Raw genomic sequence first — 62,113 nt, 5'->3', positions numbered from 1 at the left:
TCTGCTTGCATTCCATAAAGAAATGCTTGCTATTTCAAGTGATAATTTACGTCTAAAACAGGCCGTCAACCTTGTTGCGAAGCTGGAAATTATGTCCATCATTCAGTTAACGTGGGTTAACATTTGCAGATTCCATCCAAGTCACTTATTAACGGACATTGTAAAATGTTAAGAAAATACAGACGTTGTTATTTACACATTGACAAAACACTAAGCAGGACACAAAGGACAGAGTTAGACTAAGAAGCCAAGTTGTAATTTTCACAAATTGTAAAATTTGATCAGCTCATTGCTTCCTGCTTCATCTGGTTTAACAAACTTTGTCTCACCATCATTCAGGATGAAAGCGTGCAATTTGAGGGAGTCTCACCTCCGACAGAACTTTTTAAGGCGCTTTAACAGAGAAACAAACACATCTTAATGCACTTTGAGTTGGCAAACTGCTAATTATAGTTATTGTTCTCATTCTAACTGATTTACTTTATTTTCACAGAAATACGCACATTTACTCAAACAATATATTCTCTCCAGTATACAGAATTTAAATAATTTAAATTTACTCACACAAAGAATACTCTGAAAGAGCGATGCTAATATAACACTATTATTGTATCATTTTAGTTCACTGGTGTAAATTACAAGATATCGAACTTTTCGTTTTAAGTTTTTTAATGAGTTCGCGACGGTCAATTTTAGTGGAGTCACCAGCTTGGTGGAGTGAGACAGGAAGCTGATTTTTCCTTTAGTCCACTGCCCTTTAATTTGACGAACTGACCCTTTTGGATAATGCAGGTCAGTGTTTGCGTTATTAAATGTCAATGCACTGGGATTGAGTGCCTTCTGTTTCAGAAGCCATGTGACTGGGGGAGGTTAGAGTTCAGGAGAATTGGAGATGAGATATCAGTGTGCAAGCGGTTTGTGCTAAAAACATATTATTGACACTGGCCTGACTTTTTTTAGTAACTCTGGTTTCTAATGACTGCTGTCCACATTGTTATTTGGATTTATGCATTACAATAGTTGCCACTCACTGCTGTGTAGCTAATATGGCGAAATGTGCCTTAGGTGGGATCTCTTGGGCTAAAAAGCCACCCGACACCATCTCAAAGAGCTGAGGAGTTGATAGCATTCAGACAGTGCAGAAAGAGGCTGTTTGGCCTATCGAGTCCGCACGGAGCACAATCCCACCCAGGTCCTATTCCCATAACCCCACAAATTTACTCTGCTAATCCCCTGACACTTGGGTCAATCTAGCATAGCCAATCAACCTAACCTGCACAACTTTGGACTGTAGGAGGAAATGGAACACCTGGAGGAAACCCACACAGACACAGGGGGAATGTGCAAACTCCAGACAGACAGTGACCCGAGACCAGAATTGAACCTGGGCCCCTGGTGCTTTGCGGCAGCAGTGCTAACCATTGTGCCACCATGCTGCCCTGTTCTCCCTATTGTCCTTGGGCAATATTTACCCAGCATCACCACAACACATTACTTATTGCTCTTTGTGGAGTCTTATTTAATGTAATTTGATTGCCAAATTTCCTACATTACAACAGTAATCCAGCTTCTAAGGTATTTCATTGCCTATAAAGCGCTTTGGGATGTCCTGAGATGGAGCAAGGTGCTATATTAATATGAAATTAATGATTAAACCTGACAAAACTGTTCAGGCCCCTGGTTGCTTAAATGAAAATGATTCCAACTCTTTCCAGTTTCTTAAAGCTGATGCGTGTTTTTTGCACTTTCACCTATCCAAGGAATACTGGTAATATCTACCGCCTCAAATAAGGAGAATGGTTAAGGAATACTACCCAAATCAGGTAGCCAGTTCTAGAGCACAGTATGAGGATGGTTGGTGGCAAATGTATGCATTGTGGAGCTTAAACAACCAACTTTGTCTTTCTGATACTGGGGATTTTTGGTATATTTATATGAACCTTTTACACCTTCTGGATGCAGCTCTACGTCTGTTTAATTATTAACAATGGCGAGGAAGAAAACATCTTCTGTCATCTCCTGCTTTTTGACTTCGATCCATTTAAAGCAGGTTTTTAATTTGGATCGCTTGCTTAATAATATCTAAAACTGGCTGTGAGGTAAGCAGTAAGTTACACTTACTGTCTACAACATAAATTAGATTACTGATTAAAAAATACATCTGATTTAATTTGTCACAATTAAGGAGATGCTTGTTATAATGAAGACTGATTCACGGGAAACTGCTTAAAACAATGATTGCTTGTTGTACACGTCCATAAGCAACAAACTAAATAATCAGCACGTGTTTTTTTTTACAGAGGGTTTGACATCATTCTGAAACCAAAACAATAAAAACACTGTCCTTGTCTGGAGTGACCACACTTCAGCTGACTGTATCTGGCATTGATGGGCGAGGGAGGAGGGGTGCGAGAAACAGACTCGTTTGGGAGATTTATTGCCCGTTAAAACTCGAGTTCTCGTCCTCTCTGAAGGATGTTCCTCGTGGCCCAAGGAATTGACTGAAATCCCTCCAAGCTCCAGATGGCGAGTTGCGTGGAGAAGCGGTCAGATTCCTGCTGCTTCCGTTTCATTGTGACCCAGATTGAAAAGTGGCTCCAGTCCAGTCTCTTTGCCCCTGGATAGGGAAAGTGAGAGACTGGCACCTCCTGCTGTCTATGCAAGGGCGCGATGGGGATTGGAGCTGGGCTATCTGTGATGGTTTGCTTTGCATCAATGTCAGAGTTTAATTTCAGCTCCTTTCCATCAGATATGTTGATTGGTTTGCATCCAAAATTTACCAAGTGTAGTCGGGGTATCTCACACAGCTGGCCTAGCCCAGGTTACTTTAAAAAGGTAAAGACTAATCTTGTTTATGAGTTAGTTGAGCTCTAGGTTTCAGTTTGACATTCCCGTGGTGGTCTCAGATGCACTAAGTATTCAACTCTTCAAAATCAGAAAGCTGCTTCATTTGCTCCACTTGCATCGAATGCCTTCTCACGAGCTTCTTTTTGGCTTTCATGTCATTTCGCTTTGGTGAAGATGGTGCCATGGGAACCATAGATTTCAGACACATGGTCAGAGGAGATGAAGGTTTGCTGTTGCACCCTATGTCAGGGATGGGTGGATTGGGATTGACATTCAATGGGGGGAGATGTCCTGGCCTCGTGTGGGAGATGTGATCTAGCAGGAGTGTCCCGGAACCTCTCCTTTCCAGTAAACCAGGGGGTCTGCGTCGTACAGAACTGGGGGATGTGCTGGAGATGCTGTCCAGTGACTCCCGGGAGCTGGTTAATAGTGTCAGCGGAGACGTGTTGTGTTTCTTTCTTTCGAAAGTGATTTTTCCAGAATCGAATGGATTGGAGATTGAGTCCGAGTACAGCTGGGAGTCGGAATCGTAGTGGTCGTTGCCTAATCTTCTGCGATGGACAGTGTCTCGCAAGCTCACCGGGCCCGTGGAAGCGAAGCTGCTAACAGTATCTTGCTCAGAAGGCAAGGTGCTTCTCCGAGCTAAAGGTTGATGCTGAGTTTGGCTTTTCTCATAAGATTGCTTTCGGGAGACCGGTGCAGATGTGGAGGGAGTTCGAGAAGTTGAATCACCCACAAATGGGAAGGTAGATGGATCTTTGCTTTCAACACTGTTTGTTCTGGACAAGTTGGTGCGTTTGGGCAGGGCTAACCCATTGATCCCCTGGATCACCTCGTCATCTGGGCTAAGTCTTTTGCACTCTTCCTGATAGGCTGAAGCAGCTAAGACGGACGGTGCAATCAAACCCCAAGGCTCTGATTGGAGTCGCTTCAGTTGGGGTAAACGGGTCCCAATTCTTTTAGGATTGACTTTTCTGGTTGGAGAGCCAGGGTCATTGTGGGTTTTGCCAGTGTAGTTTCCAGTCTGGTGTGACATGATTTGGAAATTAAAGGATTTTTCATTTTCCTCTTCATCTGTGGGAGATGGAGACAGAGATGTCTTAAGTTCAATATCAGATGGGGACATACAGATAGAAGGAGTGTGTCTTTCCTCCAGTTCTGGTGAAGGTGGCACATTTAGATACTGTTTTGTTGTCTTTGTACCAGAAGGAGATTTATCAGTTGTTATTATTATCACCTCCTTCCCTTTGGCTTTGCAGGCATTTAGTAGACTTTTTAGGACCTCTTTGTCATCTGTGTTGATGGCATAAACCAAGGCAGAAGCACCGGAATGATCCTCCAAGCTCGGATCTGCTCCATTGGTGAGTAACAGGGACACAGCTTCCTCTCCAGCTCGTTCAATGCAGGCGTGCATTAACGCTGTTTTGCCAGACTTGTCTTGAATGTTCGGGTCTGCCTGATTTTCCAGCAGGTACTTGACCATCTTGGCTTTGCTCACACTCTGTTGGTCGACGTGCCTGGTCATACACGCCACCATGAGGGGGGTCTCTCCTCTTTCATTGCTTTCATTTATGTACGCTCCACCCTCCAACAAAAGTCTTGTTAATCTCAACCTTCCCAACCAAACTGCCTTTAGTAGAGAATTCCCATCAGTCCGTAGTTCAATAGCATCATCCATAATGACTGTGTTATTCTGGCCCCTTTAGAAGCGGGACAGACTTGAGAATCTGGATTGAATAGTAAAAGCAAAAATCAATTGTATTTTCTACAGCTAAATATTAATTTCCTCAGTACACAAAAGCCGTATCACTTTGTCTGCTTAGAGTTACAAATTGTACAGTCCATAATCCTGTCAGGGTACAGCTTTATTGCTGCTTTTACGTTTGGTGCAGGATTGATGGAGTGCTGCACTGTTGATGGTGCCATGTTTAGGATGTGGGGTCAAACCGCATCTGCTCCTCCCAAGTGGATATAAATGATCCCATGACACTACTTCAAAGGTGAATTCCCCTCAGTGTTCTGGGCCCAATATTTATCCCTCTGCCAGCATCCCTAAAAAGCAGATTATCTGGTCATTATCACATTGTTTTTTTATGGGAGCTTGCTGTGCCCAAATTAGCTAACTCATTTCCTCTTTTACACCTGTGATTCTACATCAGGACAAAAGTACTTCATTGGCTGTAAAGTTATTTGCAATGGCCTGAAGTTGTGGAAGGTGCTTTATAAAGGCACTTCCTCTCTATCTTTTTAATGACCACTGAACATAATCTTGTTATAAAAGAATCTTTAGGGGTGAGTGACCATAATATGCTAGAATTTCACATGATATTTGAAAGTTCAATCTGAAACCAAGTTGTTGAATTTGAACAAAGGAAATAAAATAATATGAGGGGGAATTAGCTGAGGTGAATTGGGAAAATACATTGGCAATGGACAGTCCTGAAAAAATTATTGCATTTTATAGCAATTGTATGAACATATGAATTTGGAGCAGGAGAAGGCCGTTCGGCCCTTTGAGCCTGCTCCACCATTCAATATGATCATGGCTATTCTGATTGTAACCTGAACTCCACATTCCTGCTTAACGCCTGATAACTCCCTCCGCTTGTTCACTGAGAATCTATCTAGCACTGCCTTAAAAATATTCAAAGACTTTTAGGAAAGAGAGTTTCAGAGACTCACGACCTTCTGAGAGAAGACATTTCTCCTCAACCCTGTCTTAAATGGGTGAGCATTTAAACAGTGACCCCTGTTTCTAACTTCTTTGGCAAAAGGAAATATCCTCTCCATATCCACAGCAGAGTGAAGGAAGTGTGTGATGGACATGAGCAGAGATCTCGGAGGGTTGTAGGGGCTTAGTGCAAGATGGTGTGGGTGCGTATCTGTGCGTGCGTGCGTGTGTAGGGGAAGGGGGCTGGGACCACAGAGAGATTTGAACAGAAATAATTTTATAATGGAGGAATAGCCAGACTGGCCTTCAGTGTATGAAGGATGGATGGATGGAGTTAGGATACAGGCCGTGGAGTTTTGGATGAGCTTGAGTGTATTAGTGGAATACTGCAGTGTGTACAACTAGTCTGAAATCAGTGCTTCCAGTATAAACCTGGAGTAATTTCAGGATCTTAAAGGTTTCAATCAAATCACCTCTTATTCTTACAAACTCTAGTTTATACAAACGTAACTTCTCCAATCTTGCCTTACAGGACAATCCACCATTCCTGGTATTAGTCCATTAGACATTCCCGGAGTTGTTTCTAATACACTTAGATCTTTCCTTAAATAAGGAGACTAATACTGTAAATGATACTCCAGATGTGGTTCCACCAATTCCCTGTATAACTGAAGCATAATTTCCCTACTTTTGTAATCAATTCTCCTCACAATAAACAATAACATTCTATTAGCTTTCCTAATTACTTGCTGTACTTGTATACCAGCCTTTCGTGAATCATGCAGTAGGACACCCAGATCCCTCTGTATCTCAGAGCTCTGCAATCTTTTACCATTTAGATGATAATCTTTTCTTTTATTCTTCCTACCAAAATGGATAATTTCACATTTGCCCACATTATATTCCATTTGTCATATTTTTGCCCACTCACTTAACCAACCTATGTCCCTTTTTAGACTCCTTGTGCCCTCTTTATAATTTACTTTCCTACCTATATTTTTGTTGCCAAAGAATTTACCAACTATATCTTCATCCAAATAATTAATATAAATTGTAAAAGGTTGAGATCCCAGCACTGAAAGCACTTGTCACATCTGCCAATCAAAAAAGACCCATTTATACCTACTCTGTTTCCTCCCCCCCACCACACACACAAACACACACACTGTCAGTATTGACAATTGATGAAATCTTTCACTGATGTCCAGATATGGAGCATTTTGTGGTTAAGTTCAGCATGAGGTTTAGCTGGCATTCTGGTAACAATAACTACAACTTGCATCTTCAAGATTGAAAATGATCCAATGCATTTCAGAGAGGTGTAATCAGACAATAAAAGTGACACCAAGTCAAAAAATGAGATGGTGGGGCTTGGCCAAAAGACAGTGTTTTCAGGCTGGACTTAAAGAGAACGCAACAGAGAAGTTCATGAGGGGAGTTCCTGGGAGTGGACTCAAAGATGGTTAAAGGCACAGCTGCCTGTGATGAAATGAAGGAAATGGGTGATGGACAAGAGCAGAGATCTTGGAGGCTTGTAGGTGCAAGTGTGGGATGGTGTGGGGGGTGCTGGGGCCATGGAGGGATTTGAAGGAGGCGATGGCCTAATGGTATTTTTGCTAGACTGTTAATCCAGAAACTCAGTTAATGTTCTGGGGACCCGGGTTCGAATCCCATGAATCCCAGGTGGTGGAATTTGAAGTCAGTAAAAAAATCTGAAATTAAGAATCTACTGATGACCGTTGTTGATTGTTGGAAAAACCTGTCTGGTTCACTAATGTCCTTTAGGGAAGGAAATCTGCTGTCCTTACTTGGTCTGGCCTACATGTGATTCCAGAGCCACAACAAATGTGGATGACTCTCAACTGCCCTTGGGCAACTAGGAATGGACAATAAATGCTGGCCAGTCAGCGAGGCCTGTGTCCTACAAATTAACTAAAAAAAAACTTGGAGAAATAATTTTACAATGGAGGCGTAGCCAGGCTGGTGTCCAGTGTATGAAGGATGGATAGATGGAGATTTGGAAGGTCTTGGGTATATTAGGGGAATGTTACAGTGTATACCAACCAGTTGGAATCAGTGTTTCCAGTATGACTGTGGAGAAATTTCCATGTTTAAGGATTTATTCTAAACACAATTCCAAAATGAAATAATTGAGCACTAATTATTGGTCTCACTCTGGTAGGCAACGGGAAACATAATGAGGGATGCTGTTATCATTGGTTAACTTGTCCAATTGTACAGAGACCCCAACAAGGTAAGTATTGTTCTGAAAGCTGGACTTTCAGAGGCTGTCCAAACCACTATATTATATTTAAAATGATCACCCTTAACTGCAAATCCTTTGGTGACTGGGCTCCACACTCCCAATGTATCCATTTTCCAGCCTAATAACTATCTTAGCTTCATCTCCTTGACTATACGTTTGGTTTTTCTCCTATAGCTTCTCTCCCAGTTAAGTTTTAAGTTTATTTATTAGTATCACAAGTAGGCTTACATTAACACTGCAATGAAGTTACTGTGAAAATTCCTATTGTGTCCCTTTTCATTCTGCCCTTCCTTTTGGGATATTCATAGAGAATGACATGATGAGGCAATTTGGTCCATCATGCCTTTGTTAGCTCTTTGAAAGGGCTATCTTTTTAGTCCTCCCTATGTAATGGCACTGTGAATAATGACCCACTGATGCAGTACAGGAAACAATAGCCTCCTAAAGATGGGATTCAGTGCATTCCTGGGAATACAAGAAATCTTGTAAAAGGAGCAGAATTAAGATACTTAAAAAATTAGCTGAAGTCTCTGCCAACACATATAAACATCGGGTGGTAGGCAAACAATTGCTGGATCTCTCAGCTGCAAAAAAACAGACTGATCCTCTTTCTACAGACTTGGGAAGGTTCTAGTGAAGCAAGTCACAGAGCTGGAATAAATCCAGAGCTTCAGTTCATTCCCCCGCTCTGGAGTAAGGTTGCCGTAAGGTTTCATACACACTAAAGGATGAGTTTTTCATTTATTTGTGGATTTTGTTAATCAGATTTCTTAAGGTGTCTTATTCTGGTTGGAATGAGAACCAGGTTGGTGCTTAAAGAGCTCAGTGACTGAGTGAGGTAACTGTATTGCAAAATAGTTTGGGAGTTTGATTGAACTGTTTCTCTTAGTTGTGATGGCCTCCAATGAAGGAACATAAGATAATAAGGAAGCTCAAAGTTAAGTCATTAGTTACAGAAATTAAAGGGAATGTGTTTGGTAATTGAACTGTATTTCCTAGCCATTCTTGGGCAATGCCATCCAATGAATTCTGTTTTCACAAATCTACAGGAATTGGCAGCTGAATCATCTGGAGAGAGTGAGTCATTGATCTTTGGGCAGTTCAGTATGTATTGGCGATGAAATTCTTGAGCAAATGTGCTTATGCACTTCTGAAGGAAAGCCAAGTGATTGGTCTTTGTTCCTCCTTATTGGTTTACTCTGGCTGGGATAGACAGGAGTGCCTGATCCTGAATCTAGCCTGTACTGTCCCTTAACAAAGTTACAACAAATGCAAAAGCTAGTTTTTTTTTGACTGCCACAGCTGCCATTTATGTCTGTGTCTTTGCTTTTCCCAGGCTTTAGGGTTTTAGCGGGAACCTTTTTGACCCTTTGTTACTTTTGGGGCTGTTATGGCAACGTCAAGAGATTTCAGAGTTTGTTAGGGGCCAAGGTATTTATTGATAAGAGAATCTCAGGGGCAGGAGTTTATGCAGCACGAAGGCCACCCAGAGGCACAGCCCAGTTCTACATATTTACAACATAGTGCCCAAGAGAGGACTCTTTCTCTCTGGTGTGACCACTCTCTCGGTTCCCATTTGTACTTTCTTAAAGAGACAGACACCACATACCCAACAGGAAGTATATTGCTTTCAGTAGCAGTGCTTCTGTCAGCTTAAACCAAATTATATGTCACCCCAACCTGATTATTTTCAGTGTATAATCACACCCATGACACTCCAGTGCAGCACAAAGGGAGTGCTGCACTGTTAGAGATGTTGGTCTAAATTCTCCAGCTGCTTACGCTTCACCACTGCTGCCAGTGAGAATGGAGAATTGGGCACTCAACTAAATTTTGTTTATATTCATTTGTGGGTCAAGAGGTCGCTGACTGGGCCAGCATTGATTGCCCATCCCTAGTCATCCAGGGCAACTGAGAGTCAACCACATTGCTGTGGTTCTGGAGTCACATGTAGGCCAGACCAGGATAGCAGATTTCCTTCCCTAAAGGACTTCAGTGAACCAGATGGGTTTTTCTGACAATCAATTATGGTTTCATGGCCGTCAGCAGATTCTTAATTCCAGACTTTTTTTATTGAATTCAAATTCCACCATCTGCCGTGGCAGGATTCGAACCTGGGTCCCCAGAAATTAGCTGAGTTTCTAGATGACTAGTCTAGCAATAATGCCACTAAGCTATTACATCACCCAAATTTCCATTTACTGCAGCAGGACTGGATAATCTCAGCTGTGGGCGAGGTTAGAGAATTGCGTGAGATGTGAACGCTGTTCACTTGGGTGGATGAGAAAAGTCCAGGTTTGAAGATGAGCAGGACAATTCTCCCTAGTGTCCTAGTCCATATTTATCCCTCAGTTAACATCACAAAAAATTCAGATTATCTGTTCATTATCAAATTTGTGGGAGTTTGCTGTGTGTAAATTGGCTGCTGCATTTCCTACAACAGTGATTACATTCCAGAAATACGTAATTGCGTTTAAAGCACTTGGACCTATCCAGTGGTTATGAAAAGTGCTATATAAATGCAATTCTTTTTTATGTACTCCTAAGTCTTCAAAAAGCCGCAGTCAAAATTCTATGATCTTTTGTGATGAGGGGGTTTACTGTTTTTGAGCAGTAGATGGCACAATTGTATGTGTGACCTAAAAAAAACTCCTCCAAAATCAGGGCTCAGAATAGGTTAGTGATTGTACTTTGACTGTTGGATGCTTCTGAGATTCATTATAATAATGAAGATTTGTCTGACAATATACTTGTGTGAGACATTTTTGCACATCACACATTAAGTAAATATATCTTGAGGTTGTTTGGCAATTAACATGATACTAAATATTTAAAACAAGTCACTGAATTACAACTGCAGCAAATATCAAACTACTTCATGTGGAGATTTATGATTAACAATCAGTTTCGGATTAGAGAGGTTAATTAACACTGTGGGATGTGGATTGAACTGTTATGGAACATATTCCAGTCACTGATTCAGGTCTCTCATTGCATTGATTTTTGAATTCTTGTCCTGATTTATAAATCCCTTACTGGCCGCACTCCCCAGTTCCACTATGACCTGCTCCAGATTGTCCTGGTTACTCTCTCAGTCACTGAGAGATTTCAGTGAACTCAATGTTCCACTCCTTTCATTTTATTCTCAACCTCCCCATGTTGCTACATCTCTTTACTCCAGTGAAAGTGTCCTTAAGATTTACCCCATCGCCCTGCTGCTGCTGGAACCCTATTCTCACCCCTCCCCACTTTGGGACATGTTGCTATATAGAGCAAATTGTTTTTGTAAAAAACACAGATCAAGAACAGATCAAATCCCTCTCTGATATCCATTAATTGACAAACTAAATAATTGGTCGGCCTTACCTACGCATTTTGATTTGAATGGAAGTATTGAACTTATACTAATTAAATAAATATTCACTTTTAATAACAGGGTATTACAATAACCCGAGGAGGGTTAGGGCTGTATTTAATTCTTAGAACAAAAACTGGGATTGTAACGTTTATAACAATGATGAATATTAATTGCATAAATCTACATTGAACTAAAGCACTAATATTATGCAAATTATTCAGATTTACACCATGGAAATGCAAATAGGGAAGAAATGAAAGCGCTGTCTTTTTCCAGTGTGAATATCACTGAGAGGGTAGAGAGTGTGAAAAGGTTTCCGGTCAGTGAACAGACTGGGAATAAGGGAAGAGTTGGAATGGCTTGAGAGAAAAAGAAATAAGAGACAGAGATGAGACAAAGGCAGACAGTAAGATACATAGCGAGACAAATAGAGGCACACAGAAAGACAGACAGGTAGACGGACACATAGTGACAGACAGCAATAGACAATAAATGAGAAAGCACATTGGAATAAACTCGCTGTCCATGGTGCTGATCCGGCAGCCCATTCAATGCTGTCACATTAACCCTATTAACGCTATGCCCTAACTCTTCCCTGAATCGTTAATCCTGTTTTTCTCTCCACAGATGTTGCCCGACTTGCTGAGTATTTCTGTTTTCATTGAGGGTTCCAGCATCCGCAGTATCTTGCTGTGTTTAACATTTCCATCGCTCTCCCTCCCACTCTCTGTACATCTCTTTCACAATCTCGCTCTCACAATCTGGGCACACAGAGGAGACATGTCTCTTTCTCTCATTGTTCCCCCCCAAGCGCTTTCTCCGCACATATTAAACTCTGAAACGTTAGTCCTGCCCCACCCCGACGCCTGAGAATTTTCAGCATTTCCTGTTTTATATTCAACTCTTGTATTTCCAACCTCTCCCTCCGTGTCTCTCCATCTCTCTCTCCCTCTGTTTCTCCCCGTGTGTGCGTGTGTGTGTGTCTCTCTCTCCCTCTCTCCCTCTGTATCTCACCCTCTCTCCCTCTGTGTTTCACCCTCTCTCCCTCTGTGTCTCTCCCTCTGTCTCTCAGTCTCCATCTGTGTCTCTCATCTTTCTCCCTCTGTCTCTCATCTCTTTCTCTCCCTCTGTGTCTGTCTTTCCATTTCTCTCTCTATGCCTCTCCTTTCTCTCCCTCTGTATATCCTCCCCTCCCCCTGTGTTTCTGTCCAAAGGAATCTCTCTATTCACCGCCCTTCGCGTTGCTCAAACTCAGTTTATCATTTGTGAAAACATTTCCCCTCTCTGGTGTACAAAAGCCGGCGATTCTTCTACAACTGATGAACTCAACAGGTAAATGTGGGGTAATCCCTGCAGGAGATTCCGGACATCTGCAGCTCCGAGCTCAGATAGCGGTGTCTGGGGGATGGGGGCTAGTGTTAGAGGAACCAGGAACCACCAGCCTCCACTTGCCGGGGGCTCAGGAAGTGCGGAGACGCGGAGAGCGCTGCTTGGGAACCTTAATGGGGGGAAGAGGGGCTAGAGAAGGATCCGGGTGGGAGGGGGATTCCTGGATCTATTCCCCTGCCAGTTATAGGATCTTCCCACCTGCAGTCCAAAAACAGCTCAAACCCTTTGATTGTGAAGGCATCTAGGCGACCCTGGTGAAATCTCCCACTGCAGGATATAAACAGCACAACAAATTGGGGTTTTCTTTTCACAACATTGGGGTTTTTCAATAAATGTCCGGCACCCCCTAGCCAAATACTGGGCTTGCACACCAGCGAAGATATTTGAAAGAAGTGACAGAAATGTATCCCTCTCGGATTAAAGAAAATAAGAGTTTAAATCAGGCGTGTAGCGAAATGCAGCGATATTCCTGAACTCTGAGATATCCCGGGGGGCGGGTATACAGTCTCAATGCATGTACATAACAACAAGCTATACAGCAATTCATTTTACCAACAGGGGATGCAACATTTCGAGATTGCACGCAGATTTTACATTTTTTAAAAAAACATTTACAATTCATCCTCTCTTTCCATCTTGTAACAAAACTCCCAAAGCTAAAGAAAGAGACATGAAGGAATAAGCAATCTTACCGTTTTGCAATGAGCTGGACCCCTCTGCAGGCTTTGACACATCATTCTGCCTCTTGCAGTGTCTGCAACCAACACAAGTCACTCAACCTCTTTTAAATTTTTGTGATTTTTTTTTAAAAGAATCCCCCAAATAAAGCAAGGAGGAGTCGATTTCTTTCCTAACTGCAGCAGGAACCAGGGAGGAAAGGCTGACAATGTAATGCAGAATTACATTCGCAACTCTAACTGAGACATTATTCTGATAGCAGTGGTGTGGAGTTCAGTGGATGGGGCAGAGAGTGGCAGTGCCTCGCTTGTCTAATCTCCTAGCACTGCCGCACAGGTTGCTCAGTGTTTGGGGCTAAGCTCAAATGGAGAGATCGAGTTTATAAATAACCTCTTTTTTTTCATTTGTTGGAAGAAAGACGATTGCGTGCACGTCTCTAACGTCATCCCCAAAATAACCACGTAACCAGTGTAGAAAGTAACCCCCCCCCGCACCATTTCCTCAACTAACTCCCTAATGTTGAAAACTCTCCTGTTAGAAAGATGGAAACAGCCCTGTTCTGCTTGTGTTTGCAGAGGGAGGGGCTGCTAATAATGATAGCTCAGGGCTTGAGTTAAAAACACCAATGAAACTTTGAAAAATTGGAATGGTCTGGCCGGAACCCACTGATTATTCAGGAGAAATAGTTCTGAAAAGCCTCAGGATACTTTCCATCCCAATTCTCCACGACTTCAGGTAGTTATTGGGTTAGAATATACTGTTTGATTTGAGACATGACCTGTGGTCACTGTGAGAGGCACAGGTGACTTTGGAGCTACAGTTTCCCAAACTGTGCACCCATTTCCTCTGTTCCTGTCCCAATCTATTGTAGACTCATTAACAAAGAGTGGATTGCTGTGATTGGCTAACAGCTCGCTGAATGGAGTTCATTCCCATTGAATGGCAGAATAAACTCGATGGGCCGAATGGCCTACTTCTCCATCTTATGGTCTTAACTCCGTTATCACAGATCTCGTACATTGCAGAAGAGGCCATTCAGCCCATTGAACTTGCACTGACACTGACGGCGTATCTTACCCAGACCCTCTCCCCCATCCAATCTCTGTAACCTCACACATTTCCCATGGTTAATTCATTTGACCATTTAGGGCCACTAAGGGTCATTTTAGCATGGCCGATTCAGCTAACCTGCATATCTTTGAGTAGGATGGGAATAGAAGGATATGGCCTGTGGAAGAGTAGGGGATTTTAGTTCAGATGGGTAGCATGGTCAGTGCAAGCTTGGAGAACCAAAGGGCCTGTTCCTGTGCTGTAATTTTCTTTGCTTTTTGGACTGTGGGAGGAAACCAAAGCACCTGGAGAAAATCCATGCAGATATGGGGAGAATTTACAAACTCCACGTAGACAGTCACCCGAGACAGGAATTGAACCCAGGTCCCCGGTCCTGTGAAGCAGCAGTGCCAACCACTGTGCCACCATGCTGCCCATTATTGTTGTCATGTGACAACCAGGGTGGTAGAAGGTGACCTAGATGGATCTTGAACAGGAATCAGTTGTGGTTCTGTGCGTAACACACTTACCTCTGAATTGCTAGGTATTGAGAGTGAAATCCCAGTCCAGCTATTTGAATAGAAAATTCCGGGTGGAATTCTCTGACCTGGCCACTAGTTAATCAAAATGAGAAGATTTTTCTTTCAGTGCCTTGGCCAACACTCTTGATTTGCTTTTATCAGTCTGATAATTCAATTGTTAGAGTTTCCAATCCACGTTAGAATTTGTCTGCTGCGTGGTGCACACTCTGTCCTGATAAGAACACAAGAAATAGGAGCAGGAGTAGGCCATCTAGCACTTCGAGCCTGCCCCGCCATTCAACAAGATCATGGCTGATCTGAAGTGGATCAGTTCCACTTTCCTGCTTTCTCCCCATAACCCTTAATTCCCTTGACTATCAGAAATCTATCTACCTGTGACTTAAATATATTCAGCGAGGTAGCCTCCACCACTTCAATGGGCACTCTCACGAGACACTCTCCTCTTCATACAGGGAGTTCAGAAACAGGTTGGACAAAGTTCACACAAAAGGACCCCTATAACTATACTGCTGAAGATTTTACTGAGTGAAGCCCAACGGTTTACTAATACAAAGCAGTGTTAAACTTCTAAACAGCAGTCCAACTGTGACCATCGCTCTCATTGGGGAAATGTCTTTCAATGTTGGCTGGAGCTGGAAGGATCTAGATTTTAGGTCTTGTTAGTGATCAAGTTGATTGACCAATTCTCAGCAGTGCTTTGGATTTGTGTTGTTCAGTCACAGAACAACAGTTCAGCTCAGAAATGCACAATATCACCTTTAGACAGAGTATCAGTCTAACGTCGTTTCCAAAAAATAATACCTTCCACATGTTAAATCCTCCTCTAATTGTCTGATCCTCTCCGTTGCACACGTGGATTGTAAAGTCCATTTGTAGCAACTCCAGGTTCATGATCCTTGGGTTGCAAAAGGTGTTTGTGTTAACAATTAATGCCCTTCATGGTTGAACAGCCTGCTAACACCAAAGGCTAGGCTATATGCAAAATGGCCAGGTTGACAGGGTAGAAGCAAAAATCTGCACCTCAGGAGAGAAGAGAAGGAATAAAATTAGAAAACCAAGAACTTCTGGGCCTGAATTGGAGTTAGTTTAAATATTAATTACCTGCAATGAATTCCATACCTGCCTTTGTATCAATTATGTATCATCTAACAATAATATCCTTTATATAATTGCTTATATCAACCACTTAATAAATTTTGGTTATTAAATGGATTTATATTTGTATAATCTTTTTGGACTGTGGATTGAACTTTTTTTTACCCACTCATTGCCAGTTAGTTCCAAAAATAGACCCTTTTAACAACTTATTGCAGTGCTAATCTAAATCTCTCCCTGTGACTCACTGTAAATATAAATATATTTATAGCACTCGTTGAATATGTCTTTGCCATTCAACAGTTTCGGAATAGATGATATATTCAGAAATGGGGACATGTATTGATTTTCTACTTCTGTTGATCCCTTCGTAATTCCTGGAAAAAATTAAATATTGATAATCATTTGCAGAGTTCTCATCCAAATTCAGTGATATATTGACACCGTAAAGAGACTCAGAATCCTGTGGTAACTAATTCACTCCTAACTCCCCAAAGCCTGTCCACCATCTGCAAGGCACAGAGCAGGATTGTGATGGAATACTCTCCACTTGCCCAGATGTGAGTAGCTCCAACAACACTCAAGAAACTCAGCACCATTCAGGACAAAGCAGCCCCACTTGACTGGCACACAATCCAAAAAAGCATCATTTTCTCCACCATCAACGAACAGTGGCAGTCATGTGTACCATCTACAAGATACACTGCAGGAACTCATCAAGGCTCCTTAGGCAGTGCTTAAGGATGGCATGGTGGCACAGTGGTTAGCGCTGCTGCCTCAGAGCACCAGAAACCCATCTTTGATTCCTGGTTTGGGTCACTGTCTGTGTAGAATCTACACATTGTCCCCCTGTCAGTGAGGGTTTCCTTTGGGTGCTCCAGTTTCCTCCCACACTCCAAAAGATGTGCGATTAGGCATATTGGCCATATTAAGTTCTCCCTCAGTGTGCCTGAACAGGTGCCGGAGTGTGGTAACTAGGGGAATTTCACAGTAACTTTGTAAGAACATAAGAACATAAGAAATAGGAGCAGGAGTAGGCCATCTAGCCCTTCGAGCCTGCCCCGCCATTCAATAAGATCATGGCTGATATGAAGTGGATCAGTTCCACTTTCCTGCTTTCTCCCCATAACCCTTAATTCCCTTGTCTATCAGAAACCTATCTACCTGTGACTTAAATATATTCAGTGAGGTAGCCCATTGCAGTGTTAATGTAAGCCTACTTGTGACTAATAAATAAGCTTTAACTTTACTTTTTTCAAACCCATCACCACCATCATCTAGATTGAGGACAAGGGCAGCAGATACTTGGGAACACCACTATCTCCAAATCACTCACCATTCTGACTTGGAAATATATTACCGTTCCTTTGCTGTTGCTGGGTCAAAATCCTGTGTGTCCCTTGCCAACAGCATTATGGGTGTATCTACACCTCAGAGACTGCAGAAATTCAAGAAAGCTGGTCACCATCACCTTCTCAAGGACAATTAGGGATGAGAAATAAATGCTGCCTAGCCAATGACACCCACATCCCTTGAATGGATGTAAAACACAATCTTTTAACAGAAATACCATTAAAAGAAGTTCCTTATAGCTAAACATTATATGAAACTTTAATTATATGGAGAGACTGGAGAAACTGGGTTAGTTTTCTTCAGACCAGAGAAGGTTAAGGGCAGATTTAATAGCGGTGTCCGAATCAAGGAGATCAGTGGGGAAACTGTCTCAAGTGGCTGAAGGGCCAGAGAAAACACTGATTTAAGGTAATTAGTAAAACAGAACAGAGGGAGAGATGAGGAGAGATTTCTCTTAAAGAGCAAACTGTTATGATCTGGAATTTGCTGCTTGAAAGGATGGAAGCAAATTAAATAGTAACTTTCAAAAAGGGAAATTAGACAAATACTTGAATGAGTAAAAGTGGAAGGCTATGGGGAGAGAGCATGGGTGTGGTTTTAATTAGAATAGAATAGACCATAGAATCCCTATAGTGCCATTCGGCCCATCAAGTCTGCACCGACAGCAATCCCACCCAGACTCTATCCCTGTAATCCTACATATTTGCCCTGCTAATCCCTCTAGCCTACGTAGGACAATTTAGCATGGCCAATCAACCTAACCTGCACATCTTTGGACTGTGGGGGGAAACCCATGCAGACACGGGGAGAATGTGCAAACAGTGACCCAAGCCAGGAATCGAGCCCAGGTCCCTGGCATTGTGAGGCAGCAGTACTAACCACTGTGCTGCCATGCCACCCCCGTGGGCAACATTTTTGCAACCTCCTCACACACAGTGCTTCCTGTGTATTGAGGTCGAACATTGTGTTTATTAGAATTCCAAGCTTCAGTTTGAAAGTGTTTAGCTTTTTTGCTCTGAATCTTCTGGGAACTCACAAATGTGTTCCCATAAACATAAGATAGTCACCAATAAATACAATTAGGAATCTAGGAGAAACTTTGTGAGGGACAATCAAATAGAAATATGGATGCGATGAGATGAAGAGAAGGTGGGAGGAGGCATGAGTGGAGCATGGGATAGATGGGTTGAATGGCCAGTTTCTCTGCTGTACATTTCATGTAACCAAATGTCTCAAACTTGCTCCAAAAGCTGTCAGGAAATTGTCCAAAAATCTCCTGCAGCCAAAACTGATATTCCAGAAATTTCCCTGGATGGAAGTAGGAGATCAATTTAATAATTGCCGCGCCAGACAAACAGACCCGTTTGGAAATACCTCGGTGATGTGGGGATCACTGATAAAGCCAGCATTTATTACCCATCCCTAATTGCCCTTGTGAAGGTGGTGGTAAGCCTTGAACCGCTGCAGTCCCTGTGGTGTAGGCACACCCACAGCGATGTTAGAATAGTTCTGGAACACAGTAAAAGTATTTATTTGTTTGGTTCCTTTAAAACAGAGATGAGAAGGAAGTTCTTCAGCCAGAGAGTGGTGAATCTGTGGAACTCTTTGCTGCAGAAGGCTGTGGAGGGCAGGTCATTGAGTGTCTTTAAGACAGGGATAGATAGGTCCTTGATTAATAAGGGGATCATAGGCTATGGGGAAAAGGCGGGGGAATGGGGATGAGGAAAATATCAGCCATGATTGAATGGTGGAGCAGATCCGATGGGCCGAGTGGTCTAATTCTGCTCCTATGTCTTATGGTCTCATCAGAAATGGAGGTCAGACATTTTGTTGGGTGGAATTGCAGGAAGTGCCATGTGCAAAGTCTTTTGTTACAGCATTTACAAAACCTACTTGAGAATAAAGAAAATTAATCCGTGTAATGCCTCGATGACTTGGGGTACATGTGCTGTTGGTGCCTCAGTCACCTCTCAGAATAACCCAACAATAGACACTGGGAAATGCTCACAAACAATGGGAATTGACCTGTTTTGATTTGTTCTGAGGTTTAATGTACTTAACACCTTGACGGCAATATGTTTGGAGGAGTTGTAACATGAGAATTCCTTTACCTCACCCACTAAATTAATAAAGATTTCCCCACACAGGACAAGAAATGGGTATTAGAATAGTTAACATTTCATAGGCTGTGATTTAGAACAAGTGGAATGGAGCAATGCCAGTTAAAGAATTTATTGATTCCTTCATCAATTTTTCAGAAAGCAATTACTAGTCCCTGAAATATTTTAATTGAAGTAGTGTCGCCACACGAGAGACTACTGACTCTGTACAACATGAGAAGACAATATTATTAGTGTACAAAAGCTTAGCCTGTTCAAAGATTACATTGTCCCAATTTTAATGAAGACATTAATTTGTTTTAATTACCAATGCCTTTATTAAAATCGCAGGAGGATAAAATCTTACAAACATGTTTTTCGCCTGAAATTAAATCAGAGGGTGATGGTTACAGACACTTTATGTTTCCCTCAAATTCATCCAAAACTCTGCTGCCCTGTTATCCCCAACTCGCAACAAGTCACTGGGTCTCATCCTTCCGTTCAGATCATTCCCCTCACCCCCTTCTTATTTCCACAACCTCCTCCAGCCCCTACAACCCTCCCTATCTCTGCAACATTCTCCACTCCCTACAGCCCTCCCTATCTCTGTAATTTCCTCCACTCCCTACAATCCTCCCTATTTCTACAACCTCCTCCATTCCCTTTAGCCTTCCCTATTTCTATGTACTCTTCCAGTTCTCCAACCCTCCCTATTTCTATATTCTTCTTAAGCCCCTGCAACCCTCTCTATTTCTTTTATTCATTCGTGGGACATGGATGTTGTAGGATTTATTACTCATCCCTAGTTGCCCTTGGAAGGTAGAATCGTAGAATCCCTACAGTACAGAAGGAGTCCATTCGGCCCATTGAGTCTGTCCCAACCACATCCTACTCAGGCCCTATCCCCGTAACCCCACACATTTACCTTGCTAATCACCCTGACACTAGTGTCAACTTAGCATGGCCAATCAACCTAACATGCGCATTTTTTGGAGGAAACCAGAGAACCCGGAGAAAACCCACACAGACACAAGGAGAAAGCGCAAAATCCATACAAACAGTGACCAAAGGCCGGAATTGAACCTAGATTCCTGGTGCCGTGAGGCAGCAGTGCTAACCACTGTGCCACCATGCTGCCCCAGTTGAGAGTCAACTACATTGCTGTGGCTCTATAGTCACATGTAGGCCAGATCAGGTAAGGATTGCAGATTTCCTTCCCTAAAGGACATTAATGAGCAGATGGGTCCCTATATCTGTATCTTTCTCCAGCCCTACAATCTGCCCAGATGTCTATGTTCCTCTGACCTCTTTGTGTCTCCCTAATCTCTTCTCTCATGAGTGATGACCAGGCCTTCAGCTGCCTAGGCTCTAACGTGTAGAAACCCCTCCATAAATCTCTCATCTCCTTCCACTTCTTAACACATCTCATTGACCAAGCTTTTAGTCACCAGCCCTAATGTCTCTTTCTTGTGGCTAGGTTGACATTTGACTAGATTAAAGTACTCTGGCACAGAGAGGTGGCATTGTCCTGATGGGCCACATGGAACCATTCTGTGCTGGAACCATTCTATGATATCATGAACAATTGTCATATTTGAAATTCCTCTCTCCGTTGCTTTCGAGATTATATTAACCTGTTTATTTTAAATAGGTTAATGACTGCATTAAAATAACTCCAGAAGGAAATTCAAACAGATGTGTTAAGCAATCACTTTCAATAACTAAGTTATTCACACACACACTCACACACAGCGGCACGCACATACGCACAAACATACAAACACACACACACATATAGCCACACAGCAACAATACATACGCACAAACACATACACATGCACAGATACACATATACTCACAAACACACACACACACACACACACACAAAGACACACACTAAGTCACAGACACACATGCAGTTCTGAGATCCACATTATAGGAGGGATGTGATACCACAGGAAAGGAGGCAGAGGAGATTTATCACCACGTTGCCTGCGCTGGAGAGTTCTAGTTATGAGAAGAGATTAGACAGACTAGGGGTGTTTAACTTGGAGCAGAGGAGACTGATGGGGGAGACATGATTGACGTATATAAAATTATGAAGAGTATTGATAGAGAAGACAGGAAGGAACTTTTCCCTTTGGTGAAGGGAATCAGTGACCAGGGGGCAGAGAATTAAGGGAAGAGGCAGTAGGTTTAGAGGAGATGTGAGGAAAAACTTTTTCACCCAGAGGATGGTGGGAGTCTGGAACTCACTGCCTGAAAGATGGTAGAGACAGAGACCCTCATAACATTTCAGAAATACTTAGATGTCCACTTGCAATGCCAAGACATACAAGACTATGGACCAAGTGCAGGAAAATGGGATTTGATCAGCGCAGTCAAGATAGGCTGAAGGGCCTTTTTCAGTACTGTAGACCTCTGTGACTCCATATTGCAGCTTTACAGGGTAGGAGAGAGACCACATTTGGAATACTGCATACAGTTTTGGTCTCCTTATTTGAAAAATGATATAACATGAGAAGCAGTTTAGAGGAGCTTCACTCAACCTACTGCTGGGATGAGGGCTTATCTTATGAAGAAAGGTTCAATAAGTTGGGGTGGTATCCAGTGAAGTTTAGAAAAATGAGAGGTGATTTTACAGAACATTGAAGATCCTGAGGATCTTGATGGTGAAAGCAAGAGGATGCTTCCTCTCCGAAGGAGTCTAGAACGAAGGGCCACAGTTTAAGAATAAGAAGTCTCTGTTTTAAGACAGAGATGAGAAGAAACTTTTTTTCTCTCAGGATTGTTGTTAGAATGAGGAATTCTCTTCCCCAGAGAGCAGTGGAGGCTCATTGAATATTTTCAAGGCAGAGTGAGGCAGAGTTTTAACAGGCAAGGAAATTGAGTGGGAAGACAGGACAGGAGAATGGAGTTCAAACCATAACCAGGTCAGGCTTGGTCTTATTGAATGGCAGGGCAGGCTCAAAGGGCAGAATGACTTAGTCATTAGACTCCTTGGTCCTAAAGGACATTGCTGCAAGACAGGGTCTGCGACAGATGGTGAGGGATCAACAACATGTAAAAAAAACCTACTTGATCTCATCCTCACTAACCTGCCTGCCCACAGATACATCTGTCCATGACAGTATTGGTAGGAGTGACCACCACACTGACCTTGTGGAGACAAAATCTAATCTTCATATTAAGGATACTCTCCAATGTATTGTGTGGTACTATGCTAAATGGGATGAACATTGAACAGAACTAGCAACTCAAAGCTGAGCATCCATGAGGCACTGTGGGCCATCGGCAAGCTGGGGTGTGGCGATTAGGGAATTGTCACAGTAAATTCCCGAATCGCCACACCCCGGCACCTGTTCGGGTACATTGGGGGAGAATTTAGCATGGCCAACACACCCAGCCAGCATGTCTTTCGAACTGTGGGGTGAAATCAGAGCACCCGGAGAAAACCCATGCAGATGTGGGGAGAACATGCAGATTCCACACAGACAGTGGCCCAAACTTGTGACACTAATGAATAAATCCTGGATCCCTTTTTCAAATTGTATCCTTTAATTTATATTTTCCCTCCTTGTTCCTATCAGTGGATGAATCCTTTTTGGAAAAGAGAAGGTGGGGGGGGGATGCTCATGGTATGGAAATTTCCAAAATTTAGAGAGCTGTTGGTTAGAATTGGCTCCTTTGGGAAAAATGGGAAGAAAATTGAAAAATGGCATGATGTTGGGTTTGATGTCCAGTTTTTGAAACTTTGTTACTCTTACATCAAAACTAGATTTAAAGTGGATTTGAGGAAAATCTTTTTCACCCAGTGGGTGATGGGTGTCTGAAACTCGCTGCCTGAAAGGGTGATAGAGGCAGGCACCCTCACAACATTTAAGGAAGTGATGTGGAGATGCCGGCATTGGACTGAGGTAGGCACAGTCAATAGTCTCACAACACCAGGTTAAAGCCCAACAGGTTTATTTGGGAATCACGAGCTTACAGAGCGCTGCGCCTTCATCAGGTGAGCCACTTAACTGATCAAGGAGCAGCGCTCCGAAAACTCGTGATTCCAAACAAACCTGTTAGACTTTAACCTGGTATTGTGAGACTTCTTACTGTAACATTGAAGAAGCATTTACATGAGCACTTGGAATGCCAAGGCATACAAGGCAACAGACCAAGTGCTGGAAAATGGGATTAGAATAGATTGGTTCTTGACGGCCGGTGCAGACATGATGGGCCAAAGGGCCTCCTTCTGTGTTGTAAAACTGTAAGGGGGGGATTTTCCCACTGCGTTCACCCCGAAAATCCTGCTTGAGGTCAGCAGACCTTTCCATGGTCTGCCCCTCGCCTGTTACGATTCCTGTGGCGGCCAGAACAGGAACATTCATCCCATGTCTCTAATGTCATTTAACATACAGCAAATTCCAACTGGATTGTAGAATGGACAAGGATCTCTTGATATTGAGAGTTAACAAACACAGGCTGATTGCAATCTGTTCTCTGATTCACACACTGCAGTGACACGCTTATGCTGCAGTTTATTTTATCCTCACTCCTTGCATGTATTAATTGATATTGAAATGGCCTTTCGCTGTTCACACAATGGCCATTGGGAATCTCAATACCAGTTACAATAATGAAGGAAAATTACAGGCAATGAAATGGGAGATTAGAATTTGGTTCTGATACTGCAGTGCAATCGAGAAAAGGGAAACAGGAATAATGAACAAGAGCTTTGCTCTTCAAGGTGATCAGATTACAGCAGAGTGTGGATCCAGGGCTTGTCATTTTGTCATGATGCTCCTTTGCAACGCTAATTAAGGTGCAACGCAGTTCACCGAGGCAAACAAAATGGTGGCTTTGCATGGATTCGATTGTGATTTTGAGCTCCGCACAGTTCCTCTGGAAGCTCACAGATAATTACAGTGAATGTTAGTCACTAAATACCAGTGACAGAAATAATAGTGAGAAAGACAAGGTATTAAGTGTTTGAATGGTAATGAGTTAGGAAGCAGCAGAGAACAAGCGTTTGAAAGATCGGTGAGGGAAAATGTAGCAGATAACATGTTTAAGCAAATATCAAACTGTTGACTTCTATTATCAATACCCTGTCTTCCAAAAACAAGTCGTGGTTTTATTAAGATCACATTGAGAGAGAAGTTGTGATGGAGAAGATTGTTCCACCAGAATATATAACCTTCGCTTCGCAAGACCTCTGCATTCCTCCTGAACCTGTTCCAGGATTTAATTGTCTCACTGAGTCTTCCTGATGTTTTATCTGACTGCCCTGACCTTCCCCCTGTTGCAAAACAATTTATCACTTAATAGTCACTTTATCCTCCAACTGAAGAAAGAAAGGCAGATTTTATACTGAGCCTTTTATGATTTTGGGATGTCCCAAAGCACTTTACACTTGATGAATATCACTTGTGATGTAGGAAATAATCAGCCAGTTTGTGTACAGACTCCTCACAACCAACACCGAGCAGATCATCTGTGTTTTTCCTCTAACATTCTGATGAAGGGTCTAGGACTCGAAATTTTTACTGTGTTTCTCTCCCAGTAGATGCTGGCAGACCAGTTTCTCTCTGTGCGTATATTGTTAGTGATGTTGTTTCAAGGAGTATATTGGCTGGGATACATGGGAGAGCTCCCCTGCCCTTCCTTGCCACCGAACCTTTCACATTCAGCTGCAGAGAGAGCAGGGGGGATCTTTTTACATCTGTGTGTGCTTCATGAAATGTGTATATGTATGTATATATAAAATGAGGGTAGCATGGTGGCACAGTGCTTAGTACTGCTGCCTCACAGCGCCAGGGACCCGGGTTTGATTCTCGGCTTGGGTCATTGTCTGTGTGAAGTCTGCATGTTCTCCCCATATCCGTGTGGGTTTCCTCCGGATGCTCTGGCTTCCTCCCACAGTCCAAAATGCATGCTGGTTAGGTGCATTGGCCATGCTAAATTCCCCATCTGTGTGCCTGAACAGGCGCCGGAGTGTGGCAAGAAGGGGATTTTCACAGTAGCTTCATTGTGGTGTTAATGTCAGCCTTCTTGTTACTAATGAATAAGCTTTAATTTTATATTTTGTGCGATAATTGCTGAATGCACCAAAATCCCGGCCTAATATGAATATCCATGTTCATCGCTGGATATAGATGTGGGATGTTGTCTATTGGACACTGATCAGTTTTCCTTTGGTGTTGCCCTGATAAAGTGACCTTACTCCAATTTCAGAGGAATCTATCAAGGTAATGACAACAATGTGCTGAATCCTGGTGAGCTTTCGGTTTGGTTTACACTCAGTGGGGATTTCTCTGAGGCTGATTAAACTCTTTTCACCACGGGTCCATACAGGCGATCGATAAAAGACCTGAACTCCATCTGTCTGATCTGGATTCAGCTGCAAGAAAATAGAGTTCTAACTCACTCACCAAGGCATCGGTCATTCCCTTGTCTGATGTGTTTCTGTTTATTTAGTTGCTCGAGTTGCAATGGGGGTGATTCTCCCAGCCTGCTACGCTGCTTGAGCATTGGGGCAGGAATCATTACTGGAGGGCATTTATTGGGCTTCTCGCTGGCTGCTGCGGTTTCCGCGTGTCTCCGGCTCCAGGTTTTTTGGAGTCCCTCCAGAAATCGGCATCGAGCTAATATACACATCTAAATCTAAATTTCAATTTCATTTGCAGCTAGGGTTGGAGGTCTCTGGGCTCACCAGCATCTCCCCCCACCCCCGCAACCAGGAGTGGCTCACTCCAGCAGGGCTTGTAATAGCTCCCCACTAATAGGGAGCTGGCGGCCTGACCCTGCTGGACTGAATGGAGGACATTGAGGCCCCCCCACCCCCCAAGGAGATCAGGGGTAAGGGACAGCACCCCCAGGGCAGTGCCAGCCTGGCACCCTGGCACGGCCCAGGAGACAGTGGCAATGTCCAAGGGGTACCTTGGCACTGCCACTGGGCATTGGTGAATGCCAAGGGAGTGGGATCAAAAAGGGTGGAGCGTATTGGGGAGGACTCTGGGGAGGGCGCGATGGGTGAGGGTGATGGGTCCTGCTGCCACTTGCATCAGGATCAGTGGCAGAGGGATGGATGTGGCTGATCAGGGCTGGCCACCCAGGTGCAAGATGTTGGCCAGGTGGGAGTGGGGCCAAGATTGTTGGGGTGGGGGGAGTGTTGGGGAGATTGGGGCTGATAGGGGGACGAGTGTGGGATGGGGGAGTGGGAGACTTTGGGACTTTCCCAGAGAGGTCTGGGAGGCCAGTGATAGGAGGGACAGGGGTGTTGGAGGGGCAGCAAAGGGAAGGGGAAGGGGAAGTCGTGTCTGACGAATTTATTGGAATTCTATGAGGATGTGTCTAGTGCGGTGGATAGAGGAGAACCGGTGGATGTGGTGTTTCTTGATTTTCAGAAGGCGTTTGATAAGGTGCTGCACAAGATGTTGTTACAAAAGGTTAGGGGGCATGGAGTTGGGGGTAGGGTGTTAGCGTGGATAGGGGATTGGCTGTCAAATAGGAGGCAGAGAGTGGGGGTCAATGGGTGCTATTCGGATTGGCGGTTGGTGACTAGTGGAGTGCCCCAGGAGTCGGTGCTGGGGCCTCAGCTATTTACCATTTATATAGATGATCTGGAGGAGGAAACCGAGTGTAAGGTGTCAAAATTTGCTGATGACACAAAGATTGGTGGAACGGCAAATTGTGCGGAGGGTGTGGAAAGTCTGCAGAGGGATCTAGATAGGCTGGGCGAATGGGCGAGAAACTGGTAAATGGAATTTAATGTTGGCAAGTGTGAGGTTGTCCACTTTGGTAGGAATAATGGTAGGAAGGACTACTACTCACATGGCGAAAAGCTGCAGCATGCTACAGTGCAGAGGGACCTCGGGGTCCTTGTGCATGAGTCGCAAAAACCCAGCCTGCAGGTGCAGCAGGTGGTCAGGAAGGCGAATGGGATGCTGGCCTTCAGAGCGAGGGGGATTGAATATAAAAGTAGGGAGGTCTTGCTGCAGCTGTATAGGGCATTGGTGAGGCCGCAGCTGGAGTACTGTGTGCAGTTTTGGTCACCACACTTGTGCAAGGATATTTTGGCCTTGGAGGGAGTGCAGAGGAGGTTCACTAGGCTGATACTGGAGTTGAGGGGGTTGAGCTATGAGGAGAGGCTGAATAGACTGGGCTTGTACTCGTTAGAGTTTAGAAGGATGAGGGGAGATCTCATTGAGACGTACAAGATGATGAATGGGATGGATAGGATAGAGGTGGAGAGGCTCTTCCCACTCAGAAAGGACAGTAGGACTAGAGGGCACAGCCTCAAGATAAAGGGGGGGGGCAGTTTAGAACAGAGTTGAGGAGGAACTTCTTCACTCAAAGGGTGGTGAATCTCTGGAATTCTCTGCCCGTTGAAGTGGTGGAGGCTGCCTCGCTAAATATTTTTAAGAAGCGGGTTGATGGGTTTTTGATAAGAGAGGGGATTAAGGGTTATGGGGAGAGGGCGGGAAAGTGGAACTGAGCCACGACAGATCAGCCATGATCTTATTGAATGGCGGGGCAGGCTCGAAGGGCCAGATGGCCTACTCCTGCTCCTATTTCTTATGTTCTTATGTTCTTATGTTCTTAATTGCCCCGATATTAATCTCCCCGATATTAATCCCCCCGATATTAATCGCCCCGATATTATTCACTCCGATATTAATCCCCCTGATATTAATCCCCCGATATTAATCCCCCGATATTAATCACCCCGATATTAATCCCCCTGATATTAATCCCCTGATATTAATCCCCCGATATTAATCACCCCGATATTAATCCCCCTGATATTAATCACCCGATATTAATCCCCCCGATATTAATCCTCCCGATATTAATCCCCCCGATATTAATCCTCCCGATATTAATCACCCGATATTAATCCCCCCGATATTAATCCTCCCGATATTAATGACCCCGATATTAATCCCCCTGATATTAATCCCCCCGATATTAATCCTCCCGATATTATTCACCCCGATATTAATCCTCCTGATATTAATCACCCTGATATTAATCCCCCTGATATTAATCCCCCCGATATTAATCCTCCCGATATTAATCACCCGATATTAATCCCCCCGATATTAATCCTCCCGATATTATTCACCCCGATATTAATCCTCCCAATATTATTCACCCTGATATTAATCACCCCGATATTAATCCCCCGATATTAATCCCCCCGATATTAATCCTCCCGATATTATTCACCCTGATATTAATCACCCCGATATTAATCCCCCGAAATTATTCACCCTGATATTAATCCTCCCGATATTAATCCCCCTGATATTAATCACCCCGATATTAATCCCCCCGATATTAATCCTCCCGATATTAATCACCCTGATATTAATCACCCCGATATTAATCGCCCCGATATTAATCGCCCCGATATTAATCCTCCCGATATTAATCCCCCTGATATTAATCCTCCCGATATTAATCACCCCGATATTAACCTCCCCGATATTAATCCTCCCGATATTAATCACCCTGATATTAATCCCCCCGATATTAATCACCCCGATATTAATCTGCCTGATATTAATCCCCCTGATATTAATCCTCCCGATATTAATCCCCCTGATATTAATCACCCCGATATTAATCCCCCTGATATTAACCCCCGATATTAATCACCCGATATTAATCCCCCCGATATTAATCACCCTGATATTAATCACCCCGATATTCATCCCCCTGATATTAATCACCCTGATATTAATCCCCCCGATATTAATCTCCCCGATATTAATCACCCGATATTAATCACCCTGATATTAATCCCCCGATATTAATCCCCCTGATATTAATCACCCCGATATTAATCCCCCCGATATTAATCACCCCGATATTAATCCCCCCGATATTAATCCCCCGATATTAATCCCCCCGATATTAATCACCCCGATATTCATCCCCCTGATATTAATCACCCCGATATTAATCCCCCGATATTAATCACCCCGATATTAATCCCCCGATATTAATCACCCTGATATTAATCACCCCGATATTAATCCCCCGATATTAATCCCCCCGATATTAATCCTCCCGATATTAATCACCCTGATATTAATCCCTCTGATATTAATCCCTCTGATATTAATCCCCCCGATATTAATCACCCTGATATTAATCCCCCTGATATTAATCACCCCGATATTAATCACCCTGATATTAATCCCCCCGATATTAATCCCCCCGATATTAATCACCCCGATATTAATCCCCCCGATATTAATCACCCCGATATTCATCCCACCGATATTAATCGCCCCGATATTAATCGCCCTGATATTAATCCCCCCGATATTAATCACCCCGATATTAATCCCCAGCTGTCAGCAGCCCTGCCTTCAGCTGCCTGAGCCAGAAGCTTTCGAATTCCTTCCCTAAACATTTCCACTCCCTGTCTCCATCTTTCCTCTTTGAATGCATCCCTTCAAGCCAAATTCCACTGTTTGTGTCAAATCTTTTTCTGCTAACACTGCTCTGAGCTGCCTTGGGATGTTTTATTATTACACTGAAGCTGCCACATAAATACCAGTTGTTGTGGTCCTTGGTATATTACCGTATTAGATATACCACCACGTACTGGTCGAGGGTGAGGGTAAGGGTAGAGGCGTCCTCTCATTAGGAATGTTCTTGTTTAATGCTTGGTTGTGTGGGAAGTATTCAATTAACCATGTTACCATGGATATGAAAAATAAAGCATGTTGCGAGAATATGATGATGGACAATCATTAGCAATAACAGGAATCTGTTTCGACCCAGAATCTCCTGTTAGTTCCCTTTAATGAATCACTTGAGAAATTGGAAATGTGGGACAGGCTGTATTTGACTCAATTTGGAGTTGTTCCGATTCTGAACTAAATGATACTGCGATCTCGATGGTTATAGCAGCGTCTATTTCTATTTCTGTAAGTCAGATGCAAGTACAAAGCAGCACTTGTGATTAATTAAGTTGACAGGATCTGGATGTGATTGATGGGAGTGGAATTGGAGCTCTGGTTAAAAAGACCAGCGTGTATTGTGATTATTGCTTTGCATTTATTAGCATATTCAGAAAACGGAAAAATCAGATTTTTCTCACTGTAAAATGCGCAATGCACTGAATCAGTTGAGGTTAGTTCAGCCCAACTAGGTCTGGAGTACGTCCTCGAGTGAGGCCTTAACCTTTGACCAAAGTGTTGAACTCCAATGTTCTTTGTGCTACTCCATTGCACCAGCTGATTACTGAAGTTTGCATGGTTATACTCAAAGGGCAAGCGTTCCAGTGTGCCTGGGTCAACATTCCTCCCTCAGATAACTACAGGGTCACCAAAAACTTGGATGTTTGTGGGATCTGGTTGCACATGGAAAATGTCTGCCACGTTTGTCTTTCTAACAGTAGTTGCTGCACCTCAATGGGAGGGTGTGTTATGGGAATGGAGAAAGGAGGCTTCAGTCGTGGGTTCAGAAGCTCACCTCAAGGTCAAATATGACATCAAGGTTGTGAACAATCTGATTGAGCCTCAGTGCTATAGAGAGGGATGGAATTGGTTGCTAAGGAACAGATTTTGCAGTGGGGACCAATGGCTTTGTTCCTTTATAATGTTTAATTGGAGGAGGTTTCAGCTCATTCAGTTGGAAAAACAAGCTGCCAACTTGGAGGCACTGGAGGCGCAGTGAGGTATTGGGGAGCTGGAGCTGGCCGCCATACATCCACAAACTGATACGTTTTTGGATGACGTCACTTGGGGATTATGTCAATCAAACTTAGGTGAGGAGGGGAAGGGGGCAAATACTTGAAAGATACCAGAGGTAACAGTATGCAATGGGACAAGAGTCAGGTCAGGCAGGTCAATAACTGTAGAAGATGCCATGGTGAGAGGGCCAAAGGCTCAACAGTTAGGATTTTGAAAGTGCAGTTGGAATCATAGAATCATACAGCGCAGAAGAGGCTCTTTGGCCCGCCCAGTCCACACCGACACATTAGAACCACCTGAACTCCCACCTAATCCCATCTGCCAGCACTTGGCCCATAGCCCTGAATGTTATAATGTGCCAAGTGTTCATCCAGATATCTTTTAAACGATGTGAGGCAACCTGCCTTCACCACTCTCCTAGGCAGAGCATTCCAGACCGTCACCAGCCTCTGGGTAAAAATATTTTCCCTCACATCACCCCTAAACCTCGTGCCCCTCGCCTTGAACCTATGTCCCCTTGTGACTGATCCTTCAACTAAGAAGAACGGCTGCTCCTTATCCACACTGTAAAGTCTCTCATAATCTTGTGCACCTCGATCAGGTCGCCCCTCAGTCTTCTCTGCTCCAAGAAAAACAACCCAAGCCTATCCAACCTCTTCATAAGTTAAATGTTCCATCCCAGGCAGCATCCTGATGAATCTCCTCTGCACTCCCTCCAGTGCAATCACATCCTTTCTATAATGCGGTGACCAGAACTGCACACAGTACTTTAGCTGTGGCCTCACCAATGTTTTATATAGCTCCAACATGACTTCCCTGCTTTGGAAATCTGTGCGTCGATCGATAAAGGCAAGTGTCTCATATTCCTTTTTCACCACCCTACTAATATGCCATTTGGCTTTCAGAGATCCGTGGACAAACAGGCCAAATTCCTTTTTTCCACAGAACTTCCTAATGTCCTACCATTCATTGAATATGTTTTTGCCCAATTACTCCTTCCAAAGTGTATTGCCTCACCCTTTCCAGGGTTAAGTTCCATTTATCTGCCCATTTGACCATTCTGTCTCCACCTTGTAGCCCAAGACACTCCGCCTCACTGTTAACCATCCGGCTAACCTTTGTGTCAACCGCTATTGTTAGTGAATTAGAGAATAATCTGTCCAGGTGCGATACAGATGGATGTGGAGCTGAGATTGGGAAGGGGGTATGGGTGGAGAATGATACCAGAGATCGGAGAGGCTTTATTTGTGATTAACACAATGGAACCAGTGAGACCACTTGAGATTTCAAGATCGGAGAGGGTGGGGAGGGGTGGTTAGTGGGTTGAGGTGGTGACATCAGTGAATATGGGTTAGGGAGTTTACATGGACAGAGATGTGAGGGGGAAGTAAGGAAATGGACTTAGAGAAGAGAGAAGATGCCCAGTCAAGTTGGAAATTGAAGTCACTGAGGCAGAGGGATTGCTTGGTGCAGGGGGAGGGGAGACCCTCAATGAGCAAATCACTCTGGTTATTGGGTAGGAGATAGAGAACAAGGATTCTAAATGTTTACTCGGACATACAGGGTATGCATACCCACACAGAAACAACCCCAACCATGCACCCAGATAGATACACACACACACACACACACACACACCCCTCACTGATGCTCCCACACACACACCTCCACATGCACATATTTACGCATAGACATATACACATGCAAACATGTACATACTTACACACACACAGATGCATACATACTTATACATGCACACATAGTCACAAACACTCACGCAGACACATGCATAGTTACACATTCATACACACACATACATTCTCACACATACATACTCCCACACACATACTCACATGCACACACTTACACTCACACACACATGTTCACACACATGCTCAGACCTGCATACTTTCACACACACACACACACACACACGCATACTCACAAACACAGACACACAGATACCCATACTCACATGCACATACACACATACACATATACACATACACACATAGAGACACATTTACAGACACATACACACACACACTCACACACACTCTCCAACACAGAATAGTTTTGCTTTTCTCTTTTGCATTCAAAATGCTCTCTTCACCCAAAGTGAAGCCAGCTGTGCTGTTACAGGCTGAGAGATGTTTGATTGCATTTGGAAGAATTGTGATAAAAAAAATTTTAAAAGTATTCAAGATAATTATCTCCTTTTAAGCCTCGATTCACAAGCTGAGAGCATTATCACTACTTTTGGGCAAAAGGTTGAAAAGCAAAATGAATCTTAAATATCGAATGTACATTACTTTAGAAAAGAAATCCATTTGATTACAAGCTGAAATTCATCATGGTCAGTGTCAGATAGATGTCACAGGGTTGACTAATTAATGGTGACGCCTCAGATCTCATTCACTCAAGTCATCACTTTTGAGGGAGGAATGGGAGGGAAGAAATTAAAATCTGCCTTGCTTGTTTGGTTGGTTTACTATCCAGTGTGATTCTGGCTAATATCAAACAGGTGCGTAATGGTGCTAACTGACCTACACTACCCCAATCTCGCAGTCCCTCAATTTCAAAACTCTCTCCCTTGTTTTCAAACCACTCTGGTCTTGCTCCCTGCTGTTCTCCTCCAGCCCGACAACCTTCTAAAACATCTGCATCCCTCCAATTTTGCTCTTGTGCGTATCTCCAATTTCTGCCCCTACTCCATTGATGACTGTGCCTTCACCTGTCCTGGTCCTAAACTCTGGAATTCCTTCCCTAAATATGGGGGAATTGTGGGGAGAGGCATTTGGAGGGGATTGGGATGGATGGTTGGGGAAGGGGATAGGGAGAATGTTGGGCTGGGATGTTGGGGAGGAAGTTGGAAAGGGGTTTTGAAGAGGATTGGGAAGGGGATTGGGGAATGGGTTGGGGGGGGTTTGGGAAGCAGGTTGGGGAGGGAGTGGTGAGATAATTGGGGAAGGGATTGGAGAAGGGATTGGGGGGGGTTTGGAGAGCAGGTTGGGGAAGGAGTGGGGAGGTGATTGGGAGATGTATTGGGGAAGGGGCTGGGAAGCAGCCCGGGAAGGATTTTGGGGAGGTGATTAGGAAAGGCATTGGGGAAAGAACAGGGGAGGATATTGACAAAATATTGGGATCACAGAGATTTTTTATTTTTAATCACTAATCAGTAACTTCCTCCAAACCACCCCCCCTTTGATATGTAGGTTTGATATGTATGTCCTTATGTAGGTTTTTTCCTAAATTTTTTCCCACTTGATTAAACATTATGTGAAACAGTATTGTTCTGCTTTCAATACATTCACCCAACTTATTTAGAAGTCCTGTTAGAACTCCAGTTCTTGCTCTTCCTTTGTTGTTGCCATTATAGAACCAGTTCTTTTTTCCAATTCACAATTTCCTTCATCACTTTGAGAGATACTGAAACATTTTGACAATCAAGTAACTTTAGACCTGGGGTATGATTTTATTCCATCAGCTAGTAATTTAGTCAGAGAGTTGTGGAAGTTCATTGAATAGAATGAAACATCGAAGGAGAATTCAAGGTTAATCTCCCTCTGCAAAATTCATTCACTCAGTGCATGAGTCCCTACAGTGCAGAAGGATGCCATTCAGCCCACTGCGTCTGCACCAACACATCTGCATGGGTTTCCTCTGGGTGCTCCGGTTTCCTCCCACAGTCCAGAGATGTGTGTGTAAGGTGGATTGGCCATGCTAAGTTGCCCCTTAGTGTTGGGGGATTAGCAGGGTAAATATGTGGGGTTGCAGGGATTGGGCCTGGTTGGGATTATTGTCAATGCAGGCTTGATAGACCGAATGGCCTCCATCTGCACTGTCGGGATTCAATGATTCTGGAGGTGCTGATTTTCAGATGAGATAGTAAACCCTCTCAGGGAAGGTAAAGGTTCCAATGGCACTATTTTAAAGAAGAGCAGGAGAATAGTATTAGCGGGGAGGTCATAGAGTGAGAGAGAGGGGGGGTGAACCATACTATATTCAAAGGGAAGGTGGAAGAAGGCCAATTTTTTGATCTGAGTTCCTGAGTGTGAGAATGTACAATAACAATGGTAGAAATTGAAGCCACAATGTAATTGGACATTGAGTGCTCTGATATCAAACTCCTTTCTATGCAGTGAGCTGTTTGAATGGCTTGGAAGTGGGGAATGTGACATATTCACATTTAAGTGTCAACTGGGCTGTGGCTCTCTTGCCTCTGTGGCAGACAGCTGGTGGGCCATGAATACATTCATAACCTAGGCTGACACTCCAGTGCGGTACAGAGAGAGTGCTGTGTGTGAGAGAGGGTGTGTGAGAGAGCGTGTATGTGAGAGTGTGTGTGAGAGAGCGTGTGTGAGAGTGTGTGAGAGTGTGTGTGTGTGAGTGTGTGTGAGAGAGAGTGTGTGTGTAAGAGAGTGTTTATGTGAGAGTATGTGAGAGTATGTGTGAGAGAGGGCATGTGTGTGACAGTGTATGTGTGAGAGAGTGTATGTGAGAGAGTGTATGTGTGACAGTGTGTGTGAGAGACAGTGTATGTGAGAGTGTGTGTGTGAGAGTGTATGTGTGAGAGAGGGTATGTGTGTGAGAGTGTTTGTGTGTGAGAGAGGGTATGTGTGTGAGTGTATGTGTGTGAGAGAGGGTATGTGTATATGTAAGATTGTGTGTGTGTGTGTGTGTGTGTGTGTGTGTGTGTGTGTGTGTGTGTGTGTGTGTGTGTGTGTGTGTGTGTGTGTGTGTGTGTGTGTGTGTTTGTGTGGAGTCACAGATGGACAGAGTAGTGAAGAAGACATTTGGCATGCTTGGTTTCATCGGTCAGGACATTGAATGCAGGAGTTGGGATGTCTTGTTGAAGTTGTACAAGACATTGGTAAGGCCACACTTGGAATACTGTGTGCAATTCTGGTCAAACTATTATAGAAAGGATATTATTAAACTAGAAAGAGTGCAGAAAAGATTTACTAGGATGCTACCGGGACTTGATGGATTGAAGTATAAGGAGAGGCTGAATAGACTAGGACTTTTTTTTCTAGAGTGTAGAAGACTGAGAGGTGATCTTATAGAGGTCTATAAAATAATGAGGGACGTAGACAAGGTAGATAGTCAATATCTTTTCCCAAAGGTAGGGGAGTCTAAAACTAGAGAGTATAGGTTTAAGGTGAGAGGGGAGAGATACAAAAGTGTCCAGAGGGGCAATTTTTTCACGCAGGGGCTGGTGAGTGTCTGGAACAAGCTGCCAGAGGTAGTGCTGGAGGCAGGTACAATTTTATCTTTTAAAAAGCATTTAGACAGTTACATGGGTACGATGGATATAGAGGGATATGGGCCAGGTGCGAGCAATTGGGATTAGCTTAGGGGTTTTAGAAACAAGGGCGGCATGGACAAGTTGGGCCAGAGGGCCTGTTTCCATTCTGTAAATCTCTATGACTCTATCAGGATTGTGGAGAGGGTTAAGGAGGGAATGACTTATCAAGCTTGTTGCTTTTATTCCCATGGTTTAATGATGATTTGGTCCAGAGTATCTTTTATGTTGGAAATCTTTAATGTTTCATACACAATTATAATCCTTTACCATTTATGAGTGTGAAATTTATTTCTAGCGCCAATAATGGGCCATAAAATGACTGTCACCATGTCAATTATACTTTGCCGTTGGTTCCTGTCACAGTGACTTTAGGATTCTGTCAGTAAGGCTGATAGTTGATTTGGGTTTGAGGTTCTGTAATGTGTGCCAGGCAGTTAATGCTCCAAATTGTTATCCTATATGGTATACATTGACTGTAATCACGTGACATGTGAAAGCCATATAATAAATACGTAGCATTCTGCATCCTCTAACATGGATAGCATGTTTATAGTTCGAACATGGTTTATTACTGGCCTGATTTTAATCCTACTGCGGTATAGAAGCGCTGAAACGTTACACCATGGTCCTCTCTGCTCTCTTGGGTGAGAGTTTCAAAGAAGAACAGAAGAGATTTCCCCAGTGTCCTGGGGCCAATATTTAACTCTCAATGTGATTTCACTAAGTCCAATTATCTGGTCAGAATCACATTGCTGCTGTGGGATCTTGCTGTGCATGAATTTGCTTCCTCTCTTCTCTCTCTATCTCTCTGTCTCATTTCCTACAGTACAACAATGATTAAGATTCAAAGTACTTTGTTTTGGTTATGAAAGGCATTATATGAATGCAAGTCTTCCTGTCTAATTGTCTATTGGAATCCAGGTGAGTGGGGCAGTGAGAATTGTCTCCCTCACAAGATGTTATTGGAACCTTTGTTTTTTACTTTAATCCGAGGCACACGAGACCATCATCTTGAGGGGATTTATTTTAAATGTACAGATCAAACCCCAATAACGTCATTGGGAACCAAGTGCAATTTTAACCCCAGGTCCAAGTGGGGACAGAAATGGCTCCAATAATGTAGTTACCACTTGGTTTCTGTGTGGGTCAGTAACAGCAGGATTACTTCCTTTCCCTACCTCTTTCTAGCTTCCAATATTTCCCCTTACCCTATCCCTAAGCGCCGCTCTCTCTGTACCAACCCCCCATCATCACTCTCTAAGTGTCAGAGAAAACTCCTTAAAGATGAAGCTGCTTAGATTGAGACTGGGCAAGAGATGGAGCTGGAAGCTAAAATCTTCTGGTATTGGGAGGAACATGAGAGGAGACAGGAGAGCTTGGAGTCTGTCTCTCCCCCCACCTGATAACTCCCATCGAGTGTTAAAACCAAAGCTTATCTCTCCATGCGTTAACCTTAGACTATCTACAGGGCTTGTTGTTATGTTATTTTGTTTTTTTTATTGTCCTTTACTGAATCTAACATTTGTTTGGAGAAAATAATCCCTCCGAGTCCCACACCATCCTGATTTGGAAATATATCACCATTCCTTCACTGCCACTGGGTCAGAATGCTGGAACTCCCTCCCTAACAGCACTGATATGGAGATGCCAGTGTTGGACTGGGGCAGATACAGTAAGAAATCTCACAACAAACACCAGGTTAGAGTGAGTGAGGTGAGTGGACCTGATGAAGGAGCAGCACTCCGAAAGCTCGTGATTTCAAATAAACCTGTTGGACTTTAACCTGGCCTTATGAGACTTCTTACTATGCCTAACAGCACTGTGGGTGTACCTACACCATGTGGACTGGAGTGGTTAAAAAAAGTGGCTCATCACCACCTCTTCAAGGGCAATTAGGGATAGGCAATAAATGCTGGCCAACCAGCAACACCCACATCCCACGAAAGAAAAAAAACCACAAGCAAATGATTGAACCTGTTGCTGTAATCACTTGTCTCTGACTACAGGTGCCCGGAAACAAACAAAAAGATCCCAAAAAAGCTGGAGCCCACATTCCTAGCTGTCCATAAATAGTTAAGGAAGTTAAGGAACTAACTCATCTTAGTGTTGAGATCATAGAATCATAGGATCCTACAGTACAGAAGGAGGCCATTCAGCCCATCAAGTCTGCACCAAAAACAATCCCACCCAGGCCCTATCCCCGTAATCACACATATTTACCTCGCTAATTCCTCTAACCTACACATCCTAGGACACAAAGGGGTAATTTAGCATGGCCAATGCACCTAACCTGCACATCTTTGGACTGTGGGAGGAAACAGGAGCACCTGAAGCAAACCCACGCAGACATGGGGAGAATGTGCAAACTCCACACAGATAGTGACCCAAGCTGGGAATCGAAACCAGGTTCCTGGAGCTGTGAGGCAGCAGTGCTAACCACTGTCCCACCGTGTTGCCCCATGTCATCACAAAATCCGAAGCAGGCTGAGTAAGTTATGTACAGACTATGTTATCATCCTATAACACCTCTGCTATGTTGTTGTATTATATGTGCTGAGTTTGCTATTATCCTACTGAAAACGTGTAACCTCTTGTGTTATCTATAAGATGTGAGGTGGTACAGTTCACACATGGAAATCACAATCTGTTTCTCAAGTCTGGTTCTTGCTGCTTTTTATCTGAGGAAGGTTGGAGATGGTATACAGCACACTCAGAGTTTTATATAGAATAACCCCCGGAGTGATATATGTTTAAACTTGCGCCATATCCTAGGTTTGAGCATACAGGATTTTCCAAATACTGCAGGGTAATCACTAGATTTAGAGTTTTATTTTTTATTTAATCTATATTTCTCACCCTCCCTGCTTGAGTTTCCTATTGAGACAGTGTGAATGTGTGTTCAGCTGACAAGAGATGTGACTGCAGCCAGATGGTCCTGTGTCACAGCTTAAATGAGTGTTGCTTCTGGTTGGGAATCAGTGCTCTGATGTTAGAATCTTTGAATATCAGCATACAGATGTTTAAGACGCTTGATTCAAGTTCTCTTGTGTGCTGTCTGAATGGAAATATAAAATAGAGGACAGCGGACTTTCACACAGTTCTGTTTATTCTCCAAAAATCTGGTCTCACTGCCCAGGAGACACAGAATGACTGATCCAGGTTATTGGATTATTTTAGCATTCCATTGCTGCATTACTTTCATGTTATTTCCCATAAATCCACTCTGGGATCTTACTCAGTAAACCCACAGTATTTACATTGCCAAAGAGCTGGTGGAAATCTAAAACTCACTCCCTACAAGATTGTGGTGTTGAATATAATGAAACGTTCAAGTCTGAGATGGTGAAACTTTTGAGTGTATCATGGCACATGGAGCAAAGTCAGTAAATAAAGCTTAGGCATCATCTAACTGATGGGCGGAACAGACTCAAGGGGCTGAATGGCCTTCTCCAGTTCACTTATGTCTATAAAAAGTATAGATATGTTTTAGCCCAGGTAATTCAGTTTAGATATATCCTGGATTTAGGTCTGAGGAGGAGTTGGACTAGAGACTTTTGTCAAAACCTGGGACTTTTTTCCCTGGAGCATCGGAAGTTTAGGAGTGATTCTGCAGAGGTCTATAAAATAATGAGTGGCATAGATAAGGGAGATAATCAACATCTTTTCCTACAGATAGGGGAGTCTAAAACTAGACGGCGTAGGTTTAAGTGAGAGGGGAGAGATACAAAAGGCTCCAGAGAAGCAATTTTTTTCACACAGAGGGTGGTGACTGTCTGGATTGAGTTGCCAGAGGAAGTAGTAAAGGGGGGTATAATTTTGTCTTTTAAAAAGTGTTTAGACGGTTACATGGGTAAGATGGGTTTAGAGGGATATGGGCCAAATGTGGGCAATTGGAATTAGCTTAGTTAAAAAAAACAGTGGCATGGATAAGTTGGGCTAAACAGCCTGTTTCCATGCTGTGAACCTCTATATAATCTTTTCAGTGCAGAAGGAAGCCATTCAGCCCATCAAATCTGCACCAGCTCTCTGACAGAATATGTTACCCTATCCCCCACCTTATCCCCATAAGGCCACACATTTATCTTAGCTATTCAGTCTAACCTACACATCTTTGGACTGTGAGAGCACCCAAAGGGAACTCATGCAGATAAGAGGAGAATGTGCAAACTCCACACAGTCATTCAAGATTGGAATTGAACCCAGGACCCTGGCACTGTGAGGCAGCAGTGTTAACCACTGTGCCACCGTGTCACAGTGCTGCCTCATTTTTGTTGCAAGGGGTGCTGTCAGTGTGAATACTTTGGGATGGGGAATCCTTGGTGGTTCCACAGTCTGGGGAAAGCCTGTATCATTCAAATTCCTGGGTCCCTGTTGCACATATTGAGTGAGTGATGGACCGACTCTGTATCTGAAGCACATTTTTGCAATTAGACTGCTTTTGGAGAGGTCATTTACCTGTGGTGAAGCAACTCGGAGAATGGAATGGCAAAAGTAAGGAAAAAAGGGCATTTATTTGGCGGTTTATGAGATCTTGCTGTTCACAAATCAACTGCTGAGTTTTCTACATTGTGACAGAGTCTACACTTTATTGGTTGTAAAGCACTTTGGGACATTTTGAGGGCATAGAGAGGTGATGACCCAGTGGTATAATCACTAGGCTATTAATCCAGAAAGCTCAGTTAATGTTCTGGGGACTTGGGTTCGAATCCTGCCATGTCAAATGGTGGAATTTGAATTCAATAAAAAATATCTGGAATTAAGAATCTACTGATAACCATGAAACAATTGTTAGAAAAATTCATTTAGGTTCACAATACCCTTTAGGGAAGGAAATCTGCTGTCTTCACCTGTTCTAACCTACATGTGGCCACAGCAATGTGGTTGACTCTCAACTGCCCTCTGAAGTAGCGGAGCAAGCCTCTTAGTTCAAGAGCACTAGGGATGGACAATAAAATGCCAGCCAGCCAACAATGCCCATGTCCCGCAAATGAATTTTAAAAAAATGCAAGATTGAAATGACCAATAATCTGTGTCTCCTGGGCGGTGAGACCAAGCTTTTGGAGAATAAACAGAACTGTGTGAAAGTTCTCTGTCCTCTATTTTATATTTCCATTCAGACAGCACACAGGAGAATTTCCATCAAATGCCTTAGACATCTGTACGTTGATATTCAAAGAGTCTAACGTCAGAGCACTGATTCCCAACCAGAGGCAACACTCATTTAAGCTGTGACACAGAACCATCTGGCTGCAGTCACATCTCTTGTCAGCTGAACACACATTCACACTGTCTCAATAGGAAACTCAAGCCGGGAGGCTGAGAGCTGGGAGCAGGAGGAGGACATTCAGCCCCTCGAGCCTGTCCCACCATTCAATACAATTATGGCTAATCTCATCTCGGTCTCAACTCCATTTCCCCGCCCGTTCTCCATAACCCTTTTAACCCCTTACTAATTAAAATCAGTATATCTCCACCTTAAATTTACTCCTGTCCTGGCATCCACCACACTCTGGGGTAGTGAATTCCACAGAATGATGACCCTTTAAGAGCAGTAGTTTCTCCTCCTCTCTGTTCTAAATCTGCCACCCCTTATCCTAAAACAATGATCTCTCATTTATTATACAATGACCTTGTATTTATTATATAAATGCAAACTTCCATTCTCTCTATCTGAAGTATCTGGGGAACGCGTCTCAAAAATATTTAATTCTTACACATTTAATCTGGCCTATTTTACAGTGGAACGGTTATTGACAGTGGGTGGAGAACAAAGTACACCAAATGCTGCATAGTTTAGTCAGAGAGGAAATAAACTGAGCTAAAGCTAGCACTGACTACGCCTAACACAATCCTAGCTTGTATTAGCATATCTCCATCATTTCAGGCTGAGGCTTCAGTTGTGCAGAGGTTTGGTCATACCGTCACATGGTGTTCAGTTCTGGACACCAGATTTCAGGATAAGTATATTGTTTTTGGAGTGGCTCAGTATGGATGGTACTGGAGATCCCAGGGCTTAGGTTACATGAGCAGCTTTTGTCAACAAGCATTGTATTCCCTTGCGTTTAACAAAGGGTTATCTAATTGAAATATTTTGAATAATTAAGGGGTTACATTGTTGGGATTATTTCCTCTTGTGGGGCAGCCCTGAGCGAAGGGAATGAAGCATTTTCAAATTAGAGCAAAGTTGCTCAGGAGGGAAATCAGGAAGCATTTCTTCACACAAAGAGTAGTGGGAATAATGGAAATAGTTGACAAAGTAGTAAAGGTCAAAAGCTTCAAGTTTTTAAGTGCCCAGATTACCAACAACCTGTCCTGGTCCCCCTACATGCCAACACTATGGTTAAGAAAGCCCACCAACGCTTCTACTTTCTCAGAAGACTAAGGAAATTTGGCATGTCAGCTACGACTCTCACCAACTTTGACAGATGCGCCATAGAAAGCATTCTTTCTGGTTGTATCACAGGTTGGTATGGCTCCTGCTCTGCCCAAGACCGAAAGAAACTACAAAAGTTGTGAATATATCCCAATCCAGCATGCAAACCAGCCTCCCACCCATTGACTCTGCCTACACTTCCCGCTGCCTTGAAAAAGCAGCCAGCATAATGAAGGACCCCACACACTCCGGACAATCTCTCTTCCATCTTCTTCCATCAGGAAAAAGATACAAAAGTCTGAGGTCATATGCCAATTGACCAAGAACAGCATTTTCCCTGCTGCCATCAGACTTTTGAATGAACCTAACTTATATTAAGCTGATCTTTCTCTACACCCTAGCTATGACTGTAGCACTACATTTTAAACTCTTTTCCTTCTCTGTACATTTTCTGTATAGCACGCAAGAAGCAATGCTTTTCACTATATACTAATACATGTGACAATAATAAATCAAATCAAATCAAATTGTTAAGCTGAGACTTTCACAGACTGTCTGCAATGAAATATCCAGCATGTCATTCAGAGTTCATTATTGAATATAAGGTGGAGATGCTGGCGTTGGACTGGGGTGCGTACAGTAAGAAGTCTCACAACACCAGGTTAAAGTCCAACAGGTTTATTTGGTAGCACAAGCTTTTGGAGCGCAGCTCCTTCATCAGGTGACACACCTATTGAAGGAATGGTGCTCCGAAAGCTCTTTGATTCCAAATAAACCTGTTGGACTTTAACCTGGTGTTGTGAGACTTCCTACTGTGCCCGTTATTGAATAGAAATTGGATCATTCCAGGTGAAAAGTAACAGTTCTTTTGAGGGAAGGGGAGGTGTTTGCAGTTGGTAACTGAGGAAATAATGAGTCTTGCTTTTAAACAGCGGGATAGCTGTTGCATTCCCACCTGTTACAGAGTAATTTCCGCTGTCAACGACAATATTGAAATAGCTCTTTTCATCTTTCCAAGGCCATGAAGAGCTATCTCGGGGGACGTTTTCTTTTGAAGGTTTGCAATTATTTTGAATCACTCACCAATGAAAAATGGGACAAGAAGGAGAAGAAATAGCATTGAAGTTTTTGTGAGATAATGAAAAAAAATTGGTGCAGTGAAATTGATCAATAGAAAGATCCAAAATTCCAGCAATCCCAGCTTCTGGTTTCAGACATCGAAAATAAGATGGTTGTGAGGTTGAATCTTTATATCCAATGAGTTGCTGAGTTATAGAATCATAGAATTCTTACAGCACAGAAGGAGGCCATTCAGCCCATCAAATCTGCACTGACTCTCCAAAAAAGCCTTTTACCTATGCCCACCCTCCTGCCCTATCCCAGTAAGCCCTTGTATTTGCCATGGACAGTCCACCTAACCCACACGTCTTTGGAGTGTGGGAGGCAACTGGAGCACTCAGAGGAAACCCACACAGACATGGGGAGAATGTGCAAACTCCATACAGGCAGTCACCCGAGACTGGAATTGAACTCAGGTCCCTGGCACTGTGAGGCAGCAGTGCTAACCACTTACGAAATCGATTACAGAGGAAGGTGATTGTATTGAACACTTTGGGCCAGGGCATTCTCTGGTAGGGGGGAGGGAGGAGAGAGGCAAGCCAGATGGATCTTTGATGAGGGGGGAGGGGGTAGGAGGGACCGCTGCCACTCTGTGGGTGATCGGTGGGGGAAGAAGGGAGGCAGGGGATCACAGTAGCGGGGGAGGTGGGTGGATAAGAGGGACAGTTACCTCGGGGAATGAGTTTTCTCCGGGTGCTCTGGTTTCCTCCCACACCCCAAAGATGTGCTGTTAGGCTGATTGGCAGTAATAAATTGTCCCTAAATTAGTTTCCCTCAATGTGGATGGCTATAAAACATTAGACAAGGGTCATGGGTGGAGGGGGGAACTGGTGGTGTTAAGATGGTGGCGTGGGCTCGTTGGGCCGAAGGGCCTGTTTCCCGGGCTGTTTTTGTTCTTTTTGTTCTTTTGTTCTTTGATATCTGTGGGAGATATCGCTCCTGGGCCGCTTTATTCACTAAACAAACATGTGAAAGGAAAGGTAAGCTAAATGAGCAAGGTGAATTTTGGTCGGTGAAAGTTCGAGGGGAGAGTAAAGAGTGTGGATTCGCTTGGCTGAAAGTCCTGTTTCCCTGTTGGACATTCTCCCTGATTCCACGCGACTCTTCTGTTCTCACTGGTGGCAAGCCTGGCAGTGAGTATTGGGGCGGTGGCGTCCCGGAACCTGGTCACCTTCCCTCCCCTGCCAGGATTGCGATATGTGCCCTTCTCAGCCCTGCCAATTGAGAGTCTTAAGTGGCCAATTAGTGTCCCCAATCAAAGGCACTTCAGTGCATTACCGAGGGACTTGGAATTGGACTGGAGAGGGCCGGGGTGGGGGGGTGGGGTGGGAATTGGTTCTGTTGCAAGCTACCCACTTGTACTTGCCCGTGCCCCTTCAGGCAAATGGATTCTGATTGTACATTGACTTGCTTGAATCAGACTCCACTGACCAGCACTCTGCTCCCAGAGAGTAGAACATTGTAGTTGTTTTCCCTGATTTTGGTATTCTTGTGATTGTCCTGTTGAATGCAAGATGAAAGCTTTGACAAATTATCTCCTTTCAGCAAAGATCACTCAACTCTGATTCAAATTACGAATTGATTGAGGATCAATTGCTGTTTGTGTATAGAAGTGTTTTTGAATTTCACCCTAGAAAGGCTTGACATTAATTTTTAGACTCTGTCCCCTCGTCCCAGAATTCCCAATCAACAGCAGTAGCTTCTGGTTATCACGGAGTGGGCACTGTTACGTTGAGTGTCTGAGTGTTTCCATACCACTTACATAAATGAAAAGTAAAGAAACAATTTGCATTTAAATAGCATCTGTCACATCCTTGAGAGTCCCAACACTAATAAATTACTTGTGAAGTGATGTCATGTTGGCAACCATAACAGCTAACCTGTGCACAGCAAGATCCCACAAATTGCAATGTGATAAATGGGTAGTTAATTTGTTTTGTTGGTGTTGGCTGAGGAACACACGTTGGCTGGGACACTGCGAGAACTCTTACTCTTCTTTGACCATGCAAGGGGAGGCAATGGCCTAGTGGTCTTATCGCTGGATCATAACTCCAGAAAGTCGGCCAATGTTCTGCGGAGCCAGATTCGAATCCCGCCACGGCAGATTGAGGAATTTGAATTCAATAAAAAATATCTGGAATTGAGAATCTACTGATGACCATGAAACCGTTGTCGATTGTTGAAAAAGACCATTTAGTTCACTAATGTCCTTTAGGGAAGGAAATCTGCCAACCTTACCGAGTCTGGCCTACATATGAATCCATAGTCATACCAGTGTTGTTGCCTCTCAGCTCTCCTCTGAACAAGGGCAACTAGGGGTGGGCAATAAATACAGGCTGGCCAGTGACACAAATGAATAAAAAGAATTTAGTAAACAACACGTCACATGGTAGAGCACAGCTTTGGGTACCTGCCTCGATTTATAGACCTTTTCTAATTGGACCATTGTGATAGGGAACCAATGGCAGGTTTATGTACATGTATGTGTGAGGGGAGTGTGTGTGTGAGTACATTGGCACAGGCTCTCTCTGCGTTTAGTTTTATTTATTAGTGTCACAAGCAGGCTTACATTAACACTGCAACAAAGTTACTGTGAAAATCTCTTAATCGCCACACTCTGATACCTGTTTGGGTACATTGAGGGGCAATTTAGCATGGCCAATACAGCCAACCAGCATGCCCTTCAGACTGTGGGAGGAAACTGGAGCATCCGGAGGAAACCCGCACAGACATGGGGAGAATGTGCAGACTCTGCATGGACAGTAATCGAACCCGGTTTCCTGGTGCTGTGAGGCAGCAGTGCTAACCACTGTGCCACCATGCCACCCATGTCAAAGGTGCTGTAACGTCCTAGGCATTTGCTGAACTTTATCTGGCTGTGGCCTGCTATTATAAAACAGCCAAATAGATGGTTCTGTGTTACTCAGGGTCCTTGAGGCGAAAGATGATGTTCTCCTCCATAGTCATGTATAACATCCTCCTCACTGCAGCCCTCACCCTGTCAGCACTGACTGGAACTCATGCAGGTTTAGCTAATCATGTACACTTTCTGATTGGTCACAGTCAATATCCATGGTGATGACTAAATGGCTTGCTGTCATTGGAGTTGTCATGGAAACACTGGTTACCTCTAACCAGTGAAACAACATCTTGATATTAACATATCGCTGGGCTGACTCATTGGAGCTGCATTTAATACTCTTTAATCCCGTGTATTTTACAAAAGTGAGCCTCTCCCTGGGAGCAGTGTGACTGGAATAATATCAATCTCTAAGTTTGGTGGCGAACACAGCAACCAGAGTTTGAGAACATGAGTGAGTCGATGTCTCACCTTCACCGAGGGTGAGGGGAGTCAGAGGCTCATGACTCACTGCAGCCAGTGGACAGGTGATTCAAAGGAGGGAAAACTCAAAGTAGGTTTTCCACAGAGAGCAATGATACAATTCACAGGGGCAAATCATAGATTGGCTCCCACTGAGTGATCAGAATGTGGAGCTATTACATGGTGGAGTCAAAGTGAATAGACTGATTGCCTTTCAGGGGAAGCTGGGTAAATACAAGGTGGAAATGATCAGAAGGATACATTTCTAAGATAGGGATGGAGAGATTCTTGGAAAGAAACAGTGATAGAAAGCTGGAGATTTGGGTTTACTGTCAGACCAGCCACGATCTTATTAAATGGCAGTGCAGGCTCGAGGGGCTGAATGGCCTATTCCTGCTCCTTGTTTGTATGTTCAGATGGTGATAGTGTGAGAAGAAGAGGCTCAAGTGGAACAGTAACATTGGCAAGGACCAGTTGGGCAGTTTGTGTGCTGTACATTCAACATACTGACTTCTCCTCTGTCCCATTCTATAAAGGTGATTACCCGCCTAACCACAAAAACTACAGCATGAGGTGAGACCATTCAGCCCACTCTATGTGTGCTGTGCTAGCTCTCAACTGGAACTGTCTACTCCACTCTCATTTTTTCACCCTTTCTCTGTTTAGTTTTGTATTTTTTTTTAGTAATATTTATTCAATCCTTTTTGTTATGATGCATTAAGTGAATGGGCAAAACTTTGACCAATGTGAGGTCTTCCACTTGGGATCTAAAAGGAATAAAAACAGGTGTACTTTCTAAATAATGCAAAAACAGTGAAGATTCAGAGAAACCTGAGGGCCCTGGTACATAAATCACTAAAACGTCTTCACCAGTGGAGAAGATAACCTGAAAGGCTGACGGAACGCTGGTTTTATGTCTAGAGGATTAGAATACAAGGTCATGTTTCAGTAATGCAAAACCCTGGTAAAATCACACCTGGAGTCACTGCGAGCATTTCTGGGCACCGCACCTTCGGAAGAATGTACTGGCTTTGGAGGGAGCACAGGTAAGATTGGCCAGAATGATACATCGGCACCAAGGGGTTAATTACAAGGAGCGGTTACACAAATTAGGATTGTATTCCCTGGAGTTTAGATGGTTCCGGCATTATTTGAACAAATTTTTCAAAACACGTAAGAGAGGGGTCAGGGCAGATAAAGAGAAATAATTTCTGGTGGCTCTGACTCAGTAACTAGAGTCAAAATTTGAACCAGATCTTTCTGGAGTGAAATTAGGGAAGATTTTTATTTGCAAAAGGTGGGAGAAGTTTGAAATTCTCTTCTGCAAATATGATCTCACTAAGCGATGGAACAGACGTTAGGGGTTAAATAGTCTCCTCCTGTTTCTGTACCTGAGGAAGATTGTGTATTGAACAATATATGTGACTCCAGTCATTAGACAGGACATCAGTTTAATGCAGTAAGATATTTCATTAAATATCTCTGCTGTAAATGTGGATGGCGAATTGTTGATTCGTTGAATGAGATGTCAATGAATATTTGAGAGGAAATCATTCATCATGACATCTATTACCCCAAAGTGGCTGCTGGTCTGATGGCCAGACCACCTGGATCAAAGATACCAGCGTTTAAGATTAAACTCTTACAGGACAAATGTTACAAATCCTATCAACTGTGGCAAGGTAGTACCCCTGCGAAGGGGCACTCGAAATTTTCACTGCCCTCAACAGCCGGAAAGATCCTTGGCCGGACTGTCTCAGATTTCACTGTAATCCAGGAATGACAGGACTTGAAACAATCCCAGAAGATTCTTAGAATAAAATGTCACCTGTTCTCATGAGTTGGGCCTGTAAATGTTCAGCCTTCCTTTGACTAGGTTCAAGTTTATTTATTAATCACAAATAAGGCTTACATTAACAGTTCAGTGAAGTTATTGTGAAATTCCCCCAGTTGCCACACTTTGGGCCTGTTCGGGTCCACGCACCTAACCAGTACGTCTTTCAGTTTGTGGGAGGAAACCGGAGGCCCTGGAAGAAACTCATGCAGACTATGGGGAGGACATGCAAACTCCACACAGACAGTGACCCAAGCCAGAAATTGAATCTGGGTCCCTGGAGCTGTGAGGTAGCAGCGCTAACCACTGTGCCACCCATGGGTAGGATTTTCCATTCTGGAGTCTAAGCTGGTGGTTGGTAGGAAAGTTGGCGTGATTCCTGCTGGGTGGTGAGTGGAACCGCTGAACGTGGGTACTCTGCTGCCATTGAGGAAGTTGATTGTTCACCTGTGAGGAGCACGGCAAATCGGGTGGTGGGGTGGACAGGAAGTTGCCCACCCATCATTACCTCATGGGATTGAAGGTCCTGGTGCCATGTTTAAATGGCACCATCCACACATTACAGGCCAAGAGATTGGCCTTACTCTTCTAAAGAGCTTGTGGCTGCAGCTCATACTGGACAAGGTGGTAGGTGTGAGAAACCACACCCTGGAACACACGAGGGAGCCTCCAGCATTGTCTTTCTTTTTATTTTGAGATAAAAACACTGCTAGCAATGCACTCATGGTTGGGCAAATGCTGGCCATTGTAGTGAACCCAGTTGACCAACAACCTGACCTTCCAGAAGTCCCACCTCCACTTGCTGCTCAGAACCTTGCTCCACCTGACCCTGTGCCAAGCTGTGATTGGCCATCTCTCTCTCAGCTGGATGAGTGCTATTCGCAAGGCAGGTTACCCTGCTATCTGCACCTTCAACGCCTCTGTGGACCTGGGAATGAATTGGAGTAATTCATTCAGTGAGCATTTCTTTTACAGGTTTCCATCCATCTCAATACCAGCAGGCAAACTTTTCTCCTGACCTCTCTCTAAATCTGGCATCGTCACTCTCCCCTTCAAGTTAATGGACATCTTGGAGGACCAGAGATGGATGTTCCTTCAATTGGTACATAAGTGCACGTAAAAATGTTCCTCTTTGACCAGGGTGCTGAGAGCCATGTGCAGGAAGCCTCCCTCTGACACTATTCAACTTGTCTCCATTACCCTTGAGACATTCCCTTAATCTTCCCCAATAGGTGTAGACAAAGGTCACAGGTAGAGGAGGGCATAATTTTAAAATGGCGGCACAGGCCCGTTGGGCCGAAGGGCCTGTTTCCCGTGCTGTGTTATTCTTTGTTCTTTATATTGAGGAGAGATCATTGCCTTGGCAGCAGAGAAAGACTAACCACATGAGCTCTTGTCAGCCATTACCATTCACCAGGGAGAATGGAGGTTTGGAGTCACGAGTTAACTGCCCTCCACCAGCTATGCCGTTGGAGGAATTCACTATCCTTCCTCTCTATCACCCTGCTCTCCCTCCATCCCTGCCTATGACTTAGCCAAAGGCAAAAGGCACAGAATGAGTGGCAGCTCACACTTTGCTGGAATCTCAACATTCTGGGACCCAGATTGGATCACTGACCAGCTGTCCAGTGAACTGAACCAACCCGCCCCCAGCAAAACACCCTAGTCATTTGCTGTAGTGTTCCCAGAGGCAAAAGGTGGGGAGAGGGTTGTTATATATTTAAGTGGTTGTATGATTGTTTTAAGAGCTGATCACATGATTTGATGGTGATATCATTGAGAGTTTCATAGGCTCCTCCTTTAGTTTCATTTTCTACTCTGTACCGGCAACATCGCACACAATAAACTTATTGTTGTTACTTTGAATCTACGTGTCCGAATCACATCCTTGTGTTTGTTTAAAACCCACAAACCCGAACATAATGAGAACACACAGACAGACAGACACTAACTCTCAAAAACACTGACTCACTCTCAGTCTCATACACACACCGACACTAACTCTCAAACACACTGGTTCACTCTCACACACACACAGACACTAACTCTCAAACACACTGACTCACACTCACAGACACTAACTCTCAAACACACTGACTCACACTCACAGACATTAACTCTCAAACACACTGACTCACACTCACACTCACACACAGACACTAACTCTCAAACACATTGACTCATACTCACACACAGACATTAACTCTCAAACACATTGACTCACAGTCACACACACACATTAACTCTCAAATACATTGACTCACACACACAGACACTAACTCTCAAACACACTGACTCACAGTCACACACAGACATTAACTCTCAAACACACTGACTCACACTCACACACAGACATTAACTCTCAAACACACTGACTCACAGTCACACACAGACATTAACTCTCAAACACATTGACTCACACTCACACACAGACATTAACTCTCAAACACATTGACTCACAGTCACACACAGACATTAACTCTCAAACACATTGACTCAGTCACACACAGACATTAACTCTCAAACACACTGACTCACACTCACACTCAGACATTAACTCTCAAACACATTGACTCACACTCACACACAGACATTAACTCTCAAACACACTGACTCACAGTCACACACAGACATTAACTCTCAAACACACTGACTCACACTCACACACAGACATTAACTCTCAAACACACTGACTCACACTCACACTCAGACATTAACTCTCAAACACATTGACTCACACTCACACACAGACATTAACTCTCAAACACACTGACTCACAGTCACACACAGACATTAACTCTCAAACACACTGACTCACACTCACACACAGACATTAACTCTCAAACACACTGACTCACACTCACACACAGACATTAACTCTCAAACACACTGACTCACACTCACACTCAGACATTAACTCTCAAACACATTGACTCACACTCACACTCAGACATTAACTCTCAAACACACTGACTCACATGCACACTTACACACAGACACTAACTTTCTCTCACACACACGCACTCATACTCAGTCTCAAACTCAAACACACACTAAGGATGGAATTTTCCTATTCCGCCTGTCCTGGGAATTGTAGCTGGTGAGGGATGGACCACGCAAATGTCCTTTGACCTTTGTTGGGATTTTCCGGTTTTGGAATGAGCGTGGCTCTCTGACACACACACACTGATATTGCCACTAACTGTCAAATACACTCACACACTAACTCATAAAATACTCATAGTTATACTCACACTCACTGGTCAGAATTTTACCGGTATGCCCACCCCGATTCCGGGGGTGAGTTCAGCTCAGGGAACGGCTTTCTGCGTTGGCCTCGGACAGGATCGTACGAACCTCTGGCGACATGCCGGTAAAATTCCACCCACTGACTCTCAAACACTCACACACATACATACCTTTACACAGACACTGATACACTCACACACACATTCTTTCACACTCACTCACACACACTGGGCATGTTACCTTTTAAAATCAGAATTTACCCATCTGTCTTGCTTTGAGAGAATGAACATTCTTTCATGATAAAGGCCTCATTTTTACTGTGTTTAACACATCCCAATAAATTTATTTAGAACAGAATTAGATTTTGAATGAATACTGAGTGACAAAAGATAGAAATCAATTTTATTGTTTAGTTACCATGTGAAGAATGAAATTGTAAAAATGCTTTACATGTTTATGAGTGGTGACTGATTGAAGCCCAGAGGCTGTCACTATTTTCTTATTTATGATATTGATAGGATAATTACACCTTCAACGATGATCGAGATGGATTGACACGTCAGTCAACTCACTGATTACTGAATACTCCTTGTGACATCTTCATTTCCACTTAGACTAATGGGTAGAATGACTGTTACTCAAACCCTCAGACAGGTGACAGAAGCACCAGGATCAACTTAAAGGATATTGTTTACAGGAAAAAAACAGTTTGACAAACCAGCTGTCCTCTGTTCGCTGAAGTGTCTATTTGTCACTGCGAGTATTTCATCAAGTTCTTTGTCGCCTCTAGACTCGATTATTAGAATAAAAGCAAAATATCTCAAATGTTGGAAATCTGAGATAAAAACAGAAAATGCTGGAAAATTGCAGCAGATCTGGCAGTGCCTGTGGAGAGAGAAACAGAAATAATATTTAAAGCAGTGGTTCCTGATTCTATGACACGGCACACATCAATATTATAGAAAAATTTTCCGGCACACCTTCTATTTTCTCTCTCTTTCTTTTATTGGGAACTTTGTTTCTGGCCTCTCTCTGTCTCTCGCTTCTCCCAGGGTTTTTGCGTCCTTTTTGAGTGAGTGAGTGGGGCCTTTGTCTTCAGCTCCAAGTTCTTGGCCATCTCCAAGACCTGACGAGTCTTGGGTCTGACCAAGATAAAATCTAAACCCTGCATGTGTGGCTCTCTCCCAGACAGTACGTATGTGCGGTTGGCCCAAGATTCATCAAGTCTTGGAGATGCCAGCTGAAGATAAAGGTTAGTTTTAGTTTAATTACATGAATCATTTTAAAGCTTTTTTGTGGCACACTTGGGGGTGTCTTCATGACACACTGGTAGGGGAACCACTGGTTTAGAGTCTATGTGACTCTTCTATAGAACAGTTCTGAAGAAGGGTCACAGGGAGTCAAAACATTAACTCTGTTTCTCTCTCCACAGATGCTGCCAGAGCTGCTGAGTTTATCCAGCATTTTCTGTTGATTATTAGAATGCTCTGCTAGCTAGTCTCCCTCCATAAACTTGAGTTCATCTGAGACGCTGCTGTCTGTATCTGAACTCACATAAAGTCCCTTTCATCCATTACCCCCGTGCTTCCTGACCCTCACAGATACCTGATCTGGATTCTCAAAACCCTTCCTATCTCTCTAACCTCCTCTGGAATTACAACACTCTGAGATCTCTACACTCCTCCAGTTCAATTTTCTTCCCACAACTGGTGTCCAGAATTCTCTTCTTAACCCTCTCTGCCTCTCCTTCTCTCTCCTCCTTTAAGAAGTTCTTCTCCTATCTCTTCTCAGAAATTTTGGTCACCTGTCCTAATATCCCCTTATGTCTCGGTGTGAGATTTTAATGATTTTAAATGCCCTTGAGGCATTTTAGTCCAAGAAAGGTGCTATATAAGCGCAGATTGTTAATGTTCTGGTTGGTGAGAAGCTCTGTGAAAGCAAATGGCCAGGAGATGGTTTTACAGTCATGTGTAAAATATGTCAAAAGGAATGAAAAACATCAATTCAAATTACTTAAAATTAAATTGTGGTAATAGAACAAGGGGATGTATATATTCAAGCTAATAAAAGGTACGTTGTGGATTGATTTTGCGACAGAGTAAATAAGGAGAAACAGGAGGGTCAGTAACAAGAGGGCACAGATTTCAAATCATTAATAATAGAGCCAGAGGGAAAATATGGAGAAATTTTTATACGCAGCACATCATTATGATGTGAAATCTGCCGGCTGAAAGGGAGGCAAAAACAGATTCAATAAAAGTGGAATTGGATAAATACTTGAAGCGGAGAAAATGTGCAGGGTTATGAGAAATAGCTCAAGCTGGGGATGGTACACAGCCACCCTCCACAAACAAACAGCTAAGTGTTTCCTCCGAAAGAAACCAGCAACACCCATTGTGGGTATCTGAATCACCATCAAATACCACAGAACCCAATGCATCGAGCCTGCAATCCAGGCCCCCTACACCGGTGGAAACAGAATCTCTCAGGACGCCAATGCAGCAAGCTCTGTAGCCAGTGGGTACATCCACAAGGAAGTCTGATTGCATCCATACTGAGGACACCATCCTGAGGGCATCCCAAGCACAGTCAACTGGCACAATCACACACTCAGGGTTTCTTAGTTAATCAAATACAAGGTTCAAGGACAATCTGACAATCTAGTCTACAAATGGGGCTTTTTTTAAAAAAACTGGAGTGGAGGAGACACGATGGGCTATGCACCAATTGCAGCAGGCCCAGTCAGTGTTCTGTACAATGTAAATTGTTGTTTTGTTAATCTGGTTTGACTTTGTAAATAGTTTACACCCTGTAACTGTTTCTTACACTGTTACATGTCAGGCTACTGGTTGTCCCAATTGAAACGGGGGAGATATAGACTGGATGGACACTGGGGTGATGTGGGTACAAAGGAAGTCATGTGTCTCTACCATGGGAGTTCTCCCCTAGATGCAGGCAGACACACTAAGAGCAGCTCAGTATTGTTAATAAACACTCATTGTTAGTCCTTTGTTGTCAGTTATTGTAACCTTGGAACATTGACAGCCTCTTTCTGTAGTGTTTGATTCTATAAACCCTTCATTATACTCTGATCAATACTTGGAACTGTCTTCCTGATAGAATACTGAAGACCAACATTCCTGAAATAATTTTATTGATTGCTCACTATTTCCTCTTCTATTGTCAGGTGGAGCAGTTTAAGGGAATAATTTGAGATAGATCAACACGTATTAGCAAAATTGAAGTCCAGAGGATTAAAGGGAAGGTGGCAGTGTGGATACAAGATTGGCTAAGGGATAGAACAATAGTTACTCTAACCTGGCGTTGTGAGACTTCTTACTGTGTTTACCCCAGTCCAACGCCGGCATATCTACATTAAGGGATAGAAAGCAGAGTGGTGGTGAATGTTGTTTTTCGGTCTGAAGGGAGTCCAAAGATGTGTGGGTTAGGTGGATTGGCCCATGCCAAATTGTTCCTTAGTATCAGGGGGATTACATAATAACATAATAACTAGGAGCAGGAGTAGGCCAGCTGGCCCCTCGAGCCTGCTCCGCCATTCAATAAGGTCATGGCTGATCTTTTCATGGACTCAGCTCCACTTACCCACCCGCCCACCATAACCCTTAATTCCTTTACTGTTCAAAAATTTACCTATCCTTGCCTTAAAAACATTAGTGGGGTAAATATGTAGGGATATGGGTTTAGAGCCTGGGTGGGATTGTGGTCACTGCAGACTCATTGGACCGAATGGCCTTCTTCTGTACTGCAGAGATTCTATACACAGGAGTTGTGCGGGGCTGGGATCAGGATTGCTTATTTGATATATATTACTGAGCTGGACTTGGGCAGATGGAGTACAATCTCAAAGGTGGTAGTTGACTCAAAACTTAATAAGATAGTAAACAGTGAGGAAGATGGTAACACACTTGAAGAAGACATGGACAGGCACATAACAGGTAACATTCAACTCAGAGAAGTGTTATGAGGAAGAATGAGAGGAGACAACCAAAACTATTGGTCAGAACATTGAATGCAGGAGTTGGGACATTTTGTTGAAGTTGTACAAGACATTGGTAAGGCCACACTTAGAATACTGTGTACAGTTCTGGTCACCTATTATAGAAAGGATATTATTAAACTAGAAAGAGTGCAGAGAAGATTTACTAGGATGCTACCAGGAATTGATGTTTGGAGTTATAAGGAGAGGCTGGACAGACTAGGACTTTTTTCTCTGGAGTGCAGAAGGCTGAGGGATGTCCTTATAGAGGTCTATAAAATAATGAAGGGCATAGGTCAGCTAGGTAGTCAATATCTTTTCCCAAAGGTAGGGGAGTCTAAAACTAGAAGGCATAGTTTAAGGTGAGAGGGGAGAGGTACAAAATGCCCAGAGGGGCAACTTTTTCACTCAGAATGTCTGGATCAAGCTGTCAGAGGTAGTAGTAAAGGCGGGTACAATTTTATCTTCTAAAAAGTGTTTAGACAGTTACATGGGTAAGATGGTATAGAGGGATATGGGCCAAATGCAGGCAATTAGGACTAGCTTCGGGGTTTAATAAAAGGGCGGCATGGAGAAGTTAGGACGAAGCATCTGTCTCCAAGCTGTAAACCTCTATGACTCTAACTTAAACGCTGGAATTTTACCTCCCTGCTCGCTGCGGGAATTGGAGCGGGCAAAGGCTGGACAATGAAAAAGTCTGTTGATCTCGGGTGAGATTTTACGGTTTTGTGACAAGGGGAAGCCTTAAAATCCCACCCAAAGAGTGAAGTTTGAAAGGGTGTAAGCTTGAGGATGGATCTGTGCACAAAATTGAAGGTAGCAGGAAAATCTGAGAAGTCTGCTTAAAGATAGGGTATTTGGCTCCATTGAAGTATCAAATACAACAGCAAGGATATTCTGATAAAGCTTTAAAAATCACTGCTTAGCACTCAGCTGGGATCTCATGTTCAATTCTAGACATCACACTTTGGGAAGGATGTCAAGGCTTTAGTTACGGTACCAGGGGGGATTAATTAGAATAATGATGCCAGAGACTTCAGTGACTGGAGAAGCAGAGGTTGTTTTTCTTGCAGCAGAGACGGGCAAAGGGGAATTTTCTGGATGTGATCAAAATCATGAAGATTTTTGATGGAGTAAATGATGAGAAAGTGTTTCCAGTGGTTGGGGGGTCAGTAACCAGGGGGAGATAAAGTTGAGGTGATTAAAAAGGATCAAAGATAACATGAGGAAAAGGTATGATGCAGTGAGTGGTTCTATGCTAGATTAAAAGCATTCTCTAACAGGGCAATGGAAGCAGATCCCAGAATCATTTTCAAAGTCAATTGGATAAATTTTTTTATATTTGTTCATGGGAATGTGGGCATTGCTGGCTTTAGAGTCATAGAATCCTACAGTGCAGAAATAGGCCATTTGGCCCATCGAGACTGCATCAACCACAATCCCACCCAGGCCCTACCCCCATATCCCTATATATTTACCCGCTAATCCCTCTAACCTACGTGTCTCAGGACACTAAGGGGCAATTTTAGCATGACCAATCCACGTAACCCGCACATCTTTAGACTGTGGGAGGAAACCGGAGCACCCAGAGGAAACCCACGCAGACACGAGGAGAACATGCAAACTCCACACAGACAGTGACCCAAATCGGGAATCAAATCCAGGTCCCTGGAGCTGTGAAGCAGCAGTGCTAACCACTGTGCTACCGTGCCGCCCTTTCATTTGATTTGATTTGATTTGACTTGATTTGATTTATTATTGTCACATGTATTAACATACAGTGAAAAGTATTGTTTCTTGCGCGCTATACAGACAAAGCTACCATTCATAGAGAAGGAAACAAGAGAGTGCAGAATGTAGTGTTACAGTCATAGCCAGGATGTAGAGAAAGATCAACTTAATGTGAGGTAGGGCCATTCAAAAGCCAGACAGCAGCAACAGGGAAGAAGCGGTTGGTATGTGACTTCAGACTATCTTTTTCCCAATGGAAAGAAGGCGGAAGAGAAAATGTCCGGGATGCGTGGGGTCCTTAATTATGGCTGGCTGCTTTGCTGAGGCAGCATGAAGTGTATACAGAGAAAATGGATGGGGATTTGGTTTGTGTGATGGATTGGGCTACATTCACGATTTTTGTAGTTTGTTTTTGCAGTCTTGGCAGAGCAGGAGCCATACCAAGTTGTGATACAACCAGAAAGAATGCTTTCTATGGTGCATCTGTAAAAGTTAGTGAGAGTCAGGGCTAACATACCAAATTTGCTTAGTCTTTTGAAGCATTGGTGGGCTTTCTTAACTGTAGTGCCTGCTTGGGGAGACCAGGGCAGGTTGTTGGTGATCTGGAAATCTAGGCCTGCGTTCATTACCATTCTTAATTGCCCTTGTTTAGAGGGCATTTAAGAGTCAACCACATTGCTGTAGCTCTGGAATCACATGTAGGCCAGACCAGGTAAGGATGGCAGATTTCTTCCCTAAAGGACATTAGTGAACCAGGTGGATTTTTGTTTAACAGCAATCAACAATCATTTTGTGGCAATTTGAAATTTTTAATCTCAGATTTTTACTGAGTTTAAATTCCTCCCTTTGCTGTGATGGGATTTGTATCTGGGTCCTCCAGCAACAATATCACTGTGCCACTGTCACAGCTTTGTTGTCCTTTAAGACAGTACAGAAGAAGTGGCTCACCTGACTTAAGGAACGAATGGAACTGGGATCATGTGATCATGTAAGGGTGAAGTCCTCCCTCGGGCAGAATCATCTAGAAGCCTTGTAGTAAACATCATAAAGACGGGAGCCTAGAGCTGCAACTCCTGAACCTAGCTTCTCTTATCAATAAGTATCTTTTGTACTTACCGAAGTCTGAAATCTCTTGACGACGCTGAGGTGCCACAACATAACACCATTGAAGGAGAGGAAACTTGCAAAGCTATGGGAAAGGAGTCGGGGATAGATCTGTCAAAGAGTCAGTATAAACACAGCGCACCGAATGTTTTAATTCTATACTATAAGATTCCATCATGGGTAATTCTATATTAAGTCAGCCTTGGCTCAGTTGGGGAACATTGACTCAGAAGGGCTTGGATTCAATGTAGAGTTGAGCATAAACTCTGAACTGACACACACAGTGCAGTATTGAGGGAGTGCGGCACTGTCAGAGGTGCTGTGTTAAACCTGGTCTCCATCTGCCCCCTGATTCCATGGTAGTATTTTGCAGAAATGGAGAAGATTTTTTCCCAGTGTCTGGAGCCAACCGATCCCAGAACTATTAAATAAACAGCCCATTTAGTCACGGTCATGTGCGGGATCTTGCTGTGTACCTATATTAAATCCTAATGAACTGTCAAGTGCTTTGGTTTGAAAAGGTGACGCATTTCTTCTCTTCTTCGTTGGTCTGATGTTGATGATTTCTACCTTTCTGGAACAACAGAGATTCCACCGATCACCTGTTACATTGACAAGTCCGGGTAAAAGCTCTCTGTCCATCAGCCAAGAATAAAGCTCTTTCAGAATTACTGCTGACCTGAATCAGGCAGGTTCAAACAGGAGCAGCGCCTTGAGAATGTTTGACTGCAAACCCAAACAAAGTATTTTGCCCTTTGATCATTTCCCCATAGAACCAGGTTTTGAACTTTATGAGTAATTCTGGGCTACAAATCAAAAACATGAAAGAGGGTTCCGAGGAGCGATGATTGTGGGAGCTGGAACGCCGGGGATAGCAAAGGGTTGATGTAATTGAACTGATTATCATTGGATCACAAGCAAGCACGCTTGTAGACTTCCAAATGCTGAAAAAGGATGAATAATGTAAATATAATCAGCTCTCTTTAAGTTAAACTTTTATTGTAGCACTCGAGGACATGAATACCAATTGATTGCTATCTCTGTCTAGAGACCGAGACAGAGAAAAAGGGCTGGAATTCCCAATCTCTCCCAAGCTGGAAGTGGGAACGGGTTGGGCTGGGCTACTGGATTCCTGGCCTCATTCCCAAGGCCGGCATTTTGGCCAACGTGATTTCGGGAGCTGGGACCTGTCTCCATGAGATGGGGAGGCAATGAGTTAATATCCACGTTAAACAGGGATTGAGGAGGTGAGTGGGATTTTGCAGTCACCGTCCTGATGCAACGGGGGGAAAATCGACTGTCTGAAAGTGGCAGAATGGGGTTGGGGGGGTGCTGAGGGTGGAGGTCGATGTGGGGGGGGGGGGGGGGGTGTCATTACTCCAGGCAGCCTGACAAGTCCTCACTGCCTGGGTAAATTGCGATTGGCTGTCCTGTAGACTGGCCCCACCCCCACCCCCACCCCCTTACTGACAGGTGGCCTGGCTGCTTTTTGCATTTTTTAATTAAAGTTTTTTATAAAGTGGCAACTTACTGAGGCACAATCTCAGTTATTTGCCTTATCCTGCAGCCAGGGGCTGTTTTGAAGCAAGAATGCCTCTTGTAACAATTAAACATGGAAAGAGGAGTAGACCATTTGAGCCTGCTCTGCCATTCATTTTGATCACAGAATCCCTGCAGTGCAGAAGGAGGCCATTTGGCCCATTGAGCCTGCACCAACAATCCCACCCTATCCCCATAACCCCATATACTTACCCTCTAATCCCCCTGACATTAGGGTCAATTCAGCCTGGCCAGTCAACCTAACCCACACATATTTGGGCAGTGGGAGGAAACCGGAGCACCCGGAGGAAACCCAAGCAGACACAGGGAGAATGTGCAAACTCTGCACAGACAGTAACCCAAGACCAGGAATTGAACCTGGGTCCCTGGCACTGCGATGCAGCAGTGCTAACCACTGTGCCGCCATGCTATTTCTTGTTGGTTTCCCAATTTTGAAAGCCCATATTTTACTCCTAATTGAACTGGAAGCATGTCTCTGTGCCAATTACAGAGCAGCCTGAACCCCACTCACCTCTATCCCCAACCTTGATGAGATTGGAAATCTCAGCCACTTCCCTGTCTCGTTTTCTGGAGACAGATAGTTATTCATTTGTATTCATATTCTCAAATGCAACAATGAAGCTTAATTTAAAGAACTACAGCTTCATTTACATTATTTGTTCTGTTCAGTGTTGGGGTCTGGGAGTACGCTTGTCCCAGTCTGACATCCAGGTCAGTGATTGTTTCTCCCTGGTGCAGGTTCAGAACTCAGAATCAGACCCAGTCCCTGTTCCCCAAATCCCAGCTGAAAATTCAATTCAAGAAATAGAGAGATGGAGAGAGAACGAGAATGAGACAGAGGGAGAGAGGCAGAGCAAGACAGAGAGAGGGAGCGAGAAACAGAGTGATGGAGAGAGAGACAGAGGGAGAGAGAAGGAGCAAGAGTTAGCGAGATGGAGAGAGAGAAAGAGGGAACAAGAAACAGAGAGATGGAGAGAGAGAGAGACAGAAGGAGAGAGACAGAGAAACAGAGAAGGAGAGAGACAGAGAGCTGGAGGGACTGAGGGAGAGAGACAAAGAAAAACTGAGTGACGGAGAGAGAGACAGAGAGATGGAGAGAGACAGAGGGAGAGAAAGAGATGGAAAAAAACAGAGAGAAGATGAGAGACAGAGAGAGGGAGAGAGACAGAGAGATGGCAAGATAGACAGAGGGAGGGAGACAGAGCAAAATAGAGAGAGGGAGAGAGATGGAGAGAGGGAGGGAGACAGAGAGAGGGAGAGAGATACAGGAAAACAGAAGAGTAGAGAGAGAGAGAGAGAACGGGGAAACAGATAGAAACAGAGAGAGAAAAATAGAGAAAAATAGAGAGAGAGAGAGAGAGAGAAAAACGAGTATAACCCTACTGTCTACAGGTGTGACTCTGCCATGGAAACCTGGAAACAGAGGGGGCGATTCTCCCAAAAAAATTCTAATTGTTGAATTT

The 62,113-nt window shown here is 43.6% G+C and overlaps 1 protein-coding gene across 1 annotated transcript; it reads right to left on the bottom strand.

The window, feature by feature from the left end:
- Nucleotides 1-2,911: 2,911 nt before the first annotated feature.
- Nucleotides 2,912-13,301, bottom strand: ankrd34c (ankyrin repeat domain 34C). The gene is made up of 2 exons (XM_080214183.1): nucleotides 13,224-13,301; nucleotides 2,912-4,574 (listed from the first exon to the last, which is right to left on the bottom strand). The coding sequence occupies exon 2, from the start codon at nucleotides 4,523-4,525 to the stop codon at nucleotides 2,912-2,914; it is 1,614 nt and encodes a 537-aa protein (XP_080070309.1). The 5' UTR covers nucleotides 4,526-4,574; nucleotides 13,224-13,301.
- Between the last annotated feature and the right edge of the window lie 48,812 nt (nucleotides 13,302-62,113).

The sequence above is a fragment of the Carcharhinus amblyrhynchos genome, chromosome 28 (assembly GCF_965287045.1).
Source record: "Carcharhinus amblyrhynchos chromosome 28, sCarAmb.v2.hapA, whole genome shotgun sequence".
Taxonomy (NCBI): domain Eukaryota; kingdom Metazoa; phylum Chordata; class Chondrichthyes; order Carcharhiniformes; family Carcharhinidae; genus Carcharhinus; species Carcharhinus amblyrhynchos.
Note: the sequence above shows the minus strand (reverse complement) of the source record. Positions and strands in the feature narration are given on the sequence as shown.

Bases quoted from the DNA above. Each gene is read 5' to 3' on its own strand.
- ankrd34c (XM_080214183.1), bottom strand. From the start codon at position 4,525: ATGGATGATGCTATTGAACTACGGACTGATGGGAATTCTCTACTAAAG.